The sequence below is a fragment of the Amblyomma americanum genome, chromosome 9, assembly GCF_052857255.1.
Source record: "Amblyomma americanum isolate KBUSLIRL-KWMA chromosome 9, ASM5285725v1, whole genome shotgun sequence".
NCBI lineage: Eukaryota > Metazoa > Arthropoda > Arachnida > Ixodida > Ixodidae > Amblyomma > Amblyomma americanum.
The window spans coordinates 120,720,510-120,792,598 of NC_135505.1; the positions used below are offsets into that span (position 1 = coordinate 120,720,510).

At 44.9% G+C, this 72,089-nt stretch overlaps 1 protein-coding gene and 1 pseudogene across 1 annotated transcript; one reads left to right on the top strand and one right to left on the bottom strand.

Annotated features, from left to right (window-relative positions):
- Positions 1-8,540: 8,540 nt before the first annotated feature.
- On the bottom strand, positions 8,541-8,699 carry LOC144105803 (U2 spliceosomal RNA; annotated as a pseudogene).
- Positions 8,700-25,294: 16,595 nt separating this feature from the next.
- On the top strand, positions 25,295-51,047 carry LOC144105429 (somatostatin receptor type 4-like). The gene is made up of 5 exons (XM_077638543.1): positions 25,295-25,556; positions 35,308-35,757; positions 40,420-40,694; positions 42,315-42,484; positions 45,972-51,047. Exons 2-5 carry the CDS (start codon positions 35,329-35,331, stop codon positions 46,412-46,414), a joined length of 1,317 nt encoding a protein of 438 aa, XP_077494669.1. The 5' UTR covers positions 25,295-25,556; positions 35,308-35,328; the 3' UTR covers positions 46,415-51,047.
- Positions 51,048-72,089: the final 21,042 nt, after the last annotated feature.

The following is a 72,089-nucleotide window of genomic DNA, read 5'->3' on the forward strand; positions in this document are numbered from 1 at the left end:
AAGTGCATGCGATGGAAGTGCTGTTCCCGTCATTGTTGGTAATTCGTACGCGCCGAACTCTTCGAAAGAACCAAAGTGCGCCGGAAGAGAAACTTGGCCGTGTGCTGTCTGATGGAGAAATAAAGAAAAAACATAAAATGGTATACGGGTATAAAGCAGGAATAGAGAAAGGGTCTCTTTTGAAACACCGCAAGATAACGCTTTTAACAAGCTACTGGATGAAAAGAAGATTTACCGTTACGGCAACAACCCCTTCGCGTCGCACTTTAACTTAATAATCCTGTTGTTGCGTGTTGTGTAGTACGCTCGCGAGCGAAAACTTTTTTCCCATTAGCTGTCGATGTGACGTGATGGGCACAGATTAAACATGAACCAAGCCTCTATGTGTTTAGTTCCTAAACTAATACCGAAAGACTAACCTTGCTGCCTGGTTGTTCCCTGCAGCTGTTCTTGCCGAGAACGTACAGGTCAGAAAGAGTATGTTTCTCGTTGAACATTATATTGGACGTAGTAAGGGATGTAATATACTATGGACGGTGACCTGTTTAGCTATGACATTTATTTAGGTTTTCAATGTGTACTCTACGCCCTCATTTGGTATTTTTATACATCTTTTTCCCGCGAACAATTTTATTTGGTCGAAAAGTTTGAGATTCAAAAATGCACGAACAATGCTGCCATGACTGGTCTCCTCATTCGAGTAGGAGCTGACTGTTTTGTGCTTTAAGTGCAGAGCAAAGAATCTGCACTAAAGATGAATGCTGATGCAGTTCGACCATCACAAATTACGAAGACGTAGCGGCAAGAAAGAGCACACGGACACCAGCTGTGTACGCGCAAGTATTCAATAAATGTATAAATGCTGTCCATAACGCCGAGAGCTGACGTCTTCATGGAGAACTGCGTTGCATAAACATTGCCTAAGACAGTGATATGGCCCAAAGGTTCCTCTCCTTGAAGCTATTTTCAGGTTGAGATTTCCTTAGGCACGTGCCAAACACTTCCATTCCTCTCAGACAGCGTCTTTCTCTGGGTGATCATTATGGCATGTGAGCTAGGGTTGATTTTTCTCGTTACCAGCTGTGTAATCGCGATGCAGTCGTTTTGTTTTTTTCGGAAGGTACCTTTCTAAATCACCAAACTTAATTATCGCTCTTTTTTATGTTCCTATGTTTTTCCGCTAAAGGATGACAAAGAATGCGTTGTAATGCGGTTCTTATATTTAAACACATTCCTTGTTCATGAGCGGCTCTAGTTCGCGTACATAGCCCGTAAAGTTCTCCGACTTTTGTGCTGCCTTCTCCTTCATCTGGACTTTTCGTCTTTTCCATGCCCCCCTCCCTATGGCCCTCTTTTTTAAACGGCACAACAATAGAGGGCCCTTTCTCCAGAGAATCCGGCTTCGGCCTCGACGTTGTCGGTGTTATGAGCGAAAAATCACAAGGACTCTTGCAGAGAGAAACCTAGGAGTCAAGTGTTCCACCTCAGTCACGCGACCTTGCGGTGTCATCATAACCTGTCCACCTGACAGTGAGAAAATTGGAAGCTGACCACCGTGGCAGGTGGCAGTTAAGCTAGTAGTTGGTAGCTTGGGAAGAGCACCTTAGGCCACACAAGGCTTACCTCTGGGAGCACCTGTCATCACAGGGTAGTGGTGCATTGCTTAACTGCAGCACCACTACGCCAGGACTGGTATGAGGGCACCTAGGAATTTATGAATGTAAAGGTGGGAATGACCTTTTGCATATGTGGGAATTAATCCAAAAACGCTTTCGCGACATACCTTTATGCGGAGCTTAAGTGTCGACTTCAATTTCTTCGGCTTTAAACCGACATTGCAGCGCCAGTGAGCTCATTTTAGCAAAGAATAAATCTGATGCGTCTTTAGAGTTCCTGACGCCGACTTCTAGCGTTTCTTTGTGCTTCTTTTAGTAAAAAAAGCGCATTCTCTCACAAATTAAATTCTTGTGTTTGCTGATTGAAAAGTTTGAATGAGGCTTTTCATGCTTTGTTTTATGCGGGTTACCTGCGCTAACTTACCATTGCCAGAAACAGTGCCCCATCTACTGCAATATAATCTTGTTTGCTTTGTGCTGTGCTCGCGTCAGTTTCTTTTTTTTGCAGCTATTGATTAGAACACGAGATTTTTATTTTATCTGGCGCAGTTCTTGGGAGTTAGCTACACAAACGAAGAGAGATTAGTTGTTGCACCGCCAAGTTTAAATGCAATAAATAATGAATTATTCCATCATCATGCGAGACAAAAAGACCTCAATTTCCCCACTGTCCTCTTGGGAGCCATGAAAGACTTGTTTCCACTTATGTTAGTATAACGTGCAGGAATGTTCTGCACAACTAGTTTACAAATTAAATTCGAGTTGCGCAGCTGTTTCTAAAGCCTAGAAAAAAGAAGCTCGCCTCACCGCAAGAACAACGTCTCCGAAAGCAACTGAAAAGAATCCCGCCAGATCCTAATTATTCCCCATCATATTTGCGTTTTTCTTCCTTTACTAGTAATGATGGAATATTTGAAAGTGAAACTGAAGACTTCCTGTTACCCCGAGCGTAACCCTGCCTTCGGAAGCAAGAAACACAAGCACTGGTCGCGAGATTTAGATTTTTAACAACCTTTATGCAACATTTGCATGATATAAGCTTCCGGTAAGTGTGCTTTCATCTCAAAGACAGCTTGTGGGTAGGACAGAAAGCAGAATTGCCGTACAATTACCTCGTGGAACAGCGAGAGAACATCGGTCCTACACAACGCTCTGATAAGGGAGAAGTGGAGTGGTCCTCACTTAGTTCGATTAATGAATAGAACACGGCAAGCACAAAAACGAAAACGAAACCAAGCTACTTCCGCAGCCTCTCAAGCACGTACTCTGAAGACAAGCAGCAAGGCTCACGGTCGTTAGCAACCAACTGCAAGAACTTCGGCAATTAATGCCTCATTACTGTGCTCGCGTGCCCATTAATAACAAATCTGAACTGGCGAACCGAGCAGTCTTCGTAAATGGAGGCTGTCTTTTTGTATTGTTCTGAATCTGCATCAGCAGAGTGACTTACACTAAACAGCCATAGCATTATTTACTCGAGACGCTGAGATCTGGGAAGGGGACGACTGGGTTCTTTCTGTAGATACATCCGGATCACCATCAGGCATGAAGAGTAAAATAAATAGTTCGAATGGTCTTTGACGATGTGCCGTTCAGAAAACAATCACAACCAGTCTTCTCGACGCAATTGTGTGCCTGTATGTTCTCATCACTAACTTCTGCCACAACTGCCTGGGGAACTGGAAAGAAATCATGCCCTAGTTTCCCGGCCACAGCTGCCGCTCGTATAGAGTGTAGAGTGTTCCGCGCTTCTGCAAATAAAGATGTTGAGAGAGCGTCCTACGGCACTGCGGGTTCCCTTCATTACGATGCTAGTCGATTTCAATACTACTGCGCTCCTAAGAGCGGAGTCCCGTCGTTGCAGAAGAAACTTCCGAAACAGACGCAAGCCTCTTTAGCACGTTCGTGATATCGTCAGCACCTTCATCTTTAGCATTCCTGGAAGCACCGAAACACTTCCAGGCATCATCAAATCTCGCCAGCAACGTCAGTATACCTTACATCATCCTGTTTCCCGGCCTCTTTTATCATTCGCAAATTAGATTACGTCGGGGGTCGTGACTAATTAGCTTTCTGAGGGGCCCCTACCTGCTTGTCATCATCATCATCAGCCTTATTACACCCACTGCAGGGCAAAGGCCTCTCCCATGTCTCTCGAATTAACACTGTCTTTTGCCAGCGTCATCCACCCTTTGCCTGCAAACTTATTAATCTCGTCCGCCCACCTAACCTTCTGCCGTCCCCTGTTACGCTTCCTTTCTCTTGGAATAAACTCCGTTACCCTTAAGGACCAGCGGTTATCTTGCCTTAGCATTACATGCCCTGCCCAAGCCCATTTCTTCATCTTGATTTCGACTAGGTTGTCATTAACCCGCGTTTGTTCCTTCACCCACTCTGCCCGCTTCCGGTCTCTTAACGTTACACCTATCATTTTTTCTTTCCAGGGCTCGCTGCGTTGTCCTTAACTTGAGCTTAACTCTTTTCGTTAGCCTCCACGTTTCTGCCCCGTAGATGAGTACTGGCAAGATACAGCTGTTGTACACTTTTCTATTGAGGGATATTGGTAAACTGCCATTCATGATTTTAGAGAGCCTGCCATATGCGCTTCACCCCATTCTCAGTCTAGTTATTTTCCTCTCATGATCTGGATCAGCGGTCACTACCTGCCCTAAGTAGTCATATTCCTTTACCCACTGCCAGCACCTCGATACTCCTTGTGAACTGTTCTTGCCTTGCTAGGCTATTGAATATTATTTTGGTATTCTGCACGTTAATTTTTAGACCCACCATTCTGCTCTGCCGCTCAAACTCATTGATCATGGTTTGCAATTCGTCTCCTGAGTCACTCTGCAAGTCAATGACATCAGCGAATCGCGCATAATTACGGCATTCTCCATTAACTCTTTTCCCTAACTGTTCCCAATTCAGGCTTCAGAATAGTTCCTTAAGCAGGTGGTGAATACCATTGGCGAGATCGTGTCTCCCTACCTGACGCCTTCCTGGCGTAGTCTTTAAAATTTCCTTCGCTGACTTCGACAACTGTTACATCGGCGAAAACAGAAGCTTCGAAGCTGAAGCTTTGAGGCGGAAGCTTTGAGGGAGCCCAAGAACGACGTGACAAAAAAGAAAATTGCTTCAAACGGACTTGAGGAACACTTGAAAGAAACGACACTCAGGATCGCCTGGTAACAAGCAGCGATTATTGGGAGAGAAACGATTTGGCTGTCACGCCGATGTCTGGAGCCTTTATGATCTATACTGCAGCCAAGGCACTAAATCTCAACGGCACAAATCTCGCCCCTTCGTACGCAAGATGCCTTGGGCGATTACAGCGACGCACTTAAGCTTCGTGCTTTGGGTTTACAGTCCCGTAAACCAGGCTTCAGCATGAAAGCCTAAATGTCATTAACATCTTAACGTAATTAACAACAACCTTTTTTCGGGGTTATTCCATTCTGTTGACATATGAATCTACTTTCCGACCAGACGAGATTTTGTCAAAGCTTAGATTTCATCAAGTTACGACGGTCGCATGTACAACCTTTCATTACGCATGTGCGGCAGTACGTTTCCCTGTCCGTGCGTCTTTCTGCGTTCAAGGCTCATTTAATTTTAACTTCGTCTGCAAAGCCAGGAACCTTATTTCGGAAGCTCTCCGTTTGCGGCGACCTGTTAATACGGTCTTCAGTTACAGCGTGGTGTCGAAAACGGAACGGCAACTACTTGAAGCCAGAATCCAGGGTTGCAAGGATTCGATCAGGCACCTGGAGAATGAAGTCTTCTTTGCCTGTCGCCGGCTCGAGCATCGGTGTCCGGAAGACTTCGCCGGCATCCAATTACATTCCAAATTTAAGGTGAGCATTCAGTCCCGCCGACGAGAGTTGTTGCATCAAAACAAGTTGATGAGACTGCTGCTCCGCTGAGAAGTGGTCGCACCCGGCCGGTCCAAATTGACAGTCCACAAGCTATGTTCTTACAGGCCTACTCGAGCCGAGCGCGCCGTGCTTGAGCTCGGTTTGAACTCAAAGTCCGCGCAGGACGTATGAAAAATCATTTGCGCTGTTGAACGGGCTATAAGGAAAGTAGAAACCAGTCGCCAAGATGAGGCCTGAACTCGTGCTGTCGCCGTTCTTGCCAAGCTTCCTCGTCGACCTCCGACCCCCCTCTTTGTTAGGAGCGTGATGCAACGAAGAACCTGTGTAGAAGCCCGAACAATGTAATACTTCCCGCTGATGAAGGAAACGCTACAGTTAATTTGAACAGCAGTGACTACGCTAAAAAAATGGAGGACCTTCTGCACGATGACAACACATACGTGCCACTGAAGCGGGAGCCTATGCACGAGACAGAAAGAAACTTGCAAAAGCTTCTGGCCGAAGTCTTCCAAATCCTTCCTCCGCAACACAAATCGTTGTACCTTAGGCTCTTTTGCCAGAATGGCTCAGCACCTGCTTTATATGGTCTCCCAAAGATTCATAAGCAAAACATTCTGATGCGACCGATAGATTTTACACGGTCGTCCTTATACTGCCTGTCGGGGTACTTGCACTATCTTTTTGCACGAAATCATGGTATCCTTCGATTTCAATTCGCTGTTTACCAGTTTTCAATTTGACTGGCTGTGAAGATGTGCCGGTCAGCGCTGCAGCACAACCACGGACTGGGGGAGAGAACCCCTACCGAGGCACCGGATCTTCTGAAGCTGTTGCGGTTCTACTTAGAGAGCAATTGTTTATCTACCGTAGCAAAGTCTTCAAGCAGATTCGTGGTACTGCCATGAGTACATCTCTCTCTGTGACAACCGCCAGCCTAACCATGGAAGGATTAGAAAGACGCACACTGTCTTCTTTCGATCGAAGCTCAAAGGTCTTGCTATGTTACATCGAAGATTGCTTCTGCACAATCAATAAGCACGCCTTGTCTGCTTTCAATGAACACATACATAGCATGGAAGAATCCATCCATTTCACTGTGGAGTAGGCGGTTGGCGGCCGTCTTCCTTTCATGATACGTTAGTTGAGCGGCGCGGCGACCACCTTTCGTTTAAGGTGTACAGAAAAGAAACGCTCACAGGCCGATATCTACATTTTAGTTCTGTTCATCCTTCGTGCCACAAACGACTAGACGTACCAAAAATATTTACTCAATGAGTGATGTTCGATTTCGGACCTACGCCAAGCGCGCCGTGTACTCAGCGAGTGCGGCTATCCGAACATTTCGTTGGTTCCGCTCAACAACAGTTTTCACGCACGCTCATCTCCCCCCCCCCCCTCTGGCGAACATGAACAGCCGTCCCATATTTGCCAGGCGTGAGCGAGTCTCTGGCTCCTATTCTGCGAACTCGCGGTGTGAATGTCGCTCATGCTCCAGCGTGCTGGCTGAGGTACGAGCTACCGGCACACCCGGGGGCACTCCTCGGTAGGTGCAATGCATACGTATCGAGATCATCATCACACCTAATAAAAACTGACCTGTTGGTCAGATAGCTTTGTATCCACCTGAACATCCGACTACCAATTCCAACAGCCTCAGCGCATGAAAGATGGCTTCATGTGTGACATTGTCGTAAGCACATTTGCTATCAAGAAAGTCGCTGGTGGCTTAGCGTTGGTTAACCCTGGTCGAAAGCGAAAAGCTGCATCTCCCTGGCTGCGTTTGCGGTCGAGCGACTGGTGGTCTCCACGGTAGGCGTCGCATCGAACACATCTTGCGTTAGGCTGAACCCATCAAACTGCACCGCCATTTTATGCATCGCTGTTTTGAAATTACCCGTGGGGGTCGCTCAGTGGTGTTAGCGCGCTCGGCTACTGATACGGAGTTCCCGCGTTCGAACCCGACCGCGGCGGCTGCTTTTCGATGGAGGCGAAACACTAAGGCGCCCGTGTACTGTACGATGTCAGTGCATGTTAAACATACCCAAGAGGTTGAAATTATTTTCAGCTTTGAAATTGAAATTGGTTTCTAAGGAAAGGAAATGGCGCAGTATGTGTCGCACATATCGGCTGACACCTGAACGGCGCCGTAAGAGAAGGGATAAATGAGGGAGTGAAAGAAGAATGGAAGAGAGAGTTGCCGTAGTGGAGGTCTCGGGAAGAATTTCGACCACCTGGGGATATTTAGCATGCACTTACATCGCGCATCACATGGCCGCCTTAGAGGTTCGCCTCAATTAAACACTATATGCAGAACCAACTTACATAACCTGCGCACGCGATGCCGGCAGATGCTTTCCCGCTTGACCGAGGGTAAATGTCAAATGTCTGGTGTACCAGCCGCTGGGGCCGCTGCTGCAGCTGAGATCATGTGTCGAACCTGACTACCACCAGTTATGCTAATGGCCCTGCAGATGGCTCGAAAAGCTGGCGTAGTGAAGCGTCTGGATTAAAACGTGTATTTGACACGCACAATCGATTGACATTGACATTGGAACGGGTGATAACGGGACACAAGACAGAGTAGACATCACACAAGTACATGTGAACATCACACAAGTACTACACAAACTGGGTCACTATTTACATGCTAGACGGAAGTCATGATGATTATATGGTTATGCTTATTTTATACATAATGCACAATGAGACAGCAGTGATATTCATGATAGCATTTGGAAGGAATACATAGTAATACTGAGGACATATACAGTGACGTGTTTTGGGTGAATGTTTACACAAACAAGAATAAATGAAAATACTGCGTGTTTCTTGCGTACACTCTACAATTCGAATAAGCAAGCGGGAAGGGTTGGCATAGTCATGCCGCGAATGCATCCTGAAAGGCTGTCTGTCTGTTACTGCCAGGAAAAAAAGAAAGGAAAGTGCACAGGCCTACTCACTGCCTCAAGGCGAGCCACAATCGCTACCACGTGCATATAGAAGGTGAGTTGAAAGATGGGATAGAAAGACAGGATAGTAAAGACGCGCTAAAGACAAGGCCGATCCCGGAGGTAGTGCAATACCGGGCCAACCGGTGGCGGGAGTGAAGCATCCTTCAAACAATCCGCCACATTTCCAAAAATAAGTCCAACTTAGACCCTTAACAGATACTCCACGGGTCCGGACAATCAATATGTCAGAAAGGCTTTTCTCCAACCAATACGTACTTCTCGCGAGCACTAAAAGCTCTACCGACTCAAAAAGAGTATTTCTTGTAAACACTTAAGCATCACTACTACAGATGTAGATTGCAGAGACTATATCATTGTGTTCTGCACGCTGCAACTAAATATTCATATTTTTGGGCAATTGATGTTTTCCAAAACGATATAAAACGCACACCTCTCTTTATTGGGATGTCGAAAAAATGAGAACTTCTCAGCAAAGTCAAGGGCGCAGTAATTCTTTCTCGTGTATCAGCGTACACTCGAAACGCGCCGTAAGGAAAGGCAGGAAGAAGAAAGTGAAAGAAGAAAGGAGGAACTAGGCGTCGTATTTGAAGTCTCTGGCATAATTTCGATCACCTGGGGATTTTGAGCCTGCTCTGACATCACACAGCACATGGGCGCCTTTGAAATTTGGTTCCTGCGGAAAAGAAATGGCGCAGTATTTTCCTCACATATCGGCTGACACCTTAACCGCGCCGTAAGGGAAGAAATAAAGGAGGTAGTGAAAGAAGAAAGAGGTGCCGTAGTGGAGGTCTCCGGAATAATTTCGACCACCTGGGGATCTTTAGCATGCACTGACATCGCACAGCACACTGGCGCCTTAGCACTTCGCCTCCATTGAAACTCTATATGCAGAACCCAATTTCATAACCTGCGCACGTGATGCCGGCAGATGCTTTCCCGCTTGACATTGACATTGACATTGCAACGGGCGGTAACTAGACACAAGACAGAGTACACAACACACAAGTACACAAGTACATGTGAACATCACACAAGTACAACGCAAAATGGGTCACAATTTTTAGATGCTAGTCGGCAGTAATGATGATTATATGGTTATGCTTATTTTATACATAATGCACACTGAAGACAGCAGTGATATTCATGATAGTATTTGGAAGGAATATATAGTAATACTGAGGACATATACAGTGACGTGTTTTGGGTGAATGTTTACACATACAAGAATAAATGAAAATACTGCGTGTCGCTTACATACACTATACAATTCTAATAAGCAAGCGGGAACGTTTAGCACAGTCCCACTGCCAATGGAGCCAGAGAGGCTTTTCTCCAACCAATACGTACTTCTCGCGAGCACGGAAAGCTGTACCGACTCAAAAAGAGAATACCTTTTAACCAATTAAGCATCACTTCTACAGATGTAGATTGCAGAGGCTATTTAATTGTGTCCTTTCCGTTGCAACTAAATCTTTATAATTTTGGCCAATTGATGTTTTCCAAAACGACATAAAACAAACACCTGTCTTTATTGGGCGGTCGAAAAAAGGGAGGAATGAGTAATTGAAAGAAGAAAGGAAGAAAGTGGTGTATTTGAAATCTCCGGCATAATTTCGTACACCTGAGGGTTTTTAACGTTCTCTGACATCATACATCACATTCACGCCTTTTAAATTTGGTTCTTGCGGAAAAGAAATGACGCAATATCTGTCTCACATATCGTTGGACACCTGAACCGCGCCGTAAGGGAAGGGATAAAGGAGGGAGTGAAAAAAGAAAGGAAGAAAGAGGTGCCGTAGTGGAGGTCTCCGGAATAATTTCGGCCACCTGGGGATCTTTAGCATGCACTGACATCGCACAGCACATTGGCGCCTTAGCCCTTCGCCTCAATTGAAACACTATACGCAGAACCCAATTTCATAACCTGCGCACGCGATGTCGGCAGATGCTTTCCCGCTTGACCGAAGGTGAATGTCAAAGGTCAAAGTCGAGATAGTTGGTGTAACAGCCGCTGGTGCCGCTGTTGTAGCTGAGATGATGTTTCGAACCTGACTACCACCAGAAATGCTCATGGTTTGACCTCTAGCCACATTCATGGTGAGACTTGCGGCTCCGCAGATGGCTCGAGAAGCTGGCGTAATGAAGCGTTTGGATTAAAAAATTTATTTGACATGGACAATCGCATTGACATTGGAAAGGGCGGTAATGAGAGGCAAGACAGAGAACAAATTACACAAGTACAGAAGTACATGGGAACATCACACAAGTACAACACAAAATGGGTCACTATTTACATGCTAATCGGCAGTCATGATGATTATATGGTTATGCTTATTTTATACAAAATGCACAATAAGGGCAGCAGCGGCATTATGGTACTTTGAAGGAATACATAGGAACACATGATGTGTTTTTTGTGAATGTTTACACACAGAAGAATAAATGAATATACTGCGTGCCGCTTACATACACACTAGAATTCTAAAAAAAGCAAGCGGAAAAATTATGCACAGGCCCACTGCCAATAAAGCCAGTGACACTTTTCTCCAACCAATAGGTAGTTCTGGCGAGCGCGGAAAACTGTACCGACTCAAAAAGAGAATACTTTGGAAATACTAAAGCATCACTTCTGCAGATTTTGATTGCAGAGACTATTTCATTGCGTTCTGCACGCTGCAACTAAATCTATATTTTAGGGCAATTGATGTTTTTCAAAACGATATAAAACGCACACTTCTCTTTATTGGGCTGTCGAAAAAAAATGAAAACTCAAACCGCGCCGTAAGGAAAGGGAGGAAGAAGGAAGTGAAAGAAGAAAGGAAGAAAGTGGTGTATTTGAAATCTCCGACATAATTTCGTACACCTGGGGATTTTTAACGTGCTCTGGCATCACACAGCACATGGGCGCCTTTGAAATTTGGTTCTTGAAGAAAGGAAATTGCGGAGTATCTGTCTCACATCTCGGCTGACAACTGAACCGCGCCGGGAGGGAAATGATTAAGGAGGGATTGAAAGAAGAAAGGAAGAGAGGGGTGCTGTAGTGGAGGCCTCCGGAAAAATTTCGACCACCTGGGGATCTTTAGCATGCATTGACATCGCACAGCACACGGGCGCCAGAGCGTTTCGCCTTCATCGAAACGCGGCCGCCACGGTCGGGTGCGGTACCGGGCACTCCGGATAAGCAGCCGAGTGCCCCAACCACTGCAAAGCCCCGGCGGGCACGTGAGTGAGTTAATGCGCGAAAACTAAGTTTTTATTAAATTTTTCCTGCCAAGTCTGCTCAGGAAATCGGTCCGCTCTACATGGATGAATGGATGCAACTTTTATTTGACCGAAAAAATAAAAATTTGTTGATGGCGTAAATCATTTAGGCCAGGATATGCGTAGCGAAAGCGCGGCGACTTCTTAATCGGAACAGTTAATATATGAAACCCGTGCTTTCACTATAGATGCGTCTTTATTCTTGATGAAACCTTGAGCCATCTTGGCAGTGTGGTAGCGTCTCCGCGTCACACGCCAAAGGCCGTCGTTGGATTCCCAGCCTCGACACAGATTTTTATTTTAATTCACTGAGTGTGCGGGGGTTTGAGTGGCTCCCATAGATAGCGGCACCGAATACGTTTATTAGCGGTTAAGCGCGTAAGGATTGCTCCGCAGTGAGTAGCGCGCTATTTGATGTCATGCCAAATGGCGCGGCGAGCACGTGGCGTCCGCCAGCTACAGCCGTTGCTAGGCAACAGCTTTGTGCCTCCTCCTCAGGAGTGCCACACCGAAATTGCAAGTTCATTCCTTTCTTCTTTCACTCCCTCCTTTATCCCTTCCCTTACGGCGCGGTTCAGGTGTCCAACGATATATGAGACAGATACTGCGCCATTTCCTTTCCCCAAAAACCAATTATTATTATTATGGCCAATGTAACTTTCGCTACAAATAAGTGCGACGCGCATGCGCTTTTGGCGCTTTTGGTGCTGAATTGTGGACACAAGATCAATGACGTTGTCTATAAAGGAGCGACTCTGTTGAAAACCCGCCACGTAATTAGGGTATACTTATTAGAGCTCAATATACCGCTCATTGCGGTAGTGACCGCTGATCCGGATCATGAGAGGGAAATAATTGGAAGAATAACAATGGGGTGAAGCACATATGAGAGATTCTCTCAGATCGTGAATGGCAGTTTGCCAATTTCACTCAAGACAAAAGTAAACAACACCTGTATTTTACCTGTACTCATCCAAGATGCAGATCCGTGGAGGCTAACGAAAGGGCTCAGCTTAAGTTGAGGACAATGCAGCGAGCTATCGTAAGCAAAATGATAGATTTAAAGTTGAGAGACCGAAAGCGAGCATAATGAATAACGGAACGAACGCGGGTGGATGACATTCTACAATAGTCAAAATCAAGAGGAAGAAAATGGCGTGGACATGGCATGTAATGACAAAGTAGGACAATTCCTGGTCGTTTAGGGTGACGGAATGAATTTCAATACAGGGCAAGCGTACTAGAGGTTGCCAGAATGATAGATGGGTGGATGAGATTGAGAAGTTTGCGGGGATATGGTGGCCGCAGCTGACAATTGACTGGGGTTAATTTGGGAGAGATTGGAGAAGCGTTTAGCCTCCGGTCGGTGTAGACAGGTTGATAATGATGAAACCCACGTGCACATACTTTCTCCAGCACTTTAAGGCCTGAATATTACCTCAAATGTATTGGTGCATGCACATATATTAAACTCCTGAACGAGATGAACCTCGTGCGCAACGAGTTCTAATGCAAATACTCAACTCAATTTTATTTCCGGCATTATGGTGGTCAGCTAGAAAGAGTTTAGGGCGATTTATTTATAAGGCGAGCTGTTCTCAGAGCGCGGCTGTTGAATCGCATCAACGAATCTTGTCACGTATAAAATTACCTTGAGAACTCAAGAGCGATGATGCCCGAACTCTACCAATTTCAACGCACGAAAGCCAGCAATACGGCATCCATTCGTCCCAAAAAGCTCCTTCTGAGAACTCGGCGTGCATAGTAATTGCAGAGGTTGTAGGTTCTGGGCCATCAGCATGCCGCATAATATATTTCGCAAGCTCATGTAGGCGACGTGTGACCTGCATCCGGCAACCAACCGCCCATCCGGCCGTCAGGTCCGGCTTTGGATATTTTGAAATGACGATCACCTCATTAAGTTTCCAAATGCAATGGCCAGAAGAATAGGAGATTGGAGTCCCCGTGGGCCGTAGGGAGTGCGAATTTTTGAAAGTTGCATAAATTAGATAGAGAAGTAACGCGGCAAATCAAATAAGCGAATAGAGCAAGTCTAGCACACAAAATAATTCGTTTTCTGTGGAGGAAGAACTGCGAAATGGCACCGTCCGTGCTTAATGTTTGCAATACGAAGAAGCCGCTTGAAGTAAGGTCCGCATATCTGAGGCCCATCTGGTTCATAAAATGATCATAGTCTGATATCATAGGGCAACTGCGTTTTTGAGAAAGTTGCTTTTTTCTTCGAAAGTTCCTAAAGGACTCAGGAATGAGTGCAAGATTGTGCACTATCAGTGTGTGCCTTGTGTACCCTGCTAGTATTGGCCAACAGACGTGTGGGAAAGTGCTCATCTCCCTTTTCTTTCTCTCCTTTCTATATCTCCCTCCGTCCCCCTTCCCAGGTGTAGGGTAGCATACGGGGGCGTAGCTTTGTTACCCTCCATGCCTTTCCGTTAGTCTTTGTCTCGCACTCTCTCTGTCTCTCTCGCTTTTTTCATTAGTGGAATCACTCTCCACGGGCAAAGTCGAGAACTCTATGCATCTTCTTTATCGAAGATGTCCACATTGTTCATTTACTGGGGTTGTATTTTAAAGAAAAATTATTTCCTCTACGGCTGTTCGTCTTTCTTTCAAGTGCATTAAAACACCTTTTTTATGGACATTACTTTATTACAAAGCGCGGTTTACTAGTTAAAGTAGGTTTAATTAGAGGAAGTGTTCTAAGAAAGCTGATTTTAAAGCAAGAGAGCGTGGTAGGAAAACAATGTATTTTCATATGAGAAGAGATAGAAGAAGAAGAGAAAGAAGAAACTGTCACTCTTGCCACATAACAGCGATAATTATGCTTGAGTTAGAGGAAAAATGGTTCCTTCAAATACACGTAGGCCCCGCCGCGGTGGCTCAGTGGTTAGGGCGCTCGACTACTGATCCGGAGTTCTTGGGTTCGAACCCGACCGCGGCGGCTGCGTTTTTATGGAGGAAAAACGCTAAGGCGCCCGTGTGCTGTGCGATGTCAGTGCAGGTAAAGATCCCCAGGTGGTCGAAATTATTCCGGAGCCCTCCACTACGGACCTATTTGTTCCTTTCTTCTTTCACTCTCTCCTTTATCCCTTCCCTTACGGCGCGGTTCAGGTGTCCAACGATATATGAGACAGATACTGCGCCATTTCCTTTCCACCAAAAAAAAAACCAACCAATACACGTAACGATGGTAATAAGAATAATGTGTAAAATTTGGGTAGAAATGAATTCTGAAGAGAAAAGAAAATTAGGGCTTAAAAGCTCGCCATATGGCTTCACGATATGGTAATACAGTCATGCATCATTAATATGGACACCTTGGTTCCCGAGCAGAACTGTCCATGAAGCGAGTCGTTTATAATAACGAATCATCGAGAAAAACAGGAAGAAATATTCTGAACAAAACATTTTATGCTTACAGACTGCTTGTGTGCATGGTTGCAGGCAATGAAGTGGAAATCGGGCAAAGTTTGCAGCTCGAGGGCTTTACTCTGGTCGCCATTATCTTGAATTTCTTGCCGTCTAGTTTGAAGCGCGTATGAGCGCTTTAAAGGCAGAAGGCTGGGCTAGTTCGTGTTTCATGATTTATTGAAAAGACTAGCGCAATTGGCCAGTACAAAAACGTAGAAACAGGCAGGACGAGCGCTAGTCCCTGTGTGTCAGCCTATTGCACTAGTCTTTTTAATCAAAGTTTGAAGCCTCTAGTGGCCCATGAGGTGCTTGATAGTGCCGTTTGATGTGGTGAAGTATCTCCTTCTAGGAGCGCCCACGTCCCAAAACTCTGTTCTGACTCCGGTTGACTGCTGCGGAATGTTTTTCAACAAAGCGTACAGATAATTCTTCCTCGCCGCCATGACCGCAGTGCGGCGCGCGCACACACACACACACACACACACACACACACACACACACACACACACACACACACACACACACACACACACACACACACACACACACACACACACACACACACACACACACACACACACACACACACACACACACACACACACACACACACACACACACACACACACACACACACACACACACACACACACACACACACACACACACACGCACGCACGCACGCACGCACGCACACACACACACACACACACACACACACACACACACACACACACACACACACACACACACACACACACACGCACGCACGCACGCACGCACGCACGCACGCACACACACACACACACACACACACACACACACACACACACACACACACACACACACACACACACACACACACACACACACACACACACACACACACACACACACAGGTCATTACTGCGTCATTTGTACATTCGCACTTAGTTCTACGGTGTTCAGCACTCAAGTTATAAGGTGTGGAACATTTGGTAGAGGCACTCGGGATTTTGTTTTTGCCGGTGTCCATATTAATGGGAAAAAAATAGATGGGTGTCAAACGGATCAGTGCATTTCCACACTGTACATTGTCCGGATAGCGAGTTTCCATTCTTCCTGCTAGCAAAACAGGGCAAACCTGTTTGCGAAGAAGGCGCAGGTGAACTCACGGTTGGCCACATCTTCTGTGAAGCTAGAAAAACTTAGAAAAAACTCCTTATTCAATTTTATGACGAATATATTTCGTTTCAATCAAAACTTACTTTAAGCTAAAATGCAGTCGTTGACAAGTCTTGCGTTGTTAACTTTTTAAGAGAAACAGGATTTCTCTAGAAACAAAATTCGGACCAGCTGACCACTCGTCCACTTGCAGTTGTACGTGGGAAAGTGCATGGTTTCATTCGACGTGGTCTCGCTCTTTACCAGCGTTCCTGTGCCCTTTGCCGTGTCTGCAGCGAAGCAAGCCCTCGAAACGGACGCTGACCTAGGTACCAGGACGCGCCTGAACCCAGAAGAACTCTGCCGGCTTTTGGAGTTTTGCATAAGCAGCACAGTTTTTGCTTCAAAGGAGAATTTTATAAACAGACAATCGGCACTGCCATGGTCGCCGCGATCTCGGTGACTGCTGCGAACCTGAAGATGGAGGCCATCGAAGAGAAATCACTGATGTCGTTCTTTGAAAAACAAAAAGTTTCATTCGTTACATCGACGACTGTTTCTGCATTCTGAAGGAATCGCAGGTCAAAAATTTCCTTGCACACCTCAACTCAGTCGAGCCTTCTATTCAGTTCACAATGGAACGAGAAGTGAACAACAATTTGCCATTCGTGGACGTCTTCATAAGAATAAAAGCGGCAGATCTAAAGTGCGGTGTCTACAGGAAGCTAGCCCATACCGGCTGCTACCTAAATTTTAATTCCAACCTTCCTACTAGCCACAAGGAATCCCTCGTCTCCTCTCTCTTGAGAAGAGCAAATTCAATCTGCTCCTCAGAAGCGGAGAAAAAAGCAGAAGAATTCACCATTCTCGTCGACCTACAGAAGTATGGCTACACACGAGGCTTTGTTGAACGCGTTCATCGCCGTCAAGCTCGGAGGACAGGGGTCCAGCCAATAACGAAACAACGAAACGCGCTCGCGTTGTGCTTATCTATGTGAGGGGAACCAGCGAGGCACTCGCAAGCATTCTCAAAAAACATAAAATCCACGTGGCTAACAATCCTGTATCGACAATAAGCCGTTTCTTACCACGACCGAGAGACCGCGTCCCCAGTGAAAAACAACTGGGTGTCGTCTGCAAAAATCCCATGCTTAGAGTGCCCGGCTTCTTACATTGGCGAAACAAAAAACCTCCGTCAAAAAATAAGGCAACACAAAAATTACACCAGGCTAATGAATTCAGAGTCCAACCCCATCGCCGACTACTGCGAGCGCGCCGCCCACCGCATAGGCTTCGAGGAGGTGAGCGACTTGGCCGTGGAACCAAACCTGTTCAAGAGGCGACATGTGGAGTCATGCCACATCCGGCTCACAAAGGAGGCGATGAATAGGACTCCCTCCGCGTACGCTAATGGACTGTGCCACGTACTCACAAAGGGAGAGCGAAGGCAGAAACTCGCTGCTGGCACACTTTAGTCACCCCTGAAGAAGGGACCGAGTTGGTCCCGAAACGTTGGGTAAAGTTCAGAATATTGGTTGGCGTCAATTTTCTCTCAACTATCTCAAGAACCGAACCAGACGGACTTCCGTCGAAGATGTTTTTGCTCAAATCTATATATTTTTAATCATAGATTGCCAACTAGAATGTACCCTTACCCTAATGGAAGATAGAGTGGGCTGGTTTCAGATGCTCTGTAAACTGCATATTAAAAAACGACAAATAATATTTGTGTTTTCGTTCGCAAAAGTCAATAAACACATTTTAAACACACGATTTTGCGCCAGACAACTGTATCCTTGAAGGAACGAATCAGAGCAACTAAAACGAAGGCCCAGGGAAAGGAAACCCACGCACAAGCGCTGATTCCAGTCCCATGTTTTATTTGCGCTGTTTCGTTCATTAAATATGCGGTACTAAGGCGCCCACAATGATATGTTTCTAGAACTATAACTACACCAGACCGCCTAAGATTCCGTAACACTCAAAACCGTTCATTCACAATGGGAGTGTGTTTTTACACGTTTTTTGTTGCGCGCATTTTGGACGCCGCGTGTTGTTGCACTACCATTCCGTTTAAAAAAATTGTAGTTATAGATTGGTCTATAATTTTAAATTTTAAAATTGAAGCGAAATTAGCAGTTTTAAGACAGATTGAAATTTTGTTGCCACGTGAAGCTAATAGCTAAGAATGTTATGTTGTTAAGTAGTCGGGTTGACCTTGTCCTTCATTTGCTCTTAGACTGGCCAAGTCCACCCGATCCTCGAAGAGGGTTGAAAAGTGAATTGCAGGAACCTAATTACGAACGTTGAGAAAGCCTTTAGCCTGCAAGCAGTTATTAACTTGCAGCACAATTACGAGAAATTTACCTTTTAAAAATTTTAAACTGACATAGTACCACATGTGTTGCTGTGCTTGCTTTATAATACAGCTGAAAACCACGAAAAGAAACTTTCTATCGCCACAATTGGATTTTGTAATACTTTTTGACCATGAACTTGAAGTAGAAGGGCAGTTTTTTTAGTAAAAAGGGAATGTGTTGTACTAGCGTATTGCCCCTTGTTGTGGCACCAAAAGGACAGAAACAAAGTACAGGACTACTGCAGAATCTGCCCTTGCGACAAGACGACCAAATATTTCGTCGCATTTGGGCACCATTCTGCCGGCGTTTTCAGCAACGAAGAGCAAACAAGTATTGTTAACAAGAACGAGTTGAAATAAAAAAATCTTGAAGTTCCAAAAAATCAGCAGATCGTCCAAGTTCTTCAGGTATTCAAATCAGGGACCTTACAAGAACGATGTGAACAGAAGAAACGAACTTTCGAAAGCTAGAGAGCAACAGTCAGCAATATCAGGCTGTAGCACGTTTTGTTGAGTCTGTACGTGCGAATCCTCACTGCCGTCTTTGCCTGCATTTTATGCATTCTCATCCACGGGCGCCAAAAAAAAAATAGTCTGACAGGAGCACGAGGCTTTCATGGCAGAAGTTCGTGAAGTTCGGTATTGGTTCGTGTCTCTGCGTAAAAAGAATTCACGCTCCCTGCTTCTTCAGATGGCGCCGGCACCTCAAACGGTACAGTACCCTTCTTATTGTCTGGCAGAAAGCCTTCCGCAAGACCGAGCGAAGATCTCGGTTTGGCGGCTTGAATACAAAAGGCCTGTGTGACATAGCGTCTCCGTCCATCCATGACACTGCGTGGGTCCTGCCAATTTCTCTCTATAGGTATTGGTTCGCCATTACAGGTCAACGATTCTTGCTCATCGGAATGGCTAAAACCCTTGTCTGCCCAACCTATGAATGTGATGAGAATATAAAATACCAGACCAATAACACATTGGATTCTCAGCCAATCACAATGCTGTGCGCAACACCGTCTTTATTCTCCCTCTCAGGCAGCAATGAATATCATACGAAGGTGGCCACAGTGGTTGTAAACATAAAACGCTTTCTTTGCAGTTCTTGGTATTCTTTGAGAAGTCGTCCTGCAAAATCAGTAGGTTACGAATCTGCGAAATCCTTGCTTACTTACCGCTCTTTTATCATTTCTATCTTTTAATTGGTCTTACACTTTCCTAGTGGAAGACAGCTGACTGGAGCATTCTGTTTGTCAAAGTTCCCTAGTGAAAGCTGTATATAGGTTTGAAGGGGTCAGCAGATAGGATCATGCAACATATGATTTGGCTTTATAGAATTAACGTCCTAAAGCGACTCTTGCTTTCAGGGACGCAGTAGCGAAGGACTGCGCATAATTCTAACCAACTTTGGTTTTTAACATGCACTAAAACCAAACAGGATACCGGTCTGTAGCATTTTGATGCCATCAAAATGCCACCACCGCTCCTCTACCGCAGGAAAGTCTTCTGCCTGTATTTAAATCTCATTCGGTCTTTCATAGTGCCACAATGGCTCCGTTATGCGGCTGGAGCGGAAAGAATTTGGCTTGAATACTTTTTACCAAGACTGCATATCGTGTACAAGATAGGCAATATGCTTAAGACTTTAGCATCTTAAATGCACTATGCCCGTTGCTTACATATAGAAAACATCATCTCTGGAAAAACGAAATAAACAGCCTTAGGAATCTAGCTTACGTTGGAGTAATAAACAATAGCGCAATGAATCTCCCTCCAGCTCCAAACTGGAGCAGCCAATGCCAGCTTCAGTACAGAAAACTGTTGCACCCAGTCGTGCTGGGCTACCATCTGAAAGCACGACGATGAGAAACATTAGTAATACCATTAAAGGAATCGAGCCAGCACCCGCATGCCGGTGTTTCGCGCACTCTTGGAGGCCAGCGTGACATTCCACAGTCACGGCGGCAAAAATGTTCGAAACACGCAGGCATTTAACGGGACCAAGGCCTAAAGGCTGTTTCTGATGAAGCTCTGTGATAGCTGTGGTGCATAGCGATGACAGAGCCATTGTCGTTCAAAGAACGCCACATAGACGACAGTTGAATTCTAGGTATTCTGTGAAGTTGGGGAGGGAGGGTCCGGCCCAGTTTTGTGGCACTGGATGAAGTTCTCACATTGGCTGCGTGTTCCGTTCACATGTGTCCGCGCCTGCACATTCAGCAACTGAGACTGGGCATTGCACTGTTCAGCAAGCGCGCTGCAGCGCAGCCAGAACACCTCTTTTATAACATGCGCCATGAAACAACAATTATGATTAAAGCAACACTGTCACAGACATCGCCTATATACTACATCAGTTTATGAAACAACCTGACTGAACGAAATGCGCTCACTAAACGGATGGCCAAAGAGACATATGTTCAGCAACGGTGACGATGTTAGAGTGACGCAGCCTTGGATGTATTCTCTCATTTGCATTTGGCTCTATTAAATAAAGGGCAAAACGTAGAACCACAGCTTTACTGAAGATAGTGCGGCGTATGAAAACATTAAAGGAGGTCCACACCCATTCTCTCCAAGGACCAACCGAAAAGGCACTTGGCGTCCAAAAAGGAAATTAGCTTTGTTCACTGACGTCAATGTTCACATTTTGTTTCATGGTTTTGGCCGAAACCGTTCGAGAAGGCTTGCTTTATTTTTCCGCGTTCGCCTTCCCTGCCCTGAGAGAGCAAACAGTATATTTTTCGGTAAAAGTCAGGTTAAACAAAATATACATATCGCTGATTTATTCAGCACCCTCAGACAAAACAAAAATTGGCAGTGGCATCACTTGGTAAAACCTGGAACTCAGCGAAAAGCAAGCACGCTTGCTAAGCATCTGTCTCTCGTACATGACAGCTCAGCTACACGATCGCAACAGCCGTTCTATACGTACCCACACGACCACGTGGCTACGACCTGGTGTCACATGGTCTTAGGACATCCCCATCGGACGTCATTACGTGGCTTCACATCACCCCATCGGATGTTCTTAAGGTCAAAGTTCAACACAAACGTCTCCCATGCTCAAAGGTCGGAGGTCAACTAAAGGTTATGGGTCAAGGCGTCAAGGGTTCGACACCATGACTGTACAACATATGGTCATACACCGCTAACCTGGTTGGGCTGAATGTCATTCAGTCATTCTTCGGTCTACTCGACAACTTCTTTACCTCGCGTAGTGAAGATTTTCGCTTCAAAGTCTCTGCAGCATGCCTTTGTGTTTGTACAGTGACCACCAGGAGCCTTGCCGCGCGGAGTTACTAATCAAGGATTCCGGAAAGCAAACTGCACTGGAGACTTCCTGTTGCAATCTGGTTGAGGCAGGCCTAAACAAAGTAGAGTTTAAATATAAAAGAAATAACTCTTCCTGCATGTTCGTCAAGTTCCCGAGTTCAGTGCCATCTGGTAAACACTTCACAGCATTTATTGTAGGCTTCCGTCTTTGTCTCGGGATCAAAATTCAGTCGAAAAAGTTCTCCGGTGCAGCGAAACGAAGCGCAGCCGTGTATCGCCGAATTTCTTAACGTCAATCGTACTGTTGAGACAGTGGAAGGTGGCATTCAAATACACACCACCAGCGAGGTATTTTATCGCTGTGTAGCTTCTGCTTTCGACCTGAGCAGCAAGCACTGAAAAACCAGAAAAGAGAAAAAACCCTCGTTTTGTTTCAAGACTACGCGTTGCTGTTACTGGGCGACATCGACATGACATTACTCATCAGAAGTGACTGCGGCCCGAGTGCAAAGCCTACACTCAAGTTAAACATCGCTGCCATGCTGCACCCCACGCAGAGTAGCATGCCAGCGATTTTTAAACATCGGCTAAATTGTGTGCATTTCATTAAATGGTTTCTCTCTATATATATATATCAAAAAACACCATTCCATAATTGAAGCACGCCTACATTTCAACTGTGGGTACTTCGAATGGCCCTTAACTAATTGCAGAAAAATTAATGCCTTAAACAAGTTTTTTTTTGCAGGATTTCGCCACTCGACCAACCACGGTGGGGGCTACGCTGTTAAGCAGATCCCGTCATTCGTGCTGACCATCTGAGTTCAAGTTAAATTCAAAATCGCCAGTGGCCTCTGCTTTCAATCAAGCTTACGTGAAAGTCGTTTATTTGGAGCCAAGCACTTTGACATACATTCCTTCTCCCATGCACTGCTTCTGCTTTCCTAATGAAGCAGTTTTTGGACGTCAGTATTGAGATCCAAAAACAAACGCAGGCTAACGATATCCTAGTCGAAATCAAGAGGAAGAAATGGTCATGGGCAGGGCATGTCATGCGAAGGCAAGACAACCGCTGGCCCCTACTGGTAACGGAGTGGATTCCAAGTGAAGACAAGCATAGCAGGTGGCGGCAGAAAGTCAGGTGGGCAGATGAGATTAAGTTCCCAGGCATAAGGTGGGCCCAACTGGCAGAGGACCGGGTTAATAGGAGAGGCATGGGAGAGGCCTTTGCCCTGCAGTTGGTGTAGTCAGGCTGCTGCTGATGATGATGACGATTATGATGATGATGATGATTGGCTGGTTCAGAACTTTCGTTGTGGGCTGCTCGTTCGGGCCTTGAGTGATCAAATTTGTTTACCCATGTTGTGCTACGGTTCAGAGTGCGCCTTCCAAGACAGGAGAGCCCTTGGGTCACCTACTTTTCTATCCCAAAACTTTTTAGAAAATCAGTGCAAGCAAACCTGTTACACCCGAGAATGTTGTCGGTTGCTATATTATCAATTCTTTTCTATGATTTAGTTTTGAAGCGAGGTCATAAATTTACAATACCAGAGAAGAGAAACGCCTAGGCATAGCACTTTAAATTGTACAGTATAATTAAACATAATTAAGATGAGGAAAAATGAAAGAATCCGAATAGAGCGCTGTCTAGGAATGGTTTAATGAAAATATGCATTTAACATTCCGGTTCTGTACCATCTATAGTTTTTAGAGTGAAGGTGGAAGGAGGTTCAGTGATAAGGGAGTATTTGGTTGAGGAATAACGGAAAATTAAGACAATCTTTATGCAGTACAAACACTTTACAATAATTTCCATATCACACCACATGAAAAATTACTTTCGCCGAATTCATTATTACCCCTCTAGGTTTCTGTGCGCAATTATATGTTAATTCGTATTCCCTGATTAAACACATTTCCAACCGACGAACGAAGTAGATCACGAACTTCAAGATATTAAGACAAGTGAGCGTAAGCATAAATCAAAATTAAAGAGATCCCCATACATATAAAAAGAAAGTAGTATAATGATGAATTTAACGTAGCGAACTAAACGAGCCGATGTACAACACTACAAACTTGACACACAACGCTAAGGCGCCCGTGTGCTGTGCGATGTCAGTGCGCGTTAAAGATCCCCAGGTGGTCTAAATTATTCCGGAGCCCTCCACTACGGAACCTATTCTTCCTTTCTTCTTTCCCTCCCTCCTTTATCCCTTCCCTTACGGCGCGGTTCAGGCGTCCAAAGATATATGAGACAGATACTGCACCATTTCCTTTCCCCAAAAACCAATTATTAACAGCCATTTGTCAAGCGAGGAGCAGAGCTAAGTTTAATTCAGTGTCGAGCATTAAAAAATCGAGGAAGGAGATTGTGTGTAGAGGAAAAAATGCATATGCTTTCTTATTTATTTGGTTTGCGGTTTGCTACGTGCCTGCCAATGATGATGACAATAACAGGGAAAAGTAATAATATTATTATAATTATAGAGACCTATTAAGAAATACAGCGTCATTGGCCAAATAAAGTTCTCTCTCAAGCACGGCTTCGTTCAGCATCTGAAAAAAAAAGTAATCGGTAGTCGCTTTTTTATGTGCTCACGTGGAGCTGGAATATTTCCGACCACCGTGAAGGCCGGAATTAGCTCTCCGGATGTCACATTTTTTGGCTTGTTAATTCTTGCCGGTGCACGTGTAGGCTGTTCGTATTTAAAAATATTCCTGGTGACACAAACTTCAGGGTAAAAATGAGCTACTTGTCAGTATCGTGGGTGTCCCGTATTTTTTTTTTCAGTGGGGGAGGGGGCGTGCTGTGCCCTTCCGTCTTACAAAGTAATTATGGAACAAAACGAGCTCGCCGACATCTCGCACGCATGTTTGCAAGTGGTGCTGCCTTAATATTCGAGGCTTCCAGTTGCGGCATGCTCTAACCAATGTCCCCCGCCGCGTTCGTGCGCGATGAGCAGTGCGCGGTGTGACACCAGGGACGCCTCAACACGACACAGCACTTACGCTATCAAGCATCCGACACACGAGTGGGATTTCCATTTTACAAAATCGATATTTCTCCCCGCGTAAACGCAGTGAGCCGCGAACGCGCATTTAGCACCGAGGGAGCGAAAAGCTGAAGGAAACAACACACAGCCTGCTAGCAACAGGTGGCGACTTTTTAGTGCACACCGCAACCACGAGATGGTGCCAGATGCCGGTTTTTCCTGAGGGAAGAGAGCGACCGCGAAAGACGGGTGGAAAGGGTTTCGTAATCGACAAGACCTACTCGGGGTCGACCGGGATTGCGGAGTGCGTTTGGGAAAGAGGGAACTGCGAGGAGGTTGTCAGGATTCGCTCCGCGCTCCCGACTCGGGTCCCAGCGGGTGGCTGCGGCTCTCGGCGCTCAGTCGCATCTGAGCGTCTTTCGCCCAGGAGCGCACTGAGCGTTCGGGGGAAACCTCGCCCCAGAATTTTGTTCGCGCTTCTTTCTGGCGGCGTGTTGCATTTCGACGCTTGGTGCCCATTTGTCGTGCTTGCAGTCATCGCTTTTTTCGAGCTGGAAGTGGTTCGCTGTGCACGCAACTAAAGAAACTGAAAGTCTGTGGGCTACAAAAAATTTGCTTCAGCGGGAGGAGAAAAGGTAGGGAAGAAGTGATTGCGACGTCTTTTGCACTTTGAGGATTTCACGCCTACTGCGCCAGGTGTGGGCTACTGTTTCGTAGCGTATCAAATTATCACTGGAAATTATTTTTCAAGTGGACTTTCCTATCAATTGTGAGTAGAAATTGCCTTTCTTTCTTATCTGGCTGATTTAGACGCGCTGAGATTGATTGGCTGTTTTCATAGAGCCACCCACCAATTTAAGCTACTTGTAAGGTGTTCATTTTTTCGGCCCTAATGGCGTACGTTCCGCTATGTCCTTATTACAGGGAATGAAATTATGACCACTGCTATTAAAAAAAATATTAGATGCGTTTTCCGCAGCCAGTGATTTAATGTCAGCTAGAGTTTGGGCGCATGCAGGAGTTGGAGCGTTACTACCGTGCCAATGGGATATGTCTCCCAAGGCGTTACTTTTTTCAGAAAAAAGTAAACTAATATATGGAGCTCCAGAAATTTAGATTGCGCTGCCCCAGCTTCTGACGGCATGCAAAAAATTAATCTTGCATTATGGAAATAATAAAATATCTTGGAGGCGAAAGCTACAATGACAAAAATGTTGAAATGGAAATTACAGTGCGCTAAAGCTGAACCAGTAAAGTTGCAGGATTTTTCAAAGGGCCATTGATCTGACTGCTTCCATTCGCTGAAGTATAGGCAAGGCCTCGCAATGAATTTCTTTTCATGATGTATACAGGGTTTAGAATATAGATTGGGAGTGACTGTATATAAAGATTATCCCGATGCCAACGGTTAATACTTTGCAAGTAACTACCATGAAAGATTTGTTTTCTTGAGATTGAGCCCTCCGTTCACTCAGTAAAAAAAAAATTTAAAAATATGCAACGAAAAAAAAGCTTATCCTTACAGGCGTTCTTGTCTTCCTGTTTAAGCCGTTGTTGCATTTCCTGAGAGAATTTGCTATTGACTTTTGTTGCCCAATCTTCTTGATGGCAGTGCTTTATATTACCGACGAAGAAGGACAGTAAAAACGACTGTTTCATCTGAAGAATACTACAGGCTAGCTTCGCTTCTGTCGTTTTGCCAGAGTTTTGAATCCTAAATTAAGAAAGACACGCCAATATCAGGCAGTTCAAGTTGCTCACAAAACGTCCACGGAATTTTGAGAGCCTGACTATGTCATGGTAAATTTTGTCAAAACTTTGCAGATTACGCTAGATATATTTGCTCGCAATTATCCCGCCTCTGGGCCTCCAGTTTCGATTCACCCAATTGCACTCATTTCGCGTTGAACCAAATTAAAGAGGATCACCTGCTTTCAGGGGTCGCTAAATAGTTCGCCACACATGACATAATATTTGCTCGGGGGTTATGGGTTTATGTGGGTTTAACGTCCCAAAGCAAATCAGGTTATGAGAGACGCCGTAGTGAAGGGCTTCCGGAAATTTCGACCAACAGGGATTTTTAAACGTGCACTGACATCGCAAAGTATACGGGTCTCATGAGTTTCGCCTGCATCGAAATTAGACCGCCTCGGCCGATAACATTTGCTTGAACAATGTTGCAAAACTTCGAATGCAACCGGAAGTAGCAGTTTTTTAAGAGAAACGTTTACGTCAGTATTTCATTACCAATAACAAAGGAGCGGCACGGTATTGTTGCGAAAAAGCGCACGAAATATTACGAAAGCTACAATTATGATAAAAGAATGTCGCTCAACGCTATGTGCGAGCTGGAGTGCAAACTTTGTCTCAATGTTCGGTCAGGCACAGTTTCACTTCAGCAAGCTTCCGCAGAATCCGCATAATACTTAGCATGGTAGATAAGCACTACCTACATTGATTAACTTTTGTAGGCATATAAAAAACGATCAGAACAATGCCTTAGTAATTGGACAAGTGGAAAACATAAATTTGCATAGAATAAAAGGGATGTGCATCCAGTTTTCCTTTGACGACCTTTCTTCTCATTTGTTATGCGTTTTGGGTGGGTATTAAGTACCTATAATTGAAATGTGCAAACTCGCGCAGACATGCACTGTGATGTCCAGCATTGCTGATAAAAAAAAATAAACCCAAGGCTGGAAGCCGATCCTTCGGGATTAATGATAGCTGAAAAAAGTCATGCGCCGACCAATCGTTGAAAGAAAAAAATTCGATCCGGCTCCGAATTTGTTCTTGGGCTCAGAATGAGCATATGAACACATTGCTCAGCATGAACCTAGTGAACAAAATGCCTCTTTGACATTTTGAACAAGCTCGCGTCGTGGCTAGGTAGGTATGGTTGTCGGGCGCTGACGCGGCAGGCGCGGGTTATATCCCGGCCGCGGCGGTCACATGTTGATGTAGGCGAAATGCCAGAGGCCCGTGCACTTTGTGAGGACAACGGACATTAAAGAACCTAAGGTGGTCGAAGTTATCCGCAGCTCTCGTCTGCGGCATCCCTCATGGCCTGAGTCGCTTTCGTACGTTAAATCTCACAAACCTAACATAGCGAACAATGTCCTCGTCACGAAGCCGAAACGTCACTCTCTGTTTTAGCAATTAGTCGAAGCTGAACAGCTTTCCACTTTTACCATAAAATTTTGTGTATGTTTAGTTGTGTTTCCATCGAGAACCATTTTTATGCGCCCTTCTTGACAACGCGGTCGGCATTTTCGCGCGCAGTCGCGAAACAGAAGCCAGTACGGTTTTATAGCTTGCTTAGACACCGAGAAAACGAAGAAAGAAAAAAGTTCTGGACGTGTCATTTCGAGTGGATTCTGAGCCCAAGCCATCTCATCGCAGGACATGTGGAGAGGCCGCACGCGCCAAATGCTTGCTACAGGACTAAAAGAAAAGTGTTGAGGTGGCCGAGAGGGCCGGCGTTTGCAGGTTTCGCAATTCGGTCAGCGTCTGGGAAGAAAAAAAAACAGGCGCCCACTTGAAATCGGCTCTACTTGGCGCGTATGGTAAGCGCTTTCCAAATCGAAAATGTTTGCGGAGCTGGCGGGAAAAACAAATGCAGCTGAAAAACTTCTCAGACACGACAATACAGATTCTGCTCAAAAAAATTTCGATGTTTTTGGGGGGCGCCCAGCAGGGATTCTGGCCTTTTATAAACGGTTTTTCGCTTAACGGTGGTGTATGGGCAGCGAAGGCTTGGTTGTCCGAACGAATTGAACTACAAACACTGCGTAGCGTCTGTATGGCGTGGAGAGCGGTTGCGTACCTAATACATCAAATTAAAAATATGTGGCATTTACACATTCACTTAGAAGCAATAAGCGTATAAATCGGCAGAAAGGAACAGATGCTCGGCTATAGAGAGGATTCGAAGAGAACTTAATTTCAGACACCGAGAACTTGATGCTTAGATGCATCTGTGTTGGGCACGTAATGCTGCAAGGCGTACCCACACACAGACACCCGTATACAAATATACTTATTTTCGGGCCAGACATTGCGCTAGGGGAGTAGTGGTTTGTTTAAGATAATAGTAAAGAGCAAGGAAAAAAATTTTGCTAGCCCCGACATCTGCCATCGCTACCGGGAAGTATCTGAGCTGGGGCAGCGGAAATGAAGTGAATGCAGGCAGACTGGAGAAATGAAATGAAACAGGTGAGGGGACAGGCAGAAAGGATAAGGGGAGAGGGGTACAATATACACGTATTCTATTTACTCTACATGATATACACAGGTCGGATGCGTGTGATGTCCACTGCGCTAGGAGAATAATAATAATAATTGGTTTTTGGGGAAAGGAAATGGCGCAGTATCTGTCTCATATATCGTTGGACACCTGAACCGCTCCGTAAGGGAAGGGATAAAGGAGGGAGTGAAAGAAGAAAAGAAGAAAGAGGTGCCGTAGTGTAGGGCTCCGGAAGAATTTCGACCACCCGGGGATCTTCTCCGTGCACTGACATAGCTCAGCACATGGGCGCCTTAGCGTTCTTCCTCCATAAAATCGCAGCTGCCGCGGTCGGGTCCGAACCTGGGAACTAGGGGAGCAAAAACACTTTTCGTGAAAAGACCTGAGCTGTCGAGAGGGATGATCGGAACAGATGGTTTTGTGCGCAGAACGGTGCCGCTATATAAGATACGAGCCAGACTGTAAAAAGCCGTCTTTCGTTTAAGAAAGTCAGGAGCTCATAATACTTCCTAACTTCCAAGATAAAAAAAGCACTCTTTTGATGTTCCTCTGGAATTAAAAAAGCAGTGTCATCTGCGTTGCTCTCAAGTCGGCCGCGCGTGGTGAGAGTGAAATTTCTCTACCTCAGGTCACCACGCCTAATTAGTCGCCTAATTAGCTCTGCCTGGCACGCCACCAAAAGTATTTCTTCTCTGCTATTTTAATCGGGCCAACTAATTTAGTTCCTTAGCAGTTTTTGGAGTCTACCGCAGCAAAAGGCCGCTCTTGGTACAGTGTATAGATATCCCTATATATATTTAGGCCTGCTATAGAATCGAAGAAGGAGCTTCACAGTTTCAGATATAAAAGGAATATAAATTCTGAAACGACATAGCTCGTGAATTATTTTTCAACGTTAATTTAAAGTGGCATGTTCATCTGCTACGGTGATCGAAACGGCGCATAGAGTTTGCTGTGTGCTGAACCGTATCTCGCGCACCGACCCAAGAGGTGGTGCCTCGTTGTTCACAGAAAATTGCGTGAAGGGCGTTACTGTTGGGCACAACTCGTGCATAAAATCTGCCATGAAATCATTTGCTTTTCTTCATTGCTCTATGTTGCAGTGAAACGCACAACTAAAATGCATTTTCGTTCTGTGTGCACAGCGTTATTTTACACCCTTGAAAATTGTTTTCTGAAACAAATGTTTCATTCAAACTACTGAAAGGTGGAGGTTAAGGCTTTGATGTCCACATTTCAAAAGCTTTTTCCCTGGTTCCTAATGAAATATTGTTTGCATTCTAGGAATGAGAAGATAGTAAGAGGCTGATACTTTGAATGTTGCGTGAGGTGCTAATCTTCATCATCACTAAAAGGGGAATATAAAGCCCAGCACGAATATTACGACCGAAGCGCAGGGCGGCAACTACACCATGTCAGCCACCGCTGCAATTCTTTACTTCTCATTTGCGATTTTTAATTAAATTTATGGATGCACAGCAGTTTTCGGCGCGGCATATATTATCGAACTTCTTCCGAATGAAGCGCAACGTCAAGAAATTATGTTGAGCAAAGAGTTTATGAAAACTGCACGGCGGTTTAAGATTATTATATGATCTAAAACATAAATTAGTCCTTTATGCCGCGCGCACATTGAAACTCCATGTTATATCACTTCTCCGCTGTGTGCAATAATAATGCCGTTTCATACCTAGATTTTTGCCATTTCGCACTAGAAGTTCTTTAATATTTTTTTTTTTCATTCCCTTGACGCGCTGAGTATGAAATGTGGAAACATATGTATTTCACATTAATTTCGTGGCCAATGAAAATTTGGCTTCGTCGCCGCAATTAGGTAATGTGCGAGTGTTTTGTAGTGCTGCATTTATTGGGCTAAAAATGTGCTACGGAAGTGGTTATGAAAAATTAGAGCTTATTTTTTATTTATTTACGAAGTACTGTACACTGGAAGCTCAAACAAGTTTAGCGTGCAAAACGCCAAAACACGGGCGCCTTTGCGTTTCGCCTCCGTCGAGACGTAGCCGCCGCGGTCGGGTTCGAACCCGACCGCGGGTTCGAATCCCTTCCCTTACGGCGCGGTTCAGGTGTCCACCGAGATGCGCCATTTTTCGCTCACGGCCAACGCCGCCGACGCCGATACGGGATTTTTGCGACACGAGCTCTTTAACGCTGTCGCGTTAAAATTTTGGGATACCTTAACGCACGTTAAGAGGGCACTGCGATGGGGGTGTGATCTGGATCAATTCCTTATAGATGGAAGTTGATGAAGACGACCACGGCCCCGATAAAGTGGCAGTTAAACACTAAGGGTGATCGGTTGCGGCGATAGCCTACTGCTCTCATGCGGAGGGTAGCGAAGCTGATATGTTCCCGACGCCGCGGTTGCGAAACCCAGGCCGGTGCAGTGGCTGCCATATTAACGCGACACCGTTAAGGAGCTCGTGTCGTAGAAAAGCCGGTGTCGTCGGCCTCTTTGGCCGTGAGCGAAAAATGACTCATTTCTGTGGACACCTTAACCACGCCGTAAGAGAAGAGAGTTTCCTTTCCTTACGGTGCGGTACGGGTGTCTAGCGAGGATTGTGAGATAGGCGTCATTTCCTTTCCTTAAAACCAATTTTCATTTCAATTTCCTTCCCTTACGGCTCTGTTCGGGTATCCACAGAGATAAGTGAGACAGGCGTCCTTTCGTTTCCTTAAAGGAATTTATTTTCAATTTCCTTGCTTTACGGCGCAGTTCGGGTGTCTACAAAGATATGTTTCCTTTCCTTAAATTGTCCGGACAAGGGGTCGCACCGATGGAAGAGGGCGTTCCGTGGATTCCTTGGCAATGCTGCCACACGCTGTCGCGTCCTGCTCCTAAAGGCGAAGCTAAAGAGAATTTGCAGCTCATCATTGTACCACGGGAAATCGATAAACACGCTCCAAGCATTCTTAGAAACTTCGAGTTATTGCCCTGTGCGGCTGATTGTTCTATAAAATCGTATTAAACGTCCTAGCCCCTGCTTTTTTATAAACAGACAGCAAAGAGTAAGAATCCAGAAAAACACGCAGTGCGTTCAAGCCAGTCGCGTGGCGATTTGCTGCTCTGCCATCGGCAGAGTAATATGTCGTAATACGCAGAACGATCTTCGAAAATATGCGGGTAGCTCGAACACCGAACAGCGCTTGACACAAAGCGTTATGGAGTCGAACCATGTCCAGCTTTCTCTGGGGAAAAAGATTTTGAAAATTACAAAATTGCTGCACACTGTCATGGAAATATTGACGTTAATGGTCCGGTATTCTGATCTGTACGAAAACTTTTCTTTTAAAGCGTTTCCATCAATTGCATCGAACAGTTAAGACATCCGTCGAAAACCAATAGGGAATGCTATTGGCAATAGCAAAAACAAGAATAGAAGAAAAAATATAAGACTGCCGTCGGGTGATCTGCTGATATATTGATTGTTATAGCAAAATCTTACATTATATGGAAGAAAGTTGCGTTCATAAATGGTTTCGCGCTCAAAAATGCTTTCGTCCAGCATTGCTGCCTATGACACGAAAAAGTGTATATTCATAGATGTCGCAGCATTGCAAAAGTGGGGCATGACGCAGACATGGGTCCTTCGAGAAATAGGAACCGTGATCACCGACGCAGCACAAGGAAAGATGCGAACGTCTGCCTCAATCGAAGCAGGTGGTGAGGTATATCGCCCCGCGACAACAGACGAAGAGAAAACATAGTCGTATCGATCGGGGCTTGCTTTTTCAGTGATATGCTCTCTGAACCACAAATATGTAGCGGTTTTAACAAACTGTTACGCCGTGTGCAGAAAGATTATAAAAATTACTTTGGCTCTTTTCACGGTTTTCACTAGCAAGACACAAGGTGTGAAGAGAATGAGTCTTGCGAAAGCAAAAAGTCTAATCATATTTTTATTCCCTTGGGCTTAATTTGCGCTCAGTGTTCTGCGCCTGAAATTATTTATTGTCGTTAACGCAGGAACGAAATGGAAGCGAAAATGTAGTTCTCCAGAACACTTTTTAGTGCTTTTTACTAAATTCAAGTCGCTCAAAACGAACGGACTGTCATAAACACAGCGAATTTAAGAAAGGAAATACTCGTGCTCTTTCATTCAAGATGGATTCCTTACACATCTGCCACCAAGGCTCATAATCTCGGGAAGTCTGGTAAGGATATTTTTGTTTTTGACAATAACTTGGCTGTTCTCCTGCGTTGGTCGGAAAAGAAAGTCGCAGCAAGGAGTACCGATGTTTTGTGTGGCTTCCCTAGATTCTTGCTGTGATCTCTGCGCCTGGTTTTCAGACAGTCATATCACGAAAAAAAGAGTGACATATGCAATATTACTTGCCGATTGTTCGCATTTCGCATGCAGTGCTGGACAGGCCTCAAGAGCTTTGAGCACTCCAGAACACTTAGAGGAGAAAACATGCTTAAAATCTAATAAAAACAAATGAAAACGAAGTGTCTCGAATGTCTTCGTGTGCGAAACTTTCAGTTCTTGCAGAGGGGCATAAGCAGTCTCTGATATCGCTTGTGGAGAAAACGGGGTGTGTTCTGGGCTGGCAATTTGGACGAACTTATTTAAGGGATAAGCTTAGTTGACACAACAAAATGCTATATTGCTCAATCTTTCCATATAGGAGCTGCACTGCATAACACCGCTGCCACCACTACATGAGTAATTATTTCCACCAATCTGATTTGCTACAGAAAAAAAACTAATAAACCGCATTACATTCCGCAAGGAAGCATCGTCAAGCTCTAGGAGCCTGAAGGAAAGGCGAAAGAAATGAAAGAAAGATCTCATGCCGCACCCTGAAATTCTTGGTGCCAATCACCTAAGTTAGTCACCCTTATAGATGCCCATAACTATAGCTTCCTACTTCTAACTAACATCAATATATAATTTCCTCTAACGAAAACTCCCTGCAAGTTCGACCCTGCCCGTAAAAAACAAAAGAATTCTCTGTATCCCTTTATTCGCTTAGCACCACAACAAGCTCAGCAATCTTGGCAAGAGGATATTCTCGCGAAAAAATTGGAAAAATGTGACAGGCTCGTTGCACAATTAGTAAGCAGCATATTCAGGAAGACAAAGACACTGAATTAAGCTTGCTTTATGGGGTTTAACGTCCCAAAGCGACTCAGACTATGAGGAACGCCGTAGTCAAGGGCTCCGAAAATTTCGACTACTTGGGGTTATTTAACGTGCACTGACATCGCACAGCACACGGGCCTCTAGAATTTCGCCTCCATCGTGATTCGACCGCCGCGGCCGGGATCGAACCCGCGTCTTTCGGGTCAGCAGCCGAACCCCATAACCACTGAGCCACCGCGGTGGCCGACTGAAATAAGTCAAACTGCGAATATGTGTAATAGCTTTGCATCGCCCTCGCACCGGGCTTGCTGTCTAAAGCACCCATTAGTCAAGGAATGCAATCCTGCACTCATTTAACGGCCAGAAGAGAACTTCTTCTGTTTTTTTTTTTCGCTTATTGAGTAGCACGTAGAACCTAGAACAGCTTTGTTTCACTGTAACAATTGTTTGTCTGTACGGTTCAAAGCAAAGAGTTGGAACAAAACAAACCACACTGGTGGATAAATTTGACTGCAGCTAACTTTGGACATAAAATTATTTCGCCCCTATATACGCACAGAATTCTACGACCAGGTTTGCGCCTGCGACTTCGAGCTCTAAAAAAACGCCATCGTAGCAATTTAGGAGTAGATGCCTATTCGCAACGACTGGAGCGGGGGCATATGCCTACTGCTAAAAAAACCAGGAAACTTCCCAATGCAGCTTATAAACGGAGCTCCGCTGGATGCTAATTACCAATATGCTAAACGTGGTCGCCGTTTATCACACCCTTTATACAATTTGACTCATCAGATCTGGGCTGAGTTACGTGCAAATCAATATTGGTTCTTAGTAATTAGTGTTACACTGAGAATAATTGCACAGAGAACCAAAAACATGCATTGGTGTGTGTCTTTGCTCGAGTCCGTATCCAAAAATATTCACTAAAAGCATCAACAAACTAGCCCAAATAAATGTTTTACTAATGCTGCACGCTTGCAGTACAGTAGTACCAAACACGAACGCTTTGTAATTTTTTTCTGCTTTTCTTAACAGGGGCGGAGGTTAGAAGCCAGGATGGTGTCTACCTCCATACCAGAGGTCCTCGGCAAGGCTACAGACCACGGTTCTGACTCGCTCCACGCGGCTGAACTAGCTGCAGCCGTAGCCGCATCCATCGCCAACATGACCACCAACATACTGGCCGAGTTCTCGACCGAAGGATCTATCCGGCAGGGGGCGTCCTCAAGACGCCGCAACCGTGTCGCGGCCATGCCGTCCCCTTCCCCAGCGGTGGCCATACAAGTATTAGACGCGCTTAATGCGGCGTACATGCCTGTGATCATCTACTTGGGACTCATCGGGAACATCCTCTCCCTCGTGACGTTTCTCTTCACGAAGCTCAGGACTCGCACGTCCAGCCTCTACATGGGGGCTTTGGCCGTGTCCGACTCTGGATTCCTCATCGTTCTGTCCTTCGCTTGGCTCAGTGAACGCGGCGTCAATGTGAGTCTCGCAACAGTGCCTCGTTCAAAGATCTATTATACTTAAGGCGTTATTTTTATGAAAGATATTTACATGAGAAGCCATAGGTACATTTTTTTGTACTCGAGGGCTCCTTTCAAAGTACTGTCGGGGACAAAAGTCTCCAGGACGCGTCATTGGGAACGGAAGATGGTAGCTCTGTGCTGTGATATGTACTATTGATAACAGGTGACCGCTAAAACTATGGCAGCCTTTAGTGATAATCGGTTGTCGCGCGTCCTGTAGAACTTTATTCCCCATAGTACATTTCTGTCTCTCTGCGCCTTGACTCAGGTCCCTCGAGATCCCATAGGGACTTCAAAAGGAGAAAATGGAGACCCCATATAAAAGTGAAGCGTTAACGTGGGAAATGTTGTTGAAGTTCAGAACAATGCTGTCATTTGCTTTGATAGGGCGAAAGCACCGTTTACTTTACACCGGAGCAGAGGGTTCGTTACAATCTTCGAGCACCCTTCAATATGTGCGTGGGCACTTTGCGCATATCATTGTTTACGTTATAATATATGCAAATATGTACCCTTTTTTTAGCAGGACAGTTGTAGCCAAGCTAGTATATCAAGACCTATTAGTACCTCTCTCGTCCTTGCCTTTTTTGAAACAGCGTTCCTCGTAGGGTTCATGCCCCACCTCCACCTTCAAATAAATGCGGTTGTGAGCAGTCAGGCTGTAATGAAACGCGAGCAACGCCAGGGATGAAAAGAAAATAAGTCGCTTTTTTAACTTATGCTTATGCCAAAAGGAACATTGAAGAAGTAGTTGGTCAAATGTTTTGGGGGAATCCCCCAAGGTGGAGTAGATTTATAATAAGGGAGTAATTACTCATTGGCATCCACACGAGTGCAGCCATACGGCTGAGAAGGAAATCTGTACAGCTTTCTCAGAAACTTCGTAGTTAAACAAAAATACGTCCTGGTCCGGGGTTTGAACCCGGGTCCACCACTTCACTAGAGCAGTCGCTCTACGAACTGAGCTAACTGAGACGGCAAGCTTATGGTAGGGCGAGAGCGAATTGATCAGTAACTCGAAGAAAGAACTGCTTTGCTTTGTAGCCGTATGGCTGCGCTCGCATAGGTGCCAATGAGTAATTACTTCCTTATTGAAGAAGTAGTTGCAAAGGAATACCCAGCTGCTATTTAGAAAACTACGGCAAATGCGTGTTCGCGCTTCATTCCGGCATGACTGTACAACATGTGTAATAAGATCTTGTGGAGTAAACGGGGAGATTTTCTATCGCTTTCTTAAATAACTTTTCCGTTTGCTTAGTGAACGTTAGGCATATTTATTGGCTGTACCTTCGGAGCCCCTGTATAGATATATAGAAGAAATTTGAGTGAAAATTTTGCTGCTGTGCTCAGGTTGTTTGAATATAAACAAGGCGCCCTGCCTAAATTGCTCGAAATAATAAGGAAAAATGTTCATTAAAAAATTTTAAGTGATGCCATAATCCCATGCGCCCCTATTACATTATTAAGAAATTTTTATACCATGTCTCTCGAAGTTTTTGTTTAGCCTTGTTAGAAATAGGCAGCGATTCCGCTTCAGAGCTTGATCCTGAGCGTTGAATTACTGGAATCGATAGATTTTTTCTTCTTTTTCAACAGCAGCGTTTTTTCTTTAGAAACAACTTCAGCTTGCATCGCGGTCGCCTTCACATATCCTCTTTGTTACGACTTGCTCATGATTTCTCGGCAAGTTAAATTTTTTTTGCTTTTTCACTGTCACGCCACGTTGATCGATTTGGATCCTATGTCGGTGCTGGTGCTATCAGCTTGATTGACTTCCTTTCTTTTTCACTGTTCAGTTCAGTTTGCTACCTGAACGACAGAAATTAAATTATCTCTTTTAAGGCAGGAAATTTTGTTTTCTGCCATCAACTAGTCGCTGACCATTTGACAAAGCACTGTTGAAAGAGCTCCTAATCTCATCAGTAACACACAACATTCGGGATGCTTCTATTAGCCTGATGTCATTTTGCTTACCCTTCAGTGTGCCGTTAATGACACTGACATCACTTATAACATCGGTATTTGACGCCAGAAGGACGGCTGTAGCGACAAATAGGCTCATTTTATTAGCGAACCTATTCCCTAACAGAAAGCCCCAGCATAGAAAACACAGAAGGCTTTTGAAGCCACTTGTTTCAGTGTTTGCTTTGTATTTAAGTTACTCTGTGAGTGCTTTCCTGTAAATTCCTGTCCACAGTTTTTCTTTCAAGTGTCCTTTTGAATGCCTTTTTCCTTTGGTATTTTTACTCGTTCTCACGATTGACTGCTCGTATGGTGTTTTCAAGGGTACGGCATGTTACTACTTTAAAAATTCCTGATTGCTTCAGGCATTCTAGTGTGTTACATTACCGTTGTGTTTTAATGTTTTACTGAAATTTTCAGAATATATCTAGGTTTGCATTTTAAAGCAGCTCATCATATATCTAATTTCCTGCTCCCAGCATATGCATATTAATTTCAAAGTATCAGACTTTTCAAAATTCACAATATATAGGCCCTTTATGACGAATAAGTAATGGCGCTTGGATTCGCAGCGGGTCTGCTGCCCTGGCTTTTGCTTTGATGACAGTTCAAGATTTAATTTCCTTTTCACGAACTGAACATATTCACCGCTAGACAGTGAAGCAGTAGTTCCGACTAAAATTATACTCAGAGTTCATAAAGGACGAATGAAGGACTGTATTTCGCAACTTGGAAAGGCTAAAAAGGTGTCCGAAGAAAGCCTGCTTCATTGCAGCATCACTGGGCTACACCCACCCACAAGCAATGGAAAGGCAATGTGCATGCATTAGGCTTCGCCGCAACTATATCTTAATGAACCGAATGAAAGGTAGACCGAATAAAACGCATAGGCTAATCAAATAACACTACGATAATGAGCATACATAAATTAAGAATAACAATTTTGTTGCAGTGAAAGTACAAAGAGAGGAGACGAAGTACACAATACATTGTCAAAACGAAGCAATTTGGAGACAGACAGCACAACAGTATTGTCGGCGTCTTGTCTATCTCATTTCTGATGCTAGGAGAATTTGTTTACAATGCAGAAATGCATTTAAAGCCTAGGTCCCCTTCTGGCAATAGCTTTGAATTGGGAATCCCTCCATCCACGTTATTGAAAAGAGCCGACAACAAAATGGACCGAAAAAGAATTAAAGTCTGCCCTCTCTTCTAACCGTCGCCCTCCTGGTGCGCAGCCTGGAGGGCTTGTGGCTCCACAGCAGTCTCGCGATTCTGTCGAGGCGGCACGCCTGCGTGCAAAAATTTTGTTGTCAAAGTATGGAGTTTGGAATGGACGGTTTCCAAGTATGCAACGCGAACTGAAGAGCGAGAAAGGAATATGGGTGCAACGCGACCCCGGTGAAAAGAAATTATCCGCTTAGCTGAAAGAACGTGCAAGTAAAGGGTGGCAATAGTTTCGTTCGTTTATATTCGCCTGGAGCCAAAGACTCTTATACGAAAAAACGACGTTTTCTCGGAAGAAATGCTGAACGCTGAAGTGAGGATCGGAGCAACGGTGCGAAAACAGAGAATGGACGCTACATGCACAGCGGTAAAAATAAAAAAAGCTGACCAGGTTGTTGAAACAAGAAGAGCAATAAGAAAACAAAATGTTATTAGGAGTACACTAGCAAAAGAGGTTTCTGAGAGATTATCAACCAGTCGATCAAAATCTAGAGTGACGGAACTGGGCAGCAAAATTTCTTTTTCTTTGTACCTGCAGCAGGTTTCCTTTTGGAAGCGATGGGCGCAAGCCGAGAGGCTATAATTATCTTTACAAAACCGCCGCCCCTAGTATGTAGTGCAGCGAAGCCTCCGAGACGCTCTTCAGACTTCAGCCGAGCTTTTTATTGGGGCTAATTGGTGCGCGATACGGACCGAAGAAGCGCCACCCCAGACGAACACAAGAAAGCGCTTGTCCGCGTCACTTCATTGCATATTTCTGTGTTGGCGCTTCTTTTGTCCGCCCTTGAGCACTCGGACGTGAACGAAGCTTGATCAGTGCAGGAGTTTCGTTTCAAAGCGACATTGACTCCTCGGTCGCCGTGCGAGGCGGAAGGACTACAGACAAGCAGGGCGAAACAAGTTTGTGTGGGCGCGTTTACTTTAAGCTATTTGTGTGCATGCAAAGCTACAAAAACACAATCAGGCATGTATTCCAGCGGTCGGATAAGCCATTTTTAGCGCTGATTAGAGCGCAAATAGCCCAAGTTATGCGTCAGCTAGCCGAGCAACAAGATGTGCTAACCCAAGTACTGTAGTGTCACGCTTTTTTGTGTACTTGGTTTATTCGAACCCGACCGCGGCGGCTGCGTTTTTATGGAGGAAAAACGCTAAGGCGCCCATGTGCTGTGCCATGTCAGTGCACGTTAAACATCCCCAGGTGGTCGAAATTATTCCGGAGCCCTCCACTACGGCACTTCCTTCTTTCACTCCCTCCTTTATCCCATCCCTTACGGCGCGCTTCAGGTGTCCGCTGACATTTGAGACAGATACTGCGCCATTTCCTTTCCACACAAAAACCAGTTATTATTATTATTATTACACAGGAACTTCATTGGAGCTCGTATAACTGCTTTCGGGGCGTTTTGTTGCATTGGATACATGGCTGCAGGTGTACCAGCACGGCCTCTGCCTGGTCACAGTGTTCCTCACCTCGACGTTCGCCTGCTGGTCCGTGTGGCTGACCGTCAGCTTCACGGCCGAACGCTTCGTGGCGGTCCGCTACCCGCTCTGGAAACTTCAGACGAGCTCCCCTACCCGGAGGCCCCGGCTCGTCATCGGCGCAACAGCCCTTTTCAGCGCCGCGCTCAACGCTCCGCTGTTGTTGTTCGTGCGTGTCAGCGACGGAGAGTTCGCCGAATGCAGCCTCCATCCGGAGTACGAGAGGTGAGTAAACTGGGAAAGGGATATTTCGACTTAATTCTCGAAAGGTTGTCGCGATGAAATTAATTTCAATTCGTGCCAACAATCCTCTCTGAATAATAATAATAATAATAAAAATAATAATAATAATAATAATAATAATAATAATAATAATAATAATAATAATAATAATAATAATTGGTTTTTGGAGAAAGTAAATGGCGCAGTCTCTGTCTCATATATCGGCGGACACTTGAACCGCGCGCCGTAAGGGGAAAGATAAAGCAGAAAGGAAGAAAGACGTGCCGTAGTGGAAGGCTCCGGAATAATTTCGATCACCTGGGGATTTTTAACTTGCACTGACATCGCACAGCACACCGGCGCCTTAGCGTTTTGCCTCCATAAAAACGCAGCCGCCGCGGTCTGGAATCTCTGAAAAAATACAAAACTTTAATTGTGGTTTCTTCACATCACATATTGTGGTCGTTAGGCATATCAGTTACGCCGTCACAAATCATGGTCATATGACTTTTTCTGAACTTAATGTTCATAAAAATCGTTGCTGTGAATGTATATTCCAATAAATTTGCACCATTCCTTTCTGTTGAAACTGAACTTTCTTAATTGCCACGCAAAAAGTTTTGTATCTCAGTTATTTATCCAGCTGCATAGAATCGGGCTCGTTGGCCATATAATTTACGCCATCACAAGTCATGATCATAATACCAGTTTTTCTTGGGTGCACAACCGTTGAGTCTAGTGATATATATAAATAGGTAAGTCGACTCCTTATTTTTTCAATTTTCTTGACATTGATTGAATGTATAAAACGCAAACAGGAATGTAACCCTTTACTCTGATTTTCTATATATGAAACGAACGTTACGTGCAGATGTTATAAACATTTTTGCTTCATGATATCGCAAGGTAAATCTGAAAACGTTGAAATAAGTACGTAAAAACTTAGATGCTAATTTTTGTGCACATAGCACCACGGCTTATTAAATAGTTCCGCAAAGCTAATTATAGTCCCCTCTTGTATCAACATTGGATAAGTTTCTTCTGAGCCATTAACTAGAGAGGGACTCCTTTGGTTTATGGGGTTTAGCATCCTAAAGTGACACGGGCCAAGAGATACGTCGTAGTGATGGATTGCTATTATTATATCGACCACCCGGGGTTTGTTAACGGGCAGCCAGATCGCACTCCGCGTGGGTCTATTGCATTTCTCCTCCATCTAAACGCTACCGCAGCGGCCATGGTTGAAACAGCACCTTTCTATTCTGTAGTCGAGAATCATAACCGGTGAGCCAGCGGGGCGTCATAAAGAGGCCTATATCCTACAGGCCCACAAAAACAAAATTAGCGAAATCTTTGCACTGATTCTGCTCTTCAGCTAGAAGTACATTACAGCTCACGCTGTTCTGTCATTTGCTATTATGGCGTCTCATTCTGTACCTTTTTTGAATCCTTGAATGTATATTTTTTTGGAACAAGCGTTGTGGCTAGTATCCAACGAGCTCGCGCGCCCCACGCGTGCATGCATGAACGCACGAAGACGAATAAACTTACGGGAACAGTTCGACGATTGTGGCTGTAATGCCCAGCTTTAATTGCTATCTTTTTTATGTCTGTTTTTTCCAGCGCCCTGTACTATTTAAACATCCTGGACACGGTGCTGACCTTCATTATACCCTTTCTTCTGATCTCTGTGATGAATTCCATGATCGCCCGGGCGATATACCTCTTCTACGCTCGTTACAAGAAGCAGCGTATCGTGAGTGGCTGTCAGCAAGACTGCGGTGAATCCCGCGGTAAGGCTTGACTTTATTTCATTGCTGTGTTTGCTTGTTGTCCTAATTTTTGTCCGTTATATTACTTAAGAGGCTACAAAGCTCCCACGTTCTGTGCTTTAAAAATTACTCTAAGTCCTCAACGTCGCTAATCTGCGTGGTACGAAGAGGAGTATTTTTTTACATAACGCCTCTAATATCTTTCCCCTACAGCGTCCAAAATTTTTTTTCTTTCTTTACTATCTTTCGTGGTCTTGTTTATGGATAGGTTAAGTACAGGTTTCATTTTTTTCCGTTCCATACGCCATGCTGTGCTTTTAAATATGCTTATCAAATTATGCGTCAAACACTTCCCGAGCTCGCCCATTGAGTTGGGAATTATGTAGGCGAATGTTATAGGCGCCGCAAAACCTGTGAGCTGATCGTGAATTCTTACAGTCGTACTTTTGTTTCCCAAATGTCATTTTTAAGCGCGAAAAAAACCAGAATACAATGGTAATAAAGCGTCTAGATGAAATTAAATTGAAAGAATTTAGCTTGCGCGTTCTCAGTATTGTTGAACACATGCAACGAGCGCTAATAAATTGAGCAGAACTGATCTCAGGGTTGCTCACATCGAGTAGACATTGTTAAATGCTTTGTTTAGAGAAACACAGCTGGTTTGTTACTCATTGTTTCTTTTAAAATATATTGCCTTTTATGTACGGCAGAAATCAGACACTTACAGACAATACGATAGTCATAAGCAATAGCAGGATGACATCCGCGACTTTGTTGAAATTCTCAGCAATATTGCACGCACCCTGTTGAAATCAAGTGAGATTATTTGCAACATTGCCTACAATATTGATTACCTCCTAGGCAATAAGCTTTAAGCGCTGCTGTTTTAGGCGAGAGTTCGATTAAGGCATTTTTACTGTCTATATTCAGTGATTTGTTGTTGATATCTTACTCACCCTACTGCGGAAAACGGTTAAATCGGCCGCTGGACTTTTGATGTGCTACTCGCATGTAACTGCTTACACATAGCTGCAAAATATATTCATAAGGTTAAACGAGAAGATCACGTAGAATTCTCAGGTACAGAGTATTTCATCGTGGCTATTACAGGTGGTAGAGCTCTAGGCATGAAGTACTTGCAAGGTAAGGGATACTTTACGAACGGCCCCATGGGGAAATGATGTTCTTGAGTGTGTAAAGAGAACTTCTTGTTTCATTACGTCTAGGACAGAACCTAGAGCGCATTCAGGGCACGTTCTGAATTATGACCAAGTTCCGCACTTGTTATAAAACTGGTACTGTAGTCACAAGCTTATAAAAAATGTCACCCAGGATCAATGCGATTCACGCGGCAGAGTACGCAATAACAGTAATGTATATCCTAACAGTGGAGGGTGACATGATATAGGCCATCAATAGCCATGTGAGACGCCGTATCCTCTCTATACTCGTGTGACGATATCAAGCAATCACACTCTGCCACGCCGTACCCCCTTCCTACTCTCCCACTCCTTAACTGTGCATGGCGACAGCAGTTTCCCTCTAGCTACCTGTCGCCTCCAAGTGATTTTTACTCCCTTCTTTCTCAACTTTGCACCCATTCTTTCACTCTTTTCTGTATTCTTTCATTTACTTCTAAGCCTTCCCGTCTCCAATATGCCTCCTCTCCTCTAAAGCTGACACTTTTTCCGTCAATCGGGTTCTAACGCTAACGCCTTTAGAGCTCAGCAGATGATGATGACACGTTCAGATGGCGGTATGTAGTGCAGTTTGTCAGTCCATCGTATATAACTTAGGCCCAGTACATTGACAGCGCTTCTTAAGCTGTTCCAATAAGGACTGAATGGCTTACGTGCTGAGTGCTTGTGAAAAGCTGAAGGCGAAAATGAGCCTTGTCAGTGCTGGGCTTTCTTTTCGAATTTCGGCTTTTTTTTCGAAATTTCAGACAAGATTTCTATCCTGAAGCTCTGTGTAGCCGTCAAGAGCATGAACGCATGCGCTGTACGCGTTTACGATCTGCCGCAATAAGCAAGCTTTGTGAAGTCGAGAGTTGGACGAAAACTCGTCTGGTCGGGGATGATCATAATAAAACTTAAAAGGAGGACGCCGACCAAAAGTAAAAAACAAAAAACAACAAAATGACGTTTCATCGTGACGTTTCATTGTGAACAAGGCTCCCGTACGGGAGCCGAAACGTCATTTGGTTGTTTTTTTTTGTTTTTTACTTTTGGTCGGCGTCCTCCTTTTAAGTTTTATTATAAGCAAGCTTTGTGCGTCATATGCTGAACTGTCTTCTTTTACTTGGCATTATGTGGGATCCTTGCCTAATTAATCAAAAGTAAGCATCGTCTGTTACAAATGGGCATAGAAAATGATTTGTTTTCGCAAAAGCTGTCGGCCACTTTGAGCCAAAATACCTCTAAATTGCAAAAGAGCAAAGTGTTGCACTGCGTCCAGTGGCTGCAGTGTTTTTTAATCTTTCCTTTCCCCGCAGTGCAGTTTAGCGCTTTTTTGGGACTAAGATGAAATACCAACTAGCCCCAGTCTTTGACCCTTCTATGGGCCTGGGAGCCCATACCACGCAATAAATCTATCTTGAATGTGGTTGCAGCGGCATCGCTCGTCGGTGACCTAAGGACGAAACCAGACTGCGGGGAACTAAAAGTGGCCCCGTACATTCCACGTCAATTAATTGGATAGGCGTTCGCACCGCTCGACATACGCGCTTGTAACATATGCCAGCTCACTGCGGTTTCTACGGTAAGGCGCGAGCTGCTAAGATGCCACTCTAACAGAATCGAGTATTTACGAGTGTTCCCAATTATGCATAATTTCTGACCTTAACCACTAGATATAATTTTAAGGCGAGAACCTTGAGTGCCTTAGCGTTGTCCGTCCGTCAGTCCGTCCGCAAAATCTGTCACACTATAGCTGTCAATCAAATGACGTCAACTTGATAAAAAAAATCCTTCTACACGGCGGGATTCGAAGCACCATCCTTCCGTTCATCTGCCGAGCGTGCTAACGACTACGCTAATGCATGTCAACGCCAATTATGTTCTTAAGCAACATGTTAGCCAACCATCAGTGACACAACCCACGCAGCACAGGCAATTGGCCCAACATTGGAACCATATTGGCTAAGGCCGGCTCAACAAAGGGCCAGGATTGAACCATCGTGTTGCAATATTTGGCCGATTACCTGTGCTGCTTGGGAAGCAGCAACACCCCGCTAAAGTTTCTCGCCTCACCGCACTTTAGGTCAACAAAGTGCCCCCCCCCCCCGAATTTTTTTTCAAGCTTCGCTTTCAGAAATGCCGACATGGTAAGCGATTCTTGGTGCACTGATGTCTATTGCGATAGTTGTCTTTTTTTGTTAATTCCTCAGGGAATATCAGTTGTAGACATTATAGTTACGAAATGAAGATTTTTCTTGTACTTGTCCATAAGGGCACCGCAGAGAAGTGTGAAAGTACTCACTCTTAGGCTGGTTCATGGTCATTTGCAGGTTCTTCACCGTCCAGGCACTACGGCGAATCAGCGGTGTCCAGGGACGGCACCATGACCGCCACCAGTGGCGGCGGCATAGCCCACGCCACACAGATCAGTGTCACGCGCATGCTTCTCCTCGTGTCCACCGTGTTCATCCTGCTCAACCTTCCCAGTTACGTAATGCGCATCTACGTTTTCCTACTGTCACTGGGTCCCTCGCACAACGTGGACCCTGAAGTCAACTCGCTGCCCTATGTGCTGCAGAGGTACTTCATGCTCCTCTACTATACAAACTTCTCCATCAACTTCGTCCTCTACAACGCCAGCTCACGGATGTTCCGCGTCACTCTCTGCGACTACGTCCAGGGCCGCTGGATGGCGCTACGGGAGTCAATGGCTGGTATTCGATCCAGCCTGGGCCGTTCGTCGGCGAGCCAAAACGAAGATATAATCATTTGAGTAGAGTTTGTTCGTTGCCGAAGAAAAAGGCACGAACCTGAACAGCAAGATGTGTAAATCCAGACAACGCTTCTGAGCGATCAGTGGTTTTGATAAAAATGTGAACGCTGCCTTCCTGAGCAGTTGTGCAGGGTAATGATGGTGCCTGTAATGATATCCTCTGCAAGCTGATAAGGTTTGCGGGCGATCGTAGGTGCTTTTAGCAGGATCCATAGACTTCACATTTCTGCCTGACTATATCAATCACCTGCAGAGGAGAAGCTATAGCTTATGTGTGTATACAGAATTCTTTTTTATCGTGTCACTAGTCAAAAGGGGGAACCTAATTCTGTACCTGAGGATGTTGTAAATCCATCAGTTGGTTCATGAAACGCATCTCAAGCACCATGATGACCACGTGAGAAGGACGTGTCACATCCTAAAAGAAGCGAAAGCTTTTTAAAAACTTTCTGAATTTAAGTGGAGAAACAATGACAGCCCTCTGAAATAATGAGACAGCTTAAATTCCTGCTCAGAGTGTGTCTAAGCAGGAACTTGAAAAACGCTGATGTCCGCCTCCAAGACAGTGAAAGATTTTGCACGCCAAGTGGGAGCGGAAGTTAAGGGTGAACTTCGGTATTTTCAATTATTCACATATCTATGGTCTACGGTGTTTATGACACTCGGCCTGTGTTTTCCCCTCCTTAAATCATCTCTCTCGGAATCGTTTTATGTTCATAGCTTGATACAACGTAGCTTAGCAGAAATATTTGTCAGAAATATGAGGTTAATCGTCGGTCATAATTGTGACCTTGGTGGTTTTATTTCTCTTTTTGATTGCCTGCTATTAAAAAACCCTGAAACAGTGCTATATTTTACATAAAGCTGGGTGCTAGGAATTTTTACAGCGCTTTTCAAACGGCATATAAGATAAAGAGGTGCCTTTTTCATATAGATTTCGTTAGCCGACGAGCTTAAGCATTCTTGATTGTTTTTCACAAAGTCGTGAGTAATATAAACTATTCAAACAGCAAAAAAAACAACATAGAAAGATTCTCTGTTTTAATAGGGCTGAAAAGAGACATCCGAGTTGACTTCAGGTTTGAAATTTGTCAGCGAATTCAATCGAAAACACAGGAAATGTTTCTATTTAGTGCTTACTCAGACGCCTTCAGGGTAAGAAAAAAGTCGTGTTTCCCAGCGAAGTCATGACGGTGGACGCTTTTCGGATAGCACTATAAGCACGTTACTTGAGAAACAATATTTAACAGATATCTGTGATGCTTTAGTTGCTCCATCGTTTTCTGCACTGAAATATTTGTGATATTTCGGGGCACTGCAGCAGTGCCTTTAATTTTTGCAAGAGATAATTGTTGTTGATGTTTTTCCTGAAATAGTTTCGTGCACAACCTATCTAGACATATCAGTGTGGGCACCTGACAACGCGATTTCCGCCAAGTTCCTTTGCTTCGCGGTTTTAGTTGGAGAAGCACTGTTCACTATTGTCAGAGTGTGTACATAGGCTCATTATAACGCATTGTACTTTTGAGGGAGGAAGAAAACGCAGGATCTGCTCAAGTGGAAATGATCGTGGTTTGTATAAGAAATACTAGTAGAATGGTTTGCTAGTTGAACATTTACTTTAGAAGTTTTCTTTAAAAAAAACGGTTTTGTTTTGTTCTCTTTCTCTGAAATTTGCTTATACAGTGTCTGATGTTTGTAGCGATACTGGTAATATGAGGACGCTATTTATTACTCGTAATTTAAAGCCCGTTTCTTGGTGTCCTCTTTTAGAGCACAATCGCAATGCATACATCTTCTGTTCATATAGACAAATCAGCTGGCGCACAGAAAATGAAACATTTTATGGAAATTATAAGAGAAAAACGCGTCTTTTCTATCTCCACATGAATTAAATATTAAGCGCACCTGCAGCTCATTTACTTCACTGAAAGTACACATGGCTGCTGTAAACTGTTATTATCATCCTTACATCTATTAAGCATGCTTGAAGAATTTCACAGGCATTACATATTTTGAAGGAAGGTAGAAATGGGTATGGATTTATAGGTTGCCAAACATGTTGAAGCATAACATCTTTGTCTTTTATTAACGCAACTATACGTCGGGAAGAGTAATACCACTATTTTATCCTAACGTGAAAGCCTGAGCGCCAATATTAAGTTATGGTCGGAGTGTGATTGGAACCTGCTATTATAAATCAACTATCAACCTCTAAAGGGAAGTGAGTACTTACATAATACGTTTCAGAATCATTATTATATCGAAATATTTATTGGATTCGGTGTTAGATATAAATTCGCACTTTCGAATCCCAGCTGCTCGCACATAAAATTAAAATTAGTTCAGTGGAAAGTATTTATTGAAATATTAATTTAAACCAGGTTGGGGGATGTAAACCTTCAGAAGAACGGGTAATTTCGCAATGCCTTAGCACTGCGACAGAATTAGAAGCTGTTGATGCAATTGCTGCAAGTGACGTAACTTCTGATTTGGCAACGTCGCTTACATCATTTCAATGGCCTAATTTTATGAATATCGCATTAAAAGAAGATTTCCGGAATGCGAACGAAATGTTGATATTGCTGACTTTTTACGCCAACATTTCCGCAAAGATTGCTAATGGAATGAAAACATTGTTAAGGATGGGGGATAGGAATTCTTTTTAGGTAGGTAATGAAGTCTTTATTATTTCAGCGCATTCATTGCCGCGTAAGTGAGCGCAACATTTGAACAAGCACCATAGTGTTCCTTTGTCATATGTAGGTAAAGGGTCCTGCAGCAGAAATGTGAACAATTGGTTTTGATAGTTATATATATTTCGTTAGGATGATAGAACATGCCATAAATGCGGTAGCTACAAGTGATATTCGTTGGTGCCTTTTGCATGGACACTGTTTTTATGTCTCTGGCAGACGCTGGCGCCTTCCTTCAACGACCTCAGTCTCGGGGATTGCATGGATGTTGGGATTAATTTCATTAATCTCCATGCCTTTGTGTAGTTAAGTGCCCTCTCAAAAGCATTTCTTGACATGACTTGATGAAAGCTCAACGCACGCAGGGACATATTTATCTTCACGGCGTGAATAATACACCTGCGACTAGCACTTATGATTCCGACTAGCCTAAACATTCAGAAAGCAATTCTGGAGGTGTTTCTGTGGAAATCTCGGAATAAATGCGCAGCTTATATTTGCTCAATAGGATTAAGCGTACCCACCCTGGGTGTTCATCTCGTTGTGTGGTTTGAAATCATGAAACTTGTGCATCCGCTAAAGCAGTTGCGTGATCTTGACATCATTCCTTCACTACCCGCGGATACCATCCAAGAAACGACGTGAATTACAAAAGTATAGTAGTTTCAAAGCATGAACAAGGCCATATTACATATCCAGAGTAATAAAATATTCAGTGGTTTTATTTCTTCATTAAGCAGTTATTACTTCATAACCGAGTACCTACAACGAGGTGCATCAGAAGCGTATTCCCCACCTATTTATAAAACTTTACTCCATCTTCAAAAAAGCCTTGTTAGAAAGAGTGGGATATTTCATTGTTTCAGGTACTGCAATATTTATATGGCCATCAAATATATTGAAAGGTTGTCAGGCAAAAAAAACAAAGAATCGTTTTGGCGAGAGGTAGGAGCCTAGAAATTTTTTCTGCCCATCAGATCTTTACCTGTTTAGTTTTTTAAAAACAAGTATAGTGGTATGACTCGTTGATTCAGCAGTCACCTGCAGAGTGTACTATGCCAAGAAAACAGAAAGGCGGGAAAAGTGTAACGCTCTTGATTGCAGCGAAACGCTGATCGATCCTGTATTATCCTGAATGAATGTACGCAGGACACAGTGTCCGCTTCGAGCGGCATTTTTTGTTGCTTTTCTCTGTTTAAATTTCATCGCCAACTTTATCCCTGTTACTGTGCATGACTGGCATGAAAGACTGCAGTGTCTGAGAGTTTCTTTTTTTTAAGTGCATGATTTATGTAAGCTCTGCAAGCCAGTTTTTTTGTGGTTTAGCTCTTACCGAAATTTACTGTGTGGTTGCGTGTCCTCTTCTGGCAAGTGTAATAAATCCTAGGTTAAGCAGTACCCAGGGTTCTGCATTTGTTTAAGCCTTTTTCGGCACCTGTGGTGCGAACGTAGGAACTGCGTGTTATGTGCTTTGAGCTCAGACCACGCAAGAAACGGTGTCTTTCGTTGCATCTGCTGAAGAAAATGTTTGCAGAGAGACTTTCCCCGAAAAAATTATATATTCCGCTCTCTTTCTTTTGGTAGTCGCATTTCTGGCCAAGTATTGTAAAAAGCCAGATTTTCGACCACGCTGTACATAAAAAAAAACGAGCGAAAGGATCACTGTAAATATAAGGATAACGTAAGAAATGGCAGGGAAGTCGCCATAATGTTGTGGAATGCTCGGCGACTTCAAGGTTCGCAGACAGGATCTTTCGTAAGATTTCTAGACTATTAAAATGTGCACAATACGGTAATTTTACATGTGTGCTGTGCTGTGGTGTAAAAGTTGTGAAATTTTTCTTGCTGAGTATTGCACGTGCTGTCAACTGTTCTCTACGTGCTGCATATTCGATAAGAGCAGTTGTTCCGGCTAATAAAAACAGTCTCAATGGTTCCTGGACTTCGAATTATTTCTATCCTTATGCCGTGATCTCAAGGTGCGTTTCGCGTGAGAATTGCAGAAAGCTGCTCAGGAATTTGGTATAACCGATTCTAGGTGCCTTGGCTGTTACCACGTGGCGCATAGGTTTGAACATTGACTAGCGCGTCGGCATCATCCGTGAAGTAAGGAAGAAAAAGAACAGTCCAGTGGCTGCAGTGCAAAACGTGCTTTTCCTTTTTGTTAACTGCGTTCAGGTGAATAGCCACCCGATTCTTGGCCGATCCACCAGTGTGGGTATGTGCCATCTTTTGATAGGCTAACAACAACAACAACAACAACGTAGTAGGCCGCTAGACTTAGTGGCATTGGCTAGCAGCTGTCCTGAATTCTTTGTAGTGTGTCACGTGGTGGTGTCACTCTAGCATTCCGTCACATGACCTTCTATTTCCAGCGCACGCTGCGGTGCTAACGCTGGTCGCTGAGGTCATTCCGGATGACATTACGTGACAAGCAAAGCAAGCTGAGAAAATACATGATAAATCGCGTTTTATTAAGGCTTCAGATGCTTTAAACCGCAGGGGAATTTCGCACGTAGGAGTATGTGAAAAATCACCGAAAGCACTGCGCCACTGAAATTCGGTTACAGGTTTGAATAAAACTCCTTATTAATCACTTAGGTGTAAAGAAAAAGTAATAAAAAACTTGTGCAAGCAGTGCAACTGAAGAATGCGGCGGGTAAAGTTCAGGTAAAGTTACAGCTATTACAGAAATTTGAAAAATTGGGTATAGAAACTTTTCGTACTGCACAACGCAATACCGTGCGGCTTCGAGCGTATCGGAAACACCGAACAATACCAACATCGTAATAATCGATTACAAAAGCGGTGCTAAAGAGATTAGAAATAACGACTGATTATCAGCTGAAGGACCAATGCTTAACTTTTATCCATTAATGAAATTGCTGATGCATTGAAAATGACCTCAAGCTTTATAACATCCACATAAGCCTGGTCGGGATCATTCTGAACTGGAAGCTCCACTTTAAAATGGTATCAGCTGAAAATAGCCACTTGTCTAAATCTTTTCAGGCAAGTATTTGACAAAACTGAAAAAATGGAAACCGCATCACTGTTTCGGTGTTCGAAGACTACCAATTCAATTTTGCTGTCCATGGTGATCGCCGAAACCTTCTACTTTCTAATGAATAACGAGAAGAAAATCAAGCGGTACCTTGGCAAAAGCGGATATTTTTAATGCCATAGCGCAAATTCGGATGCCCGGCTGCAGCATTGACAGCTTAAAAACAAAATTTCCTGTTTTAAGAACCAAACTGGCATTGGTTGGTGACGTTTTGCGCTCACAACCAAATGACCTCGTGCGAGTGAATTAACCACTCCCTCACGAACCTATCTAATTCCGCACGAACCTATCTGACAATAATACCGGGGTGCAGGTATTCACATGTATCCGCTCCTTCCTCTCAGAGAGGACAGCCGAGCTCGCAGTGGGTGCGATCAAGTCTGACCCTATCCCCCTAGGGGGCAGGGGAACACCTCAAGGTTCAGTACTCTCGCCTTTTCTGTTCAATCTGTCCCTCATTCATCTTCCCTCAAAACTCGCAGGCATACACGGGTTGCATCATACTTTCCATGCGGACGACATCGCTCTGTGGGTAACCACAAGAGTGAGGGCCAAGTGGAGAGTACGCTGCCGCAAGTGGTAGACTCAACTCTGTACTCAGAAACAAGCCCAGAGGCATACATCTCAAAAACTACGTTCCTCCGCCTCCCTTAAACATATGCGTAGGGGGTTTGGACGTGACGGAGGTACCCCCCATACACATCCTAGGGCTACACATGCAAACCAACCGCAAAAACACTCAAACTATTGACAAAGTTAACTCTACCGTCAGTATGACGACGAGGCTCATCAGACGAATAGCCAACCGCAGACGGGGCGTCAAGGAAAAGCATCTTTGTCGTCTGGTTCAGGCCTTCCTTCTAAACAGAGTCGTATACTCTGTCCCCTATCTCCGCCTCTTTGCAGTGGAGAAGAATAAAATCGATAGCATCATCAGACAAGCGTACAAGACTGCGCTCGGTCAACCGCGTCACACGTCAATAAAGAGGCTCTTAGGGCTCGGCATAAACAGTACGCTAGATGAACTCTGCGAAGCACACCTCACGACACAAGCGAAGAGACTAACTAGTACCAGTGCGGGCAGAGCCATTTTCTCCCGACTAGGAATGCGCAACGCACAACCGAGAGGAGAGGTGAAAACCGGGGCTACCGAAACATATTCGGAAGAACCGACTCATAAAACCACTTCCCAAGAACATGCATCCCATGCACAACGAGGGCCGTCGTCAAGCCAGGGCACGCGCTCTGCACGAAAAGTATGGACAGCACTTGGGAGTGGTGTACGAAGATGCAGCGGGGTACCCACACAACAAGGCCTGTCCATTGGTGGTGGTGGATGGGCCCGACGGACTGCTCGCAGCCGCGACTGTCAAAACAAGCTTCTCCGAGATCGCGGAGGAGGCGGCAATAGCTTTAGCTATAGCTTATACCACCGCTGATATCTTCAGCGACTCAAAATTTGCCGTTCGCAATTTCGCGGTGGGGGGGGGGGGGGGGGGGGCAATAGCACCCATAAACCTTAGTATTCTTTAAAAATCAGCCCAACAGCCCAACCAAACCAATACAGGTCGAACTGATTTGTGTGCCGTCCCAATTGGACAATCCGGGGAAGGAGGCAGCTCAGAATAAAGCACGAAGTTTTGGTCAACCGGGCAGGGAGCTCGCCTCTTCACCTGAAGTATACGAGGGGTAGCATGACCTCTTTTCCTGGCAATACCCACCATCACACCTTGGGCAGGCGAGTTTATACCCCTCCAGCTAAAACGCTGCCCAAAGCACAAGAGCAAACGTGGAGACGGGTTCAAACGCGCTCCTTCACGAACCCCACGTGACATTCACACATTTACCCCTCGAAATACGAACCCCAATGTTTCCGCTGTGGCCAACGCGCCACTTACGACCACATCTTATGGGATCGTAAAGAAGATCCGCCTCCGGCGGAGCTAGTACAAATCTCTTCTTTCGAGCGATGGGAGGCTTTGCTGGCCAGCTCGAACCCGAAGACTCAAGTCCGGGCCGTCGGGTGGGCCAAACAGGTCGCCAAGAGTCATGGACTAACGGCCACCTAACACAACCTTTCGATTATCGAGCTCTTCTTGACGACATAAAATGTTTATCCAATCCAATCCAACCACGCCACGACGATTAGAAAGTACAACAGTGATGACGTCACCACACTCTTCCTCCTTAGTATTCAAGGTCATGACGTCATTGCTGCGCATTGCGTAGTTCCTTGCACTAATGAAAAGCAGTTCATCTGAAAGTAACAAGGCCAAGGCCTGGCTCAAACCCTTGCCCTTTGGGTTCAGAACCGTCTGCACTACCCCTCGACAAGAAAGAAGCTTTGTATGAGGGGTATTAAAAAGGCCTTCTGTGAGCACTTCACATCGCAGAGTACGCTGCAGTGTGGGCAGCTACATCTGGTCAACTAAGATCACCAAATGACGTCATGAAATAACAAGGCCTATGCATACGAGCAACCCAAATATATTAAACGTGCCGTTGCGGCGCAGGAATGGTGCGGCCGCCGGAACTACGAGCTCGACGGAGTACGCGCGAGGGTTAATAGATTGCACGCGAGGTCTCCGCGCGGGCGCAGTCCAGCGTCTATGTGCAGCCACCAGTCTTACGTACCAGACGCAAATCACACAACGTGAGCGACAGAAAACGCCAGACGAAGACATTGTTAAAACAAAACAATATGATAGGTGCCAGCCAATAAACTGGCTGGCGGCTTGTGTCGAGATCAAGAAGTGGGCGTTTGAACATATTATTTCACAATTTTTTTTTTTCATGAAAAAGCCGTTATATGCAGCTCCTACTGGTGCGGGCTGGGCAATATTATTGCTGTGTCTTTTCTTTCTGCCCACACTAATATATATCTTTAAAGCTGCCCGTTGTGTCGCAAGACGGTGCGGGCAGGGCAGTTTGTTTTTCTTTAGCCCAATCAAACCTATCTCGTTGAAGCTAATGCGCAAGCAACTGTCAACATATTTGTAACAAACCCGGTTTCTTGTACCATGTTCTGATACATAGGACCACCGGGACAAGGGGAACCGACGATTTGAGTCCCTCTAGGGCACCGGCAACATAGCTGAAAATTTCAAAAATTATCGCCTGAGTCGCCTGCCTTTAAGAACCACGGGCGAGGTGAACGTCTGCGCGTGCCCGCTGGCAATGAAAGGTTTTGGTGAAGAATGCACTTATTTGAGAGCAAAAACACTACGTGTATTCCGCATATCAACACACTGCATAATACGAAGCAGCTAGACAACCAAGCACGAGAAAAGATGCGACACAGGGCGCATCACTACTGCATCATAAAACGACCCGCCTAAGCAACGACGCTCTAGAAAGGGGGCCATGAAGAGCACCTCATTAGGAGTGGTTGCCACTTTGGTTGAAATGCATACTGGGCATACAATTCCTTTAGATGAACAATGGTTCTGCTGAAGTGGTCTTTGTGGAAACAGCTGATTCACAATTTCGATCCATCATGCGCGTTTTCCAAACGCTATGTAGGCCAGTCAGAAAGAACATGTCAAAAGGATCACCAACAAATGGCAGTGCAGTGAGATACCGTATTGAATGTGGTGTCAAATTAAGTCTTTTGTTTTTAATGCGCGTTGCAAGAAATCCCAAAAGCGTATTTCACCTTTGCACTCGATCAAACAATGCTCAATCATTTCTGGAGCATCACAAAGACGGCAATTTATTATAAACACAAAATTGCCCTTTTTTTTTCTCACTCTGTTTTAACGGGCAATGTCTTGCTATGAATGTTATAGAAAAATGTCACGGTGCCCGACAAGAGGGGCATTTTACGTACTCTTTTGACGTACAGGTTCAATCCATGTACAGTATGGTTCACTATTAAAGGTAACATGCTGTCGCGTGAAGTTGACTTTCCGCGAGGCGCTGTTGCGTAAAGCCGGAAAGAATGCCGAGCTGATTATGGTACAGTACGCGTACAGTACACGTTGAGTGGCATAAGAACCAAGCCACTGACACGTGGATAATCTAGTCCGGATAAAATGTTGCTTATTTCGCACGAGACGCGACCGCAGAATGAAAAAAAGCCAATTCAGCAGCGAGGAGAGGTAATCGATGCGTTGTGGGTGTGAAAAATGATATCCATGCACGGAGACAGATTGCCGAAACAAACTCTGGACCATAGTCAGCTCGGCATTCTTTCCGGCTTTCCGCAACAGCTCCACTCGGAAAGTCAACTTCACGCGACCACATGTTTTCTTTAACAGTGTATCATACTGTACAACCGTTTCCTCGACACTGAAAACAAGAAATCAGGAGAGAAACAATACCGCAACACCATGCAATACTTCAACACCGTGCGCGCAACATGTAGAATAGATTTTGTTGGCCGTATCCTCAAACCAAATAAATGTCTGGTGAGGTCCAATCAAAGTAAACATTGAAAGCTGTAGCCGATTTGAGAGTGCTTTAACGAAAATCTTATAATCAACATTAGAGAGCATTATCGGTCTGTAGCCTAGTATATATCGTAGTTTTTTTATACTCAGTTTTTGGTGTTAAGCCAATAGGGCTTTTTGTAAATGACGGCGGCAAAAATCCTGCATCAATACTGGTCTCAAAAATTTGGAGGAGGAAGAGGGATAAAACAGATTTAAATGTCTTGTATAATTCCCCCGATCCAGAGGGGGTGGGGGCTGCAATGTACCTCATCGTCTTCATCAATTTTCATTTGCGGCACGAGCAGATTAGATTTGCTTATTCAAACAAATCAGCACAGAAGGACCTGTTCGGGAACCCGTAGTGCTCGGGACTCATTTCGACTACTGCTGGGGCATCCAGGGACCGGATCTCACCTCTGCCACCAGTTGTTACGGGCCGTGGAGCATGGCCGGTTGTTTTGATGCAAGGTAGCGTTGTTTGGCCGGAGAAGGAACTAGGAAGGATGGAAGCTTGATATTTGGGACAATGAAAACACAAACACGTTTACTGGCACTTAGGGAAACTTATTTACATAGCTTACAAAAGAAAGAACAAACAGACAAGAATTAAGAGTTCATAGCATCGAGCGACGAGATGAGCCTGCTCAGCGCCACTGGATGAGCCTTCTCGCTAAGGCCCAGAGCAATCGTTCGTACTCAGGACGCTCGTTAAATACACTTAGGCTCCGCCTCTTTCACCACACGATTCACAGAAGGTAAGAGTGGCCGCACATAGCTTGTAGAGCCCCGTGGGAATGGGAGAGGAGGATACGGAGGTCCGCTGCTACTTCTTCCGAAGCTGTCAATCGCGGCCCGCTTCCCCCTTGGACTGTACACCGTCGGTCGCGTCTTGCGAGGAACTGCAGACAAAGGGAAGGTCTTCTCCCTCTCTTCCTGTGCGTGGGAAAGATTCCAGCGGCTGCTTCCCCGGGAGGCATATTTTTTTCGCAGGGGTCATCGTGGGTCAACGATCTGTAGAAATTGCCACTTCCACGTTGTCATCCCGGTCGATGAATCCCCGCATTAATCGCTGCCGGTCGATGAATCTTCGCTTTAATCGCTGGCGTGGATCCCGTTCATAACACTATCATTAGCTTTTTAACGTACCCTGCTTCGCACAACTAACAGGCGTCTTTCTACTTCTCTGGTGGAGCAGCACTCTGATGTTCTCTAGCGTTTGATTAACCAGTAAATCACCTCTGTTAAATGCGAAAGAACGGTGCAAGTGGCTTTGCGACTGTCGAGACGAATATTGTGGTAGATGGTGAGTATGCTGCCCAAAGTATGACATCAGTTGAGCAGATCTAGAGCTGAGTAAAAGTATTAAAACTTTTATGCCTCTCTTTGTTTTCAACCCCCGTTTAAAGAAAGAGCTTTTACTCAAACACTTTACAGTTCCTTCCAGCCGGTATCGCTATTGAAGTTTTCAGTGAAAAAACTTGATGAGCCATTCTTCAAAACAGTGGCCAGAATTATATACTGCACTACGAATTATATACTGCACTGGTATGTCTTCTAGAAGAACCCAGTCTAAGAGGTGTCGTATAAAATGAAACATACTTGCATCGCATAATGAAACATAAAGGCCACTGTTCTTCAAGGGCTCACCCCACTTACTTACTTTTTCCGGAACCCTGCGCTGGTACCAGCCCTGAAATAGAACAAAAGAGACGCAGTGGTAAGTACCGAGAGAATTTATTCCGGAAAACTTCAAATGTTTTGTGCAGAGCAAGCTGACTACTCTTGAACAGTTAGAGAGCACTTTACGCATTTTCCTCGATGAGTCTTTTGAGGCCGGCTGGCTTTCCAAAATTGCATATCTTCGCTTTAAAATACGTTTTGTGTCTCTGGTTTTTTGTTATTGAATTTTAATCTTTGTTGGTTAAGTTCTGGAAAATAAAATAAAACAGACAGGGTGAGTAGTTTTGAGAGCTATAACCCTTGTGAAAAAGAGAAATAAGCACTGCTGGAGGGAAAAAAAACAGGTTCGAATTGGTGACGACACACTCCACATCTTTTCATAAGAGCCAGAACAGTTTAAGTGCTCAAGTTATCGTGGAGTTCCCGAGAAAAGAAGCCATCGTTGCATGAACTAGATTGTTCGGAAAGGAAGCGGTAAGTTTCGCTTGAAAAAAATTATGCGTTTTGCTCGTTACACGTAGGTACGAACAAAAGAATGTGATAATAGTTCTCCATGCGCTTGTGTCTTAGTGCCAGTGTATCAATTATTTTATTGAACCTAAGCCATGAAACGACCTCTTCTTAATTGATCCTCCAGCATATATTCACTGTTATAATCTCACTGACTTCGAGCAACCACAGTGCACTTTACGACTCACTAGTTTTTCTTTTTCTGCGCAAAAAATACAAGTAGAATATAATCACATTTTCAGTTCAAACATTTATGCACGTGATCGAACACAATTGAAGAAGTCGAAAGAATAGTACGGACGGTCGAAATGCAAAGAAATTCTCTGAACCATCCCAAGAGGTGTAACGGCACTGATGTTTGGTTAAAAATACGAAATATTTGAGCGCTCTTTAAGGTGGGAAGATATAACATGTGATGACAATCGTTAATTTTTATGGTTCAAGGGAATCTGAGTCCAAAGAGTGCCATGGCAGCAGGTATTTTCGTTTTGCTTAAGGTGGGGTCAAACACTCATTTCCCAAGCATTTCACCCTGAACAAGCTGTGCACCATGCCAGAGGGGGAAGCTTGTGCCCATTTTATCACCTGTGGGTATGCCCGGCTGCACATGAGATCTAAACCCACACCTCCCGCATGCGAGGCAGATGCTCAACCACTAGGCCACCACTGTGGTCATATAACAACATCCCACAGGGCCAATGACGTCCGACGGATGTCCCACGGTTATCCCGTTTTGTATCTTTGGATATCCGTCCAATGTCGCATTTTTTGCCCTAAGTAAACACCCGGACCTCCGTCGGACCATCTGATGCAAGATAACGGAGCATGTGTAGTCCCTCCGACGGATGTCATAACGCGGTCATACGCACATTTCCCGAACCATCGCAAGGTAGCATGCATATCCGGATTATTCAAGGAGTTGCTGCATGCTTTTCGCCGCAGGACCTCGGCAGGCAACTGTTTTCATTAAGAACTAAAATAACTAGGAATAGGTGGAACGAAAAATAATTTATTGCGCGAGAAGGGTGCTTCCGAAGCGACAAACACGACACACAATATACGTATACGGCAAATTACAAAATCACAGCAAGCACAGTCATGGTTACATGTCCACGTATACAAAGGTAAGAAACGCATATGTCTGGAACTCTCGAGCGGTGGCATGCAGAGCAAATGAATGAAAATTTTACGCATCATAAGGACGAAGTGCTTGTGCCTACACGAGGTTGCATTCCTTTCAGGCTGTACTTGAGCGCGAATATTTCGTAAATTTAGTACCTATTCTAAGAATACTCTTTTTTTTCGCCGTAGAGCACTGCTCGTGCATTCCAGAGAAATTTGCTCACCTTTAGCTGCGTTTCGTGCATTCCAGTTGAGTTATGCGCAGTACAAGCTAGGTGCACGGTTGTACGACGACGATGTGACGCAGGGAAACCTTTTTTAACTTCAAAGTTTTCTGTCAACTACCAACATTGTTTTACAACACCAGGGTACATTTTCACACATTTGTCTCCCTTCAGTAACCAATCTCACAAGAAATGTTCCACTGCCAAATTTCAGAGTACAAAGGAGCCTAATAGCAAAGAGCTAATTTCTTTAGCTGTCTGTTCTTTCCTGAAAACAGATGTAACCTACGCATGCAAGAGATACCTATTCGTTGATCTCAAGAGCCAAACCGCCCGAGAAGAGCGCTTGACGACGCAAAAAAATTGGCAAATCAAGCTCGCAAGCACGCAGCCACAAAGAACGCCCTCCATATTTGTTTACTTCAGTGCGGCTCGCGACCGGCTTTTTAAAGTTTTGGCTCTTAAGCCGGCCTTTTCTTTTGCATCAGGAAAAAAAATAAAATGTTTAAGTAGGTTTCAAAATGTTTAAATTTGCAGTTTAACGTTCTAAATCTCTAGAAGCCATTTTTTTCGGTTAAAAGCAATACTGAATTCAAGATTCGAGTCAGTTTAAGTCTAGGAAGAATCTGAAAAATATACACAAACATAGTGGACCAAAACTAAAGTGCTAGAATACTGGAGCACTATACCAAAATCAATCGTTCGCGTTCTGAAAGCCAGCTTTTTGTTCATTGCTCAAATTATCCTTTCAGAACGCATTAGGGATCGAAGTGAGGCGCACGTGTCCACATGCGTGCATCCGGCTTGCGGTTTGGGCGGAAGCTGTGTCTGCGTAGTCCGTCGCACGCTACAGTAAGTCCAGATCAAGCTGCCAAACAATGGCCAAGCGCTGCATCCTCGGCTGGAGTGGGACAGAAACGACGTGTTAGTGGAGGGGCCTGTGATATTCATAATGCAGCACTGCGCCCACTCGTATTCTGAGTGCAACCTCCTCACTGAGAGTTGGACAGCCGGAAACGTAACAACCACGTGATAGATTCAATATACACGCGGAGCTCCGCAGACATTCGTTTGTAGAAGGACTCTGGATCTGAAACGTTGCCCGCTTACGCGAAAAGAACGGTTCTGCTTAACACACAGTGCCACTTTGGACGTGCCGAATACGCAGATAGCGCGACGTCTGTGTTCAGGCAGCTGTGCTAAAGAATGCACTGCAGACACAATGCCATGTGCGGCCCTTACAGCCTGCAATAAGGATAGGTTTTTCGAGCTAATGCGAGCTCCTAATAAGAGTCCTCAGTGGGCAGCTCTCAAGCCCCCTCGCCTCTTAGAACTACCAGACATGAAATATACAGGTTTACTGGCGAATCGGAAAGTGATTTTTCTGTTCTTCGCGCTTTCATAATCTGTCCTAAGTAGGACGCCCCTCGTAAGTCCACAGGACATCCGGACTCGGATATCAGGATGTGACATCCAGATTCAGAGTCCGCCTTTGGATATGCTTCCTTCCTTCGGATGTCGAGATTTGGATTTGGATGTACGGACCTTAATCGGACGTCCGTCGGCCATTGTTGGTCGTCTTGGATGTAGCGATATCTTACTATACTCATGCAGCAAATTGTTTTCAGTGCATCGTCAATCTTCCGGCAAGAAAATTTTAGGCGTGTTATTTAGGCCATTGCTAGGAATACCCGTGCACTGAAAAGGGTAATTAGAAAACATTAATTTTACTGCGATAGAATATTTATTTATAGACTGCCTTTCAACTGTGTCAAAGGATATTAATAATGGAGGTGTATTTTTCATTGAGGAATAGTACTAGTGACATGGATGTCTAAGTCAGAAATATTTCACTTTTGTAGGAAACGCGGCTGGCGGGAATAATGACCGCAGCAATGTGTTTATCGCAAATTACACTGGTGAAAGGGGTTCGAGGGAAGAAGCAGGACTGCTTTATTTTCAGACAGCGAACTCGTTCAACGGGAGTTGGTTATATGCGCCCTTAAGATCCCGAGTGGTGAAAAGACGTCCCCCACAAAGCGACGAAGGAAAATTCCTCAATGTTTGGCAGTGGGTACTATTCAGTTATGCAGGCATCATTTATGGCATTCTTGGAAATCGCAGCAGAAGCGGATGGATCTGTCATCCTTAAAAACTGGCGCGATTGGCGCTGCCCGTTCTGAGTATGCAGTTGGCTCTAATACACCTTTATTCCCTAAACAGTCCAACTTTGCTTCCGATTTATCATGAAGGGTTTAAGGTATTGGCCGTGCTTTGTGGAAATTCGGTTGCGCGCCTTCTGTTCTCGCAGGTCGAATTTCACAGTGTGGGTACTGAGCTGCTTGTGCGATTCAAGTGCGCGACCATTGCTGCAGTTTTTTTCTATAGATATAACCTCACCCCCACCCCCATCCCGAGAGGTGTCCGCGAGCGGAAGGCGGAACGGCCGCATTCCTTGCCCTCCATTTTAAGGAAGGCTCTTTCAAAAACTGCTGTAAATCACCCTGCCTTCTTTTCTTCCCACTTCGACCCCGCGTCCGCATCAGGTCACTCCGAGTGACATGACTCAGCGCCCTTTGTAGCGCATCGAGAAATCTGCTTGAGCCACCGACTTAATCGCTAACAGGTTTCAGCGAGGTACGTGATGTTGATATCCATCGATTGCACGTTTTGGCAAGCGAACACGACCGGAAGAAACAACCGCTTTCGGTTGTCTGTTTGGTGCCTAGTTAGACGACATTCACCTTTGTGTTTTGTCCCACGTTTCATATCGGACATCGTCGGGTGAGAGTCTAAGGTGGCGAGCCCCTTCCGTGACGTTCCCGGAGCGAGCCGCCTCGATGCGCCTCCAGTCCGATATGTGAGTGGGAGACTGCATGCTACGTTCCAGTACAATAATAATAATAATAATAATAATAATAATAATAATAATAATAATAATAATAATAATAATAATAATAATAATAATAATAATAATAATAATAATAATAATAATAATAATAATAATAATAATAATAATAATAATAATATTAATAATAATAATAATAATAATAATAATTTGTTTTTCGGGAAAGGAAATGGCGCAGTACCTGTCTCATATATCGTTGGACACCTGAACCACGCCGTAAGGGAAGGGATAAAGGAGGGAGTGAAAGAAGAAAGGAAGAAGAGGTGCCGTAGTGGAGGGCTCCGGAATAATTTCGACCACCTGGGGATCTTTAAAGTGCACTGACATCGGACAGCACACGGGCGCTTGAGCGTTTTTCCTCCATAAAAACGCAGCCGCCGCGGTCGGGTTCGAACCCGGGGACTCCGGATCAGTAGTCGAGTGCCCTAACCACAGAGCCACCGCGGCGGGGCGTAATTTGAATGTTTCAAAGTGAATTTTTGCGGTTAAATGTTACACGTCTGTATAATATGAGTTTCTCTTTAATACGGGTCTTGTTTTCTCGCGTATGTACTGTGTAATAATGTAGATAAGAAATCCTATTTCGGTTCCTTGCAAAAGAGGTCCTTCTTTGTCTCAATGAGGCGCGAAGGGTCCTGTGCGGAGTCCCCCATTTTTCTGGAAGACCCGGAAGGGACTGTTGCTGTGGCAGTGAAAAGATTTATTTTCCTCCGTACGTGAGCCGGTGCCATCTTTCTTCCCACTGTGCATGGTAGTCGCGATGGCAACTTGTTCCCCGCCAAATGTGTTTTCGGTCGATGTGGTGGCTGAGTGGTTATGGCGCTCGGCTGCTGATCCGAAAGACGCGGGTTCGATCCCGGCCGCGGCGGTCGAATTTCGATGGAGGCGAAATTCTAGAGGCACGTGTGCTGTGCGATGTCTGTGCACGTTAAGGAACGCCAGGTGGTCGAAATTTCCGTAGCCCTTCACTGCGGCGTCTCTCACAGCCTGAGTTGCTTTGGGAGGTTAAACCTGGATAAACCAAAACACCAAATGTGTTTTCAGACTTCGAAGAGGTCTTGTGCGCGGGTAGAAATTTGTCGAGCGGGAGAAAAAATAAAACGTTCATGTAGACCAGTCGCCGCAACAATTGCTGGTGAGCAGTTTCGGAATGAGTGTCTGTTCACTGGGATACGCGAGAAGTCTGTGTTGACACTACTCGAGATCCACCTCTCCCCGGACAGTTGTAGCATCGTCGGGTGTGCGCTTGCTGGGCCGGGATGGAAGGGTGTTTTGTATGTAGATGTTTTTTGTTCAGCTGGTTTATTACAATGTTCAGTGGCTTTGTTGCGTTTGTTTACAGCGTTACATCTCTATCACAAAAGAAAAGATAAAAAATGTAATGAAGTGCTATCATTTAAACAATGACATCGGGAAACCAAGCGCCACTTTTTTTTTAATATCATGACTGAAACAAAGTGCTGCACTTGATTGAAACTACAGAAACGTAGTCCTGTATTTTATCAGCACGATTAAAAACGGCAGTTCTTTTTATAAACGAAAAACAAAGGCAGCACCAAGGACATATGTCTTGCAGGCGCTTGTTGCAGCAGCTTTTGATCAGCGGAATTCTCGTGGCGTTATTCATCCCCATCACTAGTTTTTCATGTTTAATTCAAATATGGGTGGAAATCATTACAATTTGTTGCAGAGCTTACTTTTTTCCTCAGGAGACTCCAACAGGTGGAGGAGGCAGCAAGCGCCTACCTCCGGACAGGAAGCCTCTGGTACACGCCCAGGCCAGTCAATAGTCTTTTATGCTCTCTATATATAGCAGTCAAGTCAAATGTTGAATGTCACTTATGTGGCGGGCTAAAATATTTATGCATGCACTTCTTATCTCCATGGCAACCCAATGAAATCACCGTCTCCTCTTTTTTGTATACAAACAAAACTATTTTTCACCTGTCGTGCGAATGCAAATGAACATAGACCAATAATTTTATCGGCTCCCATGTGTTTGTGTCGTGCACGAGTTATGAACGCTGGAAAGTAAGAATAATCAATACTTTTGTATGGTTTAGCGCGTGCACATGTGCGAGCGTACATGCATCAGAGAACCCCGAATCGATAAAGTTATGCGGCTTTGTGGATGCAAGTATATCTTTGTTTCAAGGTAAGCGCGCGTTTGTGTGTGTTCGATTTGTTTGCGCAGACGGGCACATATGCGTCGGTGCGTGTGTGCAACATTTGCTGGAAGTTCTGGGCAAATAAGCAAATACACATTTCGTTCAAACGCGAGAGTGATGCCACTGCTCATGGTGGCTTCTTGGTGCTGGGTGTCATTTTTGGATGCAAATTGAAGCCTGTCTTCGAGCTGCACACCCAGTTTATTACCTTATAGGCGCAACTTCTGCCTTGAGAACAAAGTATAGAGTTAAGGATGTCTGTATTTATATCCAGAGTGAAATTCTTCACAAGTTGCTACCGATCAGATTCCCTACAAGCACACGCGGAAGGCTCCATTTTGAAGAATTATGATTGCTAAAGTTTCATGTCGGATTGGCGCATGAAATCGAGCAAGTATTGTATTGTTAGAAATAGACGCATATAGAGTTAGTTTCTCTGAACTGAATCAAATGCAGGGGCAGAACTAGATACACAAGAGAAAAAGAACGCTTTGTTTCAAAGTATGCCTCATAATTGCAAAGGCATATAACATATTTTTGTGCATTCTCTAAAAACTTGGACGCGAAACGTAGGGGCGTTAGGCGTCAAGATAATTAAAGTTCCAAAATCAAAGAATTAAAAAAAAAACATTACCTAGGAGCTTCAAACCAAAAAACTGCTTTTCTGTTCACTTTTTTTTTATTCGAAAAGTGTGCCATGAGGCATGAGTTGAAAAAGGAAGGGTGGGGGGAAGGAATGCACGGGATTTAAAGTTAAAAGAAGGAGTGAAGAACCGTCGCGCTGAGGTAGTCGCACAGGTTGCTAATGAAACGGTTGTCCATAGTCCACTTCACGTAGTCACTTTAGCGGTTCCACCGCAGGCCCATCTCCCTGAGGAGCCGTTTTCTGATAGCAGCCGTCGCTGGGCACGTCCATAACAAGAGCCGCACATCACGAATGTCCGGTGCAGCGCTACAGTGAGGGCACCTGTCAGGTGCTGGCAGATCTTTGGCACGCCACCGATGACGGACAGATGGTGTCAGAGCCGCCCTTGCCCGAATCCGGCGCGCGGATACCTCCTCCTGCCGAGTAAGACTACGGGGGAGAGAGTGCGAACACGGAGGAATTAGAGCGCGTGTTCGCTGGCGCAGAACTTTGGAATCGGAAACATGGGACAGGAACGGATTTGGGGAAAAAGGGGAAGGTGGCGGATCGTCTAATGTATGAAGATGAGTCATAGCATCCGCTTGAATGTTATGTGGATCCTGGGCATGGCCGCAAATCCAGTGTATGCACACAGGACATGGATACTTTGCGCAGAGCACATGAATTGACTGTGAAATCTGGAACGTTCGTCGAACAGCCTTAAGCTGCTTAAGGGCGGCGTGGGAGTCGGTGTAAATATGAACTGTATTGAATGTTGGAACGAGAGGAAGGGAAGCAATGGCATTACAAATGGCTTGAAGTTCCAATGCCAGGGGAGTGCACGTATCCGCAGTATACATCGCGCGAGAGTTGAGATGCGGATGAGATGGACTATACACAGCAGTAACTCTCTCTCTGCAGAATGTGATGCATCCGTGTATAATATGCACCCTTCAGGCAGATACGCTGCTGATACCGACGGGGAAACTTCACTTGTTTTGTTCACTTGTGCGCTGTAAGCCTCTGTTAGCATCCGTTGCCTGGAACTGCACGTGCATTGCACTTAAAGCTGCATTAAGAACGCTAAACGGAATGTTCTAATCATGTACTTCAAAAGGCACTTTGGCTGTCGGTTTTCCTACTGATGCACCAGAGCGATCAGGAAGTGCACCGTCGAAGGTTAGAGAAGTAAGAGAGAAGAGTGGGATCTAATCTTGTTTTAGGAAAGTTTGGGCAAGCAGACTGATTGCTCTACCATTCCGAAGTCAAACTCTTCTGACGAACGGAAAAAACGTCTCCACACCAGAATATACCCCGTGTTACCACATTTTGTCGCACTAACCCTGTAACACACGTGCCATTGCTACCTTCCAGATGAGATAACGGCAATGGCGGCTATGTTGTTGACAGTTTCGTGGCCTTTCTTGATGCATACTAGGATTTGTGGGGCCGCGATTGATGCGTTTGGTTATGCACGACAGCATAGGCTGTTGCTCTTCACTGGTACAATAAATAAATGAGAGAAAAAACGCAGTCGTGCCTGGCGTCGTCGGGGCACTGCATAGAAGCTGACAATCGACTTCCCACGAACTTCCACAGTGTCTCAAAACCCGCCACGTCCAGACGCCCAGAACAGATGGCCGTCGTTTCTTTATTCGTGCAAATAACTGCAACACAAACAACCACTCTTTCAAGACTCACCGAGCAAGGCTTAGACGTTCACATGCTGCGGCTGCATTACGATAATAACGCCAGAAGGAGGCGATCGTCCCTCAAAGCAATTCACTCAGGACGTGCAAGAGTAACACGAAACAATTATTCAGCTACGAAATGAACCGGAACCCAATTACGCGACACGTGCTGATTCGAGATTCAAAGTGCTAGCTTCCTTTACAAATTCATCAGGTTTCTCCCCAGGCTGTCTCGCTTTGTTACTAGAATCTCAAAAGGACTAACGCAAGTGGAACTTTCGAATCGCTTGCGCATAGCCGCTCCAAAGTAATTGGATCTCAGACAGAAAAAACAAGGCTAATTAGGGAGCCGAATGCTAAATCGGCTTCATCTCGTAAGAAGGGAATACATTTTCGGATTGTCTGTTCTCATTTTGCAGTGTTAATGAATATAAAACTAGGCCAAGTTGAAATGATGTGTCGGTAGCAGGGATTTCGTTTTCAGTCAAATGGCTCAAGTTCGTGAATGGAATTCCCTGCTTCATTCATCCCGAGCGAAAGGGTGCGTTCAATGTATTCAGTTGCACAAGCTGCTGTTAAAAGAAATATTCTTTGCTCTGTGAAAAAAGTTATCTTCATGAGACTTCTCATGCTGTAAGATACGACTTAAAATGTGTGAAAGTGAAAAAAGGCACAGATATATATAAGCAGTGCTTTATGAACTCTATAACTATAATAAGTTAATTGTTGCTCAAAAAAAGATACTACGCTTGTGTGAGAATTACAAAGGTGATAGACATAACCTGCGAACCGGGCCTCTTTTAATTAAATACAGTATGCTAAAAGCAAACCAGATCTATTACTTCAGACTACTGCAATGGATCTACCGAAATAAACTGCACGTCCCTCCGATAGAACATAGGAGCACATAGCAAATCCGCGATCTTAAAAGGAGAGCGCCAAAGATACGAACCAATTACGGTAGGCAAACGATGACTTTTCAGTCCACTAAACTGTTGAACCGCTCTGAAATGGACGTCAACTTCAACAAATCCTTTGCTACTGTTGCGGGAAAGAATATATTTACAGTTATTTACAAAAACGAATGAACAGCTACGGGCGGCACTCAGAACACAGCCAGAGATGAGTTCTCGTCTTCTTCCTCGTCCACTCGTTCACTCGCTCAATGTCGTCGTCGTCGTCTACCCGCTGCAGGACCCCCGGCTGATGAAACGCCGTCTCGGCGTTAGAGTGGTGGCGTAGGAGCGTCGTGATCAGGTTTGAGGCGGCATAAATGGACGACGTCGGTAGAGGGGCAAGAGGACGATGGCGAGGACGCAAGGGGAGCAATTTCATAGTTCACGTCGGTGACTCGGCGCACCACACGGTAAGGGCCACGGTAGTGAGAAAGGAGCTTCTCGGAGAGACCGACGCTGCGCGACGGCGTCCAGAGAAGGACGAGTGATCCGGGGTGATATTCGACGGCCCGGTGCCGGCGGTCGTAGTCGGACTTCTGGGAAGCTTGAGAGGCACGGAGCCGACTACGGGCCATTTGGCGAGCGAGCGTGGCCTGGGCGATGGCGTCCTGAGCGTAAGCAGTGGTGGGGACTGAAGAAGGCGGCATGAGTGTGTCCAAAGGCAATAGGGGGTGCCTACCAAACAAAAGGTAGAAAGGGGAATAGCCTGTTGTGTCATGCCGTGAAGAGTTGTACGCAAATGTCTCATAAGGCAAGGCTGCGTCCCAATCGCGGTGGTCCGGTGAGACTTACATTGCTAACATATCGGTGAGCGTGCGGTTGAACCGTTCCGTAAGCCCGTTGGTTTGTGGATGGTAAGCTGTCGCGAGCTGGTGCTGCGTGGCACACGAACGAAGAATCTCATCAATAACTCTGGACAGAAAATAACGACCGCGGTCGGTGAGCAGTTGACGAGGGGCGCCATGGTGAAGAATTATGCCTTGGAGAAGAAAATCGGCGACATCGGTACGGTAGCGCAGCTGGTGGGCAAAGCACGCGTGATGGCGTACTGAGTCGTATAATCAGTTGCGACAGCGATCCACTTGTTACCGGAGAGGGACGTGGGAAAGGGGCCAAGACGGTCGAGGCCAACACGGTGAAAAGGTTCTGGAGGTACGTCGATGGTTTGTAGAAGACCGGCAGGCAAAGTGGAGGGCCTTTTCCGGCGTTGACACAGGTCGCAAGCGGCAACGTAACGCTTGACGGAACGATACAGACCAGGCCAAAAGAAGCGGTGCCGCACTCGAGCGTACGTGCGGGACACGCCAAGATGGCCGGCTGTCGGCAGATCGTGCAATTCCTCAAGGACAGAAGAACGTAGATGTTGGGGTATGACGAGGAGCAGGGGAGGACCGTCGGAGCGTAGGTTACGGCGATACAAAATGCCATTCTGGAGCACATAAAGTTGCAGAGAAGTGAATGTAGAACCATCTTGGTTAACTCCGGAATTTCATACACGGCTCAATGACTTGCTTTAACGGTTGAATAACCATATTCTAGATTTTTTCGTGGTGTGTACATGAAAATTGTATTGCAATTGTACATGTATTGCTTTTTACATTCTTCCAAAACCACATTGTTTTGAGTTTCTGTTTTTTTTTTCTTTTTCGTGGTGTATATGGTTCTGACGTTTTATTGCGGTTTCGCATTTGATGCATAATATTGCCTTTGCTTTTTATGCCGACGTGCGAGCGTAACCAGAAGCCTTGTTTTGTACTGCATAATTGGATTGTTTCGGACTGATGTACAGGGTGGCACATTTTTTTTCTGCCTTTTGAAAACTTGTATTTTTTTATCGCAATCGTTGTACTGACCCAAGTGTATCTGCGAGATTTGTTCTTCGATGCAACCGCATGTACAAGGGGCCAAGGCTTCGTCAGGCTCTTAGCCTTTAGCTTTGGCCTCCTCTTAGGCGCTGTCTGAGAAAAATTAAAGAAAAATATAACTCGTGCTAGGCGGAAAATTTTTTTTCACTTCGCATCGGGAATCCTCCAATCAGACTGGTCTGTACTCCGCAAAGAGGGATCGTGTTCTCGGGTGGCATTAACGGGCCTGGTCGTTTTTCTTTGCATGACAATTGAGTCTGCATTTGCTCAACGCACGTTGCTCGCAGCGTGTGAGCTCAAAGGCGCCGACATGGCGTTTGGAAATCAGGTTGTGGACTCAATGTCAGTCTGCTGTGCTGGGTGGTTTGTGGTAACAAAGTATCCCATTCCAACGAACGCTGCCTCTTGCGGTGTCCTGGATACTTTCCGCTCATTGCGCGTTTAGTGGGTCATTAAGTTCAAGTGCGTCAGCAAATAGTTCTTACGTTTCTATCGTGTCCAGTACTGAGACATCCTCCAGACACATGCTATGTAGCGTTTCTTATTATTGAAGTTTAAAACGTGTCGTCCCTAACGGAAGTATGCTCACTAGAAACGACCAAGAGGTATCACTGTCTTCTGGAAAAGTTCTTGGGCATCTTTCCCAAAATCTTCCATGCTACTGACTTTTTATATAAAAACGATCAGCATAATCATCTTTCTGAAACATTCCGTGGCCGTTTTGTCCGTAAATTTTCTATGAACCCAGGTGCTGCGAAGGCTCTTAGAAAGCTATGTCATCTGTGAACAAACATTTCATTCCATGCATGCAAACGCACATTGTGCCAAAAAACAGGTAACCTTCGAATACGTTATCAGTTAAGTTTAAATCGTAGGCTATCTCCTCAGTGCTGAAAGCACTAACAAAAAAAACAGCTGCTTGGGGACATTAAAGCCGGTCAGGGTAGTTCAGTAGCTTGAAATGGCCCTCGGCTACTGACTCTATGCACATGGGTTCGACCACGGCGGCCGTATGTTGATGCGGGTCATATTCAAAGGTGGTCGTGTGCTGTGCGATGACAGCGCACAAAAAAATAATATAAAATAACCCAGAGCCATTAAACTACGATGTCTGTCACATCTAGTTCATCTACCACTTCAAGGAAATAAACGCGAGAATAAAATTTTTGACAGCTGGTACTCCTTGGTGCGTACACATTCATCCAATTCGTTTTTCTATCGGAGAAGAAAGGTTACTTGTAAGTTCTTCAAATTTATCAAAGATAAAATTCTCGCTTTCCTGCGTTGGAAAATAAATAGCTTGCGGTGCAGCATTGCTAGGGACGAAAAAATTCAGGGGAGGGGGCGGGGCACTTTGTGGACCTTAACCACGGTGAGGCGAAAGCCTTTAGCGCGGTGTTGATGCTTGTGTCACTGATGTGTGGTTAAGATGCTGATTATGTACACAACTGTTCCTGAATCTTAAATGCTGGAGACACTACAGGGCGTTTGGAAGGCATCCGTCTGACTCGACGCCTTTCCGCAAACACTCTGCTGCGTCCTTTCACTAGACATATATTAGGTTGAGGCTACATAAAAGTATTGAAAAATAATAAGCCCCTGCCTTTACGCTTTACAGAAATTATTGTGGGACTATAAAAAAGAACGAGCAATAAAGTGTCCCTGTCCAGGACAACTACACATTCGTTGGCAGCAAGTAGCGTAGGCTTTGGCACGCTCGGCTGCGGAACGGA

Excerpts from the sequence above, each read along its gene's own strand:
- LOC144105429 (XM_077638543.1), top strand. The coding sequence starts at position 35,329 with ATGGTGTCTACCTCCATACCAGAGGTCCTCGGCAAGGCTACAGACCAC. Across the intron at positions 35,758-40,419 it reads TCAGTGAACGCGGCGTCAAT|GTGTACCAGCACGGCCTCTG; the intron begins GTGAGTCTCGCA and ends ACATGGCTGCAG. Across the intron at positions 40,695-42,314 it reads CTCCATCCGGAGTACGAGAG|CGCCCTGTACTATTTAAACA; the intron begins GTGAGTAAACTG and ends TGTTTTTTCCAG.